The sequence below is a fragment of the Lathyrus oleraceus genome, chromosome 3, assembly GCF_024323335.1.
Source record: "Lathyrus oleraceus cultivar Zhongwan6 chromosome 3, CAAS_Psat_ZW6_1.0, whole genome shotgun sequence".
NCBI classification, from domain to species: Eukaryota; Viridiplantae; Streptophyta; class Magnoliopsida; order Fabales; family Fabaceae; genus Lathyrus; species Lathyrus oleraceus.
The window spans coordinates 360,435,112-360,507,200 of record NC_066581.1 but is presented as its reverse complement, the minus strand read 5'-3'; the positions used below and the strand labels follow the sequence as shown (position 1 = coordinate 360,507,200).

Genomic DNA, 72,089 nt, shown 5'->3' with positions numbered 1-72,089 from the left:
AATGATAATAAAAAAAATTAAACCACATAAATAATAAAGATTTAAGTAAATAATTTAAGTTTCACTCACTCCTTTCAAATTTTCCAATTCTCCGTTCCAAAATATTTGGGCCGCCAAAGGTGCTATCCTTATCTCATATTCTAATAACTTTCCAATGGTTTTGTACTTTTCTTTTTTTGAACTTTAAGTCGTCTTTAAGATCCATTTCTCGTGAAGTATCAAATCTTAAACATTCCAAAATATATGAGTGTAAAAAATAAATTCGAATATTCTAAATAAACAATATTAAAAACAATAGTAAGTAGAATTAATGTACCTTCCGTTCGGTTTTAGTCGGGTTTAAACTTCCCACGTATGGATATGATTGTTCTATAACACAACCATTTTTGTTTACCCAATTAATTGTATCCAAAATTACACGTCCATCCTCATTTTATTTTCCATCTAAAAGGAAATTATCAAAGATGACCTGTGCTGAAAACTCTATCACCTCTCTGCCTTTCTCAACATAATGTAAAACCTCAAGCACACCACAGACAGCGAATGCAAAGCAACAATCTGAAGAAAAAACATAATAGTGAATGAAAAGTTAAATATTTAAAATTTGTTTTAAACTATATAAACTATAATTAAGAAATAATAATATATAAAAAAACTTACTGCCATATCGTTAGTTTCTGATTGAATTAAAAAAATCGGTTCTTCTCCAATCACAATAGGTAAGATCTCCCTACATTTAAAAACAAGAATTGATTATATTTGTGTAAAATTAAAATAAATATTATGATAATTAAATTATTGAAATATTTTTTTAAGAATTTGATATTTGACACAATTTTAATTGAATAAAATATATATTATAAAAATTGTATCTTAATATAAATGTGATAATGTTGGATTTGGGCTCCTTCCTATATGAAGAAAGGTCTAAATATGATTAGCCAATTTGTCTTACTTATTTAAGCGGAGATGATCAATTTAGAGTCGAGAGAGATGGAGAGAAAACAAGGGTTCAAAAGAGAGAAAAGAAGAGAAAAACCTATTCCCGTTTTTGTGCAACCAGACTCACTAAATCGATGATCATGGATTTGTTAACCATCGAATCAAGCTCAAATTTAGAAGGCGTGTTCACAATATCTGTATCTAACTTTTGAACATTCAGAATTTAAAAACAACGCCTTAGTTGAGAGATATATGCTTCACACTGAAGCTGCAAAAACTTTGTGGGAGAAGATAAAGCATTTGTATGCCTCTAAATCAGGGAATAATAAATTGTTCTTGTTGAATAACTTCATAAGTTTGAAGTATAAAAAAGGAACTTCTATTTCAGATCACTTGAGTGAATTTTAAGGGCTCCTTGATCAGATGTCAAGAATGAGTATCAAATTTGATGATGAAGTTTTATGACTATTTCCATTGTTATCTTTACTAGAGTCTTGGGCGACGTTTCAAGTTTCTATCATAAGTTCTGCTCCCAGAGGTGTTGTTTCTTTGGAAATGAATAAGGGTGGTATTCTTAACAAGGATATGAGAAGAAAGGCACATGGTTATTCATCTCAATCCGAGGTACTTGTCACTGGAAATATGGGGATAAGTCATAAAAAGGAACCGAAGGGTGGTAGAGAGAATAGCATAAGCAAGTCCAAGTCGCGATACAAGAATCTAGAGTGTCATTATTGTCACAAAACAGGACACATACAAAAGTATTGCTATAAGTGGAAAAGAGATAACAAATTCAAGAAAGTCAAGTCTAAACAAAGAGACCATGAAGATCATGATGGTGGCTATGTTATTATTGTTACTAGTGATGATCTTGTTATTCACAGGGATCATGAGTCTGTGAATCTTGTATCAGATGAGAGCATGTGGATAGTTGACAGTGGTGATACATTGCATATTACACAAAGGAATGGTTTCTTCACATCTTATGCTCCTGGTTATTTTGGAGTGTTAAAGATGGATATTGATGGTGTATCTAAGGAAATTGGTGTTGGTGATGTTTGCTTGCAAACCAACATGGGAATGAAATTGTTGCTTAGAGGTGTCAAACATGCTCTAAATGTTTGCTTTAATTTGATCTTTGTGCATATGCTTGATTATTGTAGTTATGACAATCACTTTGATTTTTTAAAGTAGAAACTCAACAAAGATAACTTGGTTATGGCTAGAGGGGAAAAGATTTCTAAATTGTATTGGATAAAAGCTTTGGTTTCTAGGGACAGTGTGAATGTTATCAACATGGAAGCATCTTTATGGCACTAAAGACTTAGTCATATTAGTGAAAAGGGGTTGAATGTTTTGGCAAAAAATGATGTTCTTCATGGATTAAAGGATGCAGATTTGAAGAAGTGTTCTAATTGGATGGCTAGTAAACAGACTAGAGTATCTTTCAAGAGACATCCTCCCTCAAGGAAGTCAAAGTTGCTCCAGTTGGTACATTATGATGTTTGTGGTCCATTACAGGAAAAATCCTTTAATGGTGCACTTTATTTTGTTACCTTTATTGATTATTTCTCTAGAAAACTATGGATTTATGCCTTGAAGACAAAAGACCGAATGTTGGAAAAGTTCAAATAAGTCCATGCTTTGGTTGAGAGGAAGATATGCGAGAAACTGAAATGTGTTCATTCGGACAATGATGGAAAGTTTTGTGAACCATTTGATTCCTATTGCAAGCAACATGGTATTGCACATGAAAAGACTCCTCATAAAACTCCTAAATTTAATGGTTTAGTAGAGAAGATAAATCGACCACTAATTGAGAATGTAAGGTGTATGCTATTTGAAGCTAAGTTGCCTAATCATTATTGAGGCGATACGTTTTACACTATAGTGCATATTCTTAATCTCATTCCCACTGTTGCTTTGAACAGTGAAGTTCTAGACAAAATTTGGTTTGGAAAGAATGTCAAATAAAATAATTTGAGAGTCTTTAGTTGTAAGAATTTTGTGCATATTCCAAAGGATGAAAGATCCAAGTTGGATGCAAAGTAAAAATAATGTATCTTCATCGGCTATGGGCAAGATGAGTTTGGTTACAAGTTGTATGATCCTGTAAGGAAGAATTTTATCTGAATCCGCAATATGGTGTTCATTTAAGGCTAAAATATAGAATCCATTGATAAGGTAGACAACTCTACACCTAAGAAAGATATCAGTTTGTCTAATATTAATCCATTTTAGTTACCTAGTCATAATTTGGATGCTATCGGTGGCGGTGATCAGAATGATGAGCCATATGATTATATTGATGATCAACAACTTAGTTATGAGGTAAATATTCCAACTAATGATGGTGAAGGGGAGAGCGATATGTCATAGGATGAGAATCTTGGTGAAGCTCCAGAATCATCTCAAGTTCAACTTAGGAGGCCTAACATGTAGAGATAACCTTCTACAAGGTATAATTCTGATGAGTATGTGACCTTGATTGACGAGGGAGAACCTGAGTGTTTTCAAGAGGCCATGGAAAGTGATGAAAATCAAAATTGGTAGTATGCAATTCATGATGAGATGAAATAATTGTATGATAGTCACATTTATGATTTAGTGAAGTTTCCTAAAGGCAAAAGGGCTTTGGAAAACAGGTGGATTTATAGAGTTAAACATGAGAGTAACTCTAAGTTCCAAGATATAAAGACAAATTAGTGGTGAAAGGTTTCCGTAAAATAAAGGGTGTTGATTTTAATGATATCTTCTCACCTGTTGTAAAGATGTCATCAATTAGAATTCTGTTGATTTTGGTTGCTACTCTTGATTTAAAGGTTGAGCAAATGGATGTGAAAACAACTCTCCTTCGTGGTGATTTGGAGGAAAATATCTACATGAACAACCCGATGGTTTTCAACTTAAAGGCAAATAAGATCATGTGTGTAGATTGAGAAAGAGTTTATATGGGTTGAAGCAAGCTCCAAGGCAGTGGTACAAGAAGTTTGAGTCTGTTAGGTATGATCAAGGATACCAGAAGACTACTTCAGATCATTGCGTGTTTGTTAGAAAATTTTCCAATGATTAGTTCATTCTCCTATTGTTATATGTTGATAATATGCTTGTTATAGGGAAAAGTATTTCTAACATTAACAGGTTAAAGAAGCAATTGGGAGAGTCATTTTCCATGAAAGACATGGGAGTAGCTAAACAAATTCTTGGCATTAGAATCATGCGTGACAAAGAAGAGAAGAAACTTTAGATGTCACGAGAATATTATCAAGAAAGAGTGCTACAAAGATTAAAAATGGAAAGTTCTAAGGCGGTAAGCACTCCTCTTGCTACTCATTTCAAGTTGATTTCTAATCAAATTCCTTCAAGTGAAGATGAAGAGTTTAATATGAAACATGTTCCTTATGCGCCTATTATGGGTAGTTTGATGTATGCAATGGTGTGTACAAGACCAAATATATCACATGATGCTAGTACAATCAATAGATTTTTGTCAAATCCAGGTAGAGAGCATTAAAATGCTGTAAAATGGATTTTAGGTTATCTTCGTGGTACTACTTTTTCAAGGCTTTGTTTTGGAAGTGATAAGCTTACTCTGGTGGGGTACTATGAATCTAATATGGCTGGAGACATTAATTCCAGAAAGTGAACTTCTGGCTACATGATTAAATTTATAGGGGGAGTTGTGGCTTGGCAATCCAGATTGCGAAAGTGTGTAGTATTGTCTACTACAGAGGTTGAGTTTTCATTTCCATTACTGAAGCATGTAAAAAGTTACTATGGTTGAAGAAGTTTTTTTAGTTGGTTTTGCTCAAGATCGACAAATATGGGTTATTTGTTGATAGTCAAAATGCTATTAATCTTGGTAAGAATCCGACTTTTCATAATAGGTCAAAAACACATTGATTTGAGATATCATTGGATACATTATCTTTTGGATGCTAAGCAGTCGGAGTTAGCTAGAGTTCATACAAATGATAATGGTTATAATATGATGACTAAAGTATTATCAAGACAGAAATTTAAAGCTTATTATCATATCGCCGATTTGGCGATTTCCTCTACATAATTGTGAATGAGAGATTTGTTGGGTTTGGGCTCCCTTCCTATGTAGAGAAAGACCCAAATGTGATTAACCCAATTAACTCACTTATTTAAGTGGATATTATCAATTTAGGATTGAGAGAGATAAAGAGTAAATAAGGATTGAAAAGAGAGAAAATACGAGAGAAACTTATTCCCGCTTTCTGTAACCAATCTCACTAAATTGACGATCCTAAATTCGTTAACTGTCGGATCGAGCTCAAATTTGAGGGGAAGGTTTACATCACATGTATCTAACTTTTGAATGTTCATAATTTCAAAACAAAGTCTAAGCTGAGAGATATCTGCTTCGTAATGAAGCGGCAAATTTGAGTAATTTTTCAGCTTTTTGATTCTTATGTGTAAGCTAATTTTCTTTGTGGTTTGCGGATGCTAGCACTAGTTTGTGAATCACTTTAAGACTCTCTTGTAAACTTAATTGGTTATAGTTGATCTATTTCTTTGGTCTGGATGACTCATGGTTTTTTCTCTCATATTGAGGTGTTTTCCATGTTGAAATATCAGTGTTCTTTTGTGCATTTATTTATTCGATTTGTTATCTTATATTTGTTGTTGATCCTCAAAATTTCTACAAATGTGAAGAACTTTATATCCAATGCGTATTGGTATTTTATTCAGTCTTAATTTTTCATCAATTAATTTCTTTTAATATTTTAAATAATACTTTAGACGATTTGTTACTATTTTCTTAGAAAAACAATGACGCAATTAAGTTATACCTCTACATAGAAACAAATTACAAATGCAATAAAGATGTCATTAGTTTTACTTAAACAATTATCTTTGTTCCTAAATACTAAAAATTCAGTTTATAATCAATCAAAAGAATCAGATATACAGTCAAGAGACGTTTTACATACCTCAATGGTCGCACTCTCGCTCATGTTAGATATACACCAATAATGAACACCAATACTTCTTGCTTCAATGATAAACACCAATAGTTAGACAAATTAAATTAGAGAGAATATTGATAAACACTAATATTGCTTGCTTCAATGATTAATACCAATTATTTAACAAATCAAAGTAGAGAAAATCTTGATGAACACCAATATTCTATGGCTAGAAAAATAAAGTGTTACTCACAATTTACAAGTGTTGCTCTAGGTAGACTAAAAGATTTTAAATAACAATCTCGGTTGTGTTACAGTTATTAAACACTTTCGTGATTTCTATCAATATATGTATTCTGACATTCATTGGGGTTGTCGTAGTGTATATAAATCCAAATTTATTATTTATCATAAAAACAATAAATAATAGTATTCATATTGGTATCTTGTGATACCATTTTGTTGCAGACGTTTTCACGATAAAGAACCTTTTTTTTAAAACCTTTAAAGAAATTAGAAAGATGATAACCATTTTTAGAAAGATGATCATCAAAATGGCTTATCCAACTGACAACAATGTTGAAGTGTAATACAAATTGACATTTAAGTTGCATTTAGATTTTAATGAGTTTCATTTAGTTGTTTTGATGATATAAATACTGAACTCAAGTTTTAGTTCGTAACCAATTCATTTTGTAACCGTTTTCAATTGAGAAAGAAAGCTAGTTAGGGTTCTCTCTCTCTCTCTCTCTCTCTCTCTCTCTCTCTCTCTCTCTCTCTCTCTCTCTCTCTCTTCCACCACCACCACCATCTTCTTCTTCATTCTTGTGCACCAACAATTGGTATCTAGATCTGAAGTTCTAATTCAGGAACGGGAAACACGAGTGTACGTGAGCCATGCGTGATTGATTTTTTCCATTCAATTCACAGTGAATTGAAGATCTAAATCTAAATAGAATCATATTTATTTATTCTGAGGGATTAGGAAACACGAGTGTTGGTGAGATCTGAGTGAATTTGCATAAGAACTAAGATGAATGGCGGAAACGGTAGCTTGAACACAAAGCTTCAAGTATTTGATGGAAATAATTGTAATCGGTGGATGATTCAGATGCGTGTGTTGTTTGGCGCTCAAGATGTTTTTGATCCCATAAATGATGGTTACACAATGGTTGTAGTAGATGCAACTAAAATGTATAGAAACATGCAAAGAAAAATGAGGAAGAATGATCAGAATGCGTTGTTCTATATCCATCAATGTGTGGATACGAATGTGTTTGAGAAAATCGTTGATTCAACAATGATGAAGGCTGCGTAGGACACACTAGTACAATGCTACGACGGTGATGCATCAGTGAAGAAGGTGAAGCTTCAGTCTCTATGTAAGTAGTATAAGAATCTCAACATGATGAACAATGAAAAGGTACCTGATTACATCTCCAGAGTGATTTTGATCACAAATGAGATGAAATCTTGTGGAGAAACTCTCTCTGAACAAGTAATCATTGAAAAGATACTAAGATCACTTACTTCTCAGTTTGAATACTTTGTTGTAGCAATTGAACACTCTAAGGACCTCAGAACCATGAAAATTGAAGAGTTGCAAAGTAGTCTATAGGCACAAGAGTTGCGTCTGATTGAGAGGAACTTTGAAAGAGAGGTAGAGCAGGCTCTGAAAGCGTCTTATGGTAAGAAGAATCATAAGCAGTCTTAGTCAGAGGCAAAGAAGAGACATGGTGATGGTTATCGGAATTCAAAAGCCTTTCATTCCGATGAGAAGAAATTTCATAAGGGAAAAGAGAAGTTTGAAAAGAAGAAGGTTCAATGCTACTATTGTAAGAAATTTGGTCACTTTGCTGCTGACTATTTACCAAACAAGGAAAGAAAATCAGAAGAAGAAAACATAGCCCGAGGAGAGACTGATGATGAACATGCATTATAGATGGCTTATGATTCTGATGATAGATATTTAATAGACTGATGGTATATGGACACTGCCTACTCAAATCACCTAACTAGAAACAAAAAATGGTTGACTGATTTTGACTCTAGAAAGAGGACAAAAATCAAATGTGCTGGTGATAGGTAACTTAATGCTGAAGGAATGGGAAATGTCAAAGTCGTAGTGAAGAATGGAAAAACCGTTCTGATCAAGGATGTTTGTTATGTTCCTGGCATGAAGAGAAACCTGATGAGTGTATGTCATCTAATTGAAAAATATTTCTCAGTTACTATGAAAGACAATCTCTTGAAGTTGTATGATTCTAATCAAAAGTTGATTATGCAATTTGAACAGGGAAGTAACAAAACATTCAAAGTGAACGTAGAAATAACTGAAATTAAATGTCGTAGTGTAGAAGGTGCTGAAGGTGACAATGAGTTGTGGCACAAGAGATTGGGGCATATGAAGTTCAGAAACTTTGGGCATATGAGTTCTAAGAAGCTGGTACATGGAATTCCTAAGATTTTGAAACCCGAGAAGTCACGTGAGATACGTATGAAAGTTAAGCAACCTAGATTGCCATTTGCTTCAGAAGTGGATCCAAGAGAAAAATATGCTTTAGGAGTAACACATTCTGATGTATGTGGACCATTTGAAGTACCTTCACTTGGAGGAAACAAATATTTTGTGTCATTTGCGGATGAGTTCACAAGAATGACATGGGTAACACTCATCAAGTTTAAGCATGAGGTGTTTGCTGAGTTTCAGAAGTTCAAGGTGAAGGCTGAAAAACAGAGTTGTCAGAAGCTGAAAGTTCTCAGAACTGATGGTGGAGGTGAGTATGAATCATAAGAGTTTAGAAGGTTATATAAATAGAATGGAGTTGAAAATGAGGTGACTGCTCCATATACTCTATAACATAATGATCTTGCTAAAATAAGAAACATGACTCTACTTGATATGACAAGGAGCATGCGGAAGGAGAAGAAGCTCCATCATGCCTTCTGGGGAGAAACTGTTGCCACTACAACATATATGCTCAATAGGTGTCCAACCAAGAAGTTGAAGGAAGATATTCCTTTTGAGAAGTGGATTGGAGATAAGCAAAGTGTGAGTCATTTCAGAGTATTTGATTACGTTAGTTACAAACACGTTCCAAGTGCTACTAGAAAAAAGTTGGATGATAGAAGCAAAGTAATGTTACTGATTGGGTACCACGATACAGATTCCTATAAGCTTTATTTTCCAGTCACTAGCAAGGTTGAAGTCAGCAGAGATATCATTATGAAGGAAACAAAAGAATGAGATTGGACCAAGTCTTAATTCAACTTTGTGGCAGTGTTAACACCTGAGTTAACTTCTGAAGATATTTCTACATAAATCTGAATTAGATTACTTTGAGGTGCTTGCACCTGTAGCTAGGCATGAAACAATTAGATTGGTGATTGTTATAACTATTAATAGAAATTGGCCTTTGATGTATTTAGATGTGAAATTTGCATTTCTGAATGGTCCTTTACAAGAGGAAGTATATGTGTCACAGACTCTTGGATTTGTGAAAAAGAATCAGGAAGTGATGGTGTATAAATTGTATTTGTATGGGTTGAAACAAGCTCTTAGAGCTTGGAATCTGAAAAGTGATTCATTTTTCAAGCTTCAAGGATTCAGAAAATGTGAGATAGAGTATGGTATTTATGTTCAACATACATCTAATATTAATATGATTATGTTGTGTCTCTATGTTATTGACATATTTCTAACAGGGAGTGGTTCAGTTGAGATAGTCAAGTTCAAAAAGGTGTTGATGAATGAGTTTAAGATGTTTGATTTTGCTCAACTGAAGTATAAACTTAAGCTTCTGAAGAGATTTGAACTGATTAATTACAAGTCTGCAATCACACCTACTAAAACAAATCACAAACTGGATTCTGATGTTAAGGGTGATGATGTAGATGCTACAACTTTTAAGCAGTTGGTAGACTCATTGAGATATCTTTGTAACACCAGATCGGATAACTGCTATGCAGTTGAAATGATGAGTATGCTTATGAACAAACCAAAGTGGTCACATTATCAAGTTGTTGTCATGATACTTAGGTATATTAAGGAGACTATGAGGTTATGGAGTTTTCTTCCCTTCTGGTGCTAAATCTGATTCAGAGTTGATATGTTATTTAGACTCTGATTGACATGGAGACATAGTTTACATAAGAAGTACTTCTGGATATTTCTTCAAGTATCTAGGAGCTCCCATTTCTTGGTGCTCCAAGAAGCAACAAATGGTTGCATTGCTAAAATGTGAAGCTGAGTACATTGCAGGTGTTTTGTCTGTGTGTCAAGTTGTTTGGATTTGTAAGATCAAAAGATCAATATGAGCACGCATGTGAGGTTGATGATTGTCAATAAATCAGCTATAAGCCTGCCAAGAATCCAGTGCTGCGTGGAAGGAGCAAACACATTGATACAAAATTTTATTTTCTGCGCAATCAGGTTCAGAATGGAGTGTTTGAAGTTATTCATTGTAGCACTCAAAAGCAACTTGCAAATATGTTGACTAAGCTATCAAAACTGAACAATTTATCCATTTGAGGGATGAAATTGGTGTTATTGATTTTAGTCTTGAGTGCGGATTAAGGGACAGTGTTGAAGTGTATTCAAAATTCACATTTAAGTTACATTTAAATTTTAATTTGAATTTCATTTAGTTGTTCTGATGATATAAATACTGAACTCAAGTTTCAGTTTGTAACCAATTCATTTTGTAACCATTTTTAATTAAGAAAGAAAGTTAGTTAGAATTCTCTTTCTTCCACCGTTATCATCTTTTTTTTCCTTCATTCTCCTACACCAAGAAACAAAATCATAAAAGAATAACGTTACAATAGCTACATCAGAAAAGTTAACAAAAATTAACAGGGAACTTCTTCACAAAGTGAACTCCTAAGCACTTGAATTTTTTTTAGGAGTCGACTGCTTCACAAAGGAAACTCTTATACAATTGAAATTTCAATAGCTACATCACGACCTAACTAGAGCTAATGCTTCTAATAAGGGAACTTCTTCTCCCAACTGTTTACTAACTCTTCTACCCTTTCTTTTATAACAAAAATCCCATAAATTTGGGCCCAATAACTGTGTCATCAAACGTATCGGATTTTGATGTCCTATCGGCTATCACCGTGCTCCCTTTCATGTCTTGTATTTATCTTACAACCAGCACAGCGAAGTGATTTCATGCAATATTAGATTTCTCAAATAGCAACCTTCTCAATGTCATTGCAAGGTAATAAACTTTCTGGACATATTACATTAGTGTTTGGTCTCATGCAAGCATTTTCAATGTTAGACATGAGTTATAATATGTTAACCGGATCTCTCCCTCCTATTTTTGGGTGATTTGACTTACACTGAATGACTCCATTGTTTGGAAACAAACTGGAAATAAGCTAAATGGATTCATTCCTCTGGAAATTCATCATTTGGAACTAAATGATATAATAATCTAAGTAGGCATATGGTTGCTTGCCGACCACTTAATCTGTCTCGCTTTCTGGATGGATTTGACAGATCATTTACTTTCTCACCTCCAAAACCAATGATTCTTCATATGAGGGTTAGTAGATGTGTTATTTTGAGGGTTGGAGGCTAGAACTTATTTCTTATTTTGCTTTTATGGCATGTTTGAATATTAGATGTGTTATTTTGAGTCTTGGAGGTTGGAGCTTTTGCTACTTACATTATGTTTAGTAGCAATGAAGTTTGATGATTAGTAATGAATTTGTTTCATTTTGTGCATTCTTTTGTGTTTGAGTTTTGATATCTCTTATTGTTTCCCTAGACTTAGATGTAGTGGCCATGCGGACACTGTTACACCGCTAAGGCATTTTGGGGGTCGGCCGATATACTACGTTATCGGCTACTTACTACATAGGTCAATATACACAAAGATGCTTCATTCTTTAAGTTCCGCATAGTTAAAATGCAGGCATGCCATCTTAATCATGAGACTTTGTCTTCACGGTTTCAAATAAAGCTAATTAGTACTCCCTCCGTTTTTTTATAAGTGTCATTTAAAAAAAAATTATTTCTTTTTAATTTTCACTTGAAAAATTCATGGTACTATCAATTGCATTTTTATTAAAATTACACTAGATAATTATTACATAGAGAGAAAAAATAAAATAAATATAATAAATAATTAAGGATATTATAAATAAAAGAAGAATTATCATTTGAAAAGTAATAATAATGATTAAATTTTTTAATATACGTGAAATGTTTAAAAAATAAAAATTTAAAAAGATGGAGGAAATACCTGACAATGGGAGAAACAATGTCTAGGTTCAAGAAAATGTGGAGAAGTTCTCACCGATATCTACACATTAAATCAACAACAAACTTAAATTAATTCATTCATTTAAAAAACAAAGTAACAAAAGACAATACCCTGCATAAAGAATTTCATTATGGTTTCATATATGATGCTAATAAATAAAGCCTCTGTCCACATTAAAATAATACTACATGGCCATGAAAATGCAGTTCAACCGCAAAGTTTAGAAAAAGTCAAAAATTGTAAAAGATGTGTCAAGAAAATAATCTAAGGTAACAACATTATGAGACTATTATTACATCTAAAAAATATTCACTTTTACTCTCATTATTATTCACATCCTAACCAAAGGTAATGCTCCTAAATCCTAATCAGAGAACTTCTTCTCCCAAGTGTTTACTAACAACTTTCTCAATGCTTTACTCACTCTTCTACCCTTTCTTTTTATAACATAAATCCCATAAATTCAAGACTACTCTTTGTCACCTTATGGACACCTTCTCTTTTATAACTACATGGAAAATGAAAGTGTTTGGGTTCTTCATTGACAAAGTAAGAAGAAAAAAACTTGATTGACGCATCTACATCTAAAAATAGTGACCGGAAGAGTAGCACAAGAGCTTTAATATTTACACCGTGCATCAAAGATAAAATTCACAAGGAGAAATAAAAGTAGAACATAACAGCTGAAATAAAAGTATAATCTTTGTAAAGTTTACCTTTTTTCTTTGATCTTGAGCTCCAAAACTTCAATGAAGCTTTAATGGAGACTCATTGTTCTCATTCTCCAATCGTAGTACCCTTTCACCCAGCAACACTCACTATCTATGCTCTCACTCAAACGTCCCTTACTACCATTCCATGATTATAACAACTTGCTACATTGCACTCTTCCAATAATAAGTTGACACGTCTTTATATACTACACTCTCCACTACTCTCTTGTCTACTATAAAATTTTACAAATAAAATTACTTAACTAACTTCGTCTTATTTTAAAAAGCATAATATTTTTTATTTTCTTTTTTTTAATATACAAAAAATCTCATATATAGTATTTAAATGATTATTTGTCAATATATCACCTCTTATATAAATCATATTATTATTTTCATGTTAATTCTATAAATAAATCATTTTTAAGAAATCATTTGTTACTAAGTATTAATCTAATTTAATTTTATACAAATTATAAATTATTAGAGAATGTTGGCAGTATAATTTAGATTCATCTAATTCCAAAAATAATAAGATGTAAAAAATTGTTTTAGATGACAATTTAATTTTTTTAATCCAAATCTATCCAATTTAAAAAGTTTATTTTTAGATAGTTTTTAAATATCTTAATACTTACTATAACAAAACTAACACGTGGCATTTTCATCCCATTGAAATATGACTACATGAAAAATGGAAGTGTTTGTCACCTTATATATATATATATATATATATAGATATATATATATATATATATATATATATATATATATATATATATATATATATATATATATATATATATATATAGATATATATATATATATATATATATATATATATATATATATATATATATATATATATATATATATATATATATATATATATATATATATATATATATATATATATATATATATATATATATATATATATATATATATATATATATATATATATATATATATAATTTGGATCAACCGTTATTATTTTGTTATGATATTATTTATAAAAATATTTATACAATCATTTAATTTTATAAATATCAACTATTAACATAGTATTTATAAGTAATTATATAAATAAATATTAGTAATATAAATAAATACATTTTACTCGTGTTTGGATTGATACATTATTTTAAACATAGTTATCTTTATTTTTTTAATTCTACAAAAATTGTAATAACCCTTAGGTTAGTATGGTTAATGGTACTGATATCCGTGCTTTCACATAGATACGCATGAGTTATGCGCACTAGTTTTCAAAATTTAATGAGAATGAATAGAAAGAAAAATAGAATTGCTCATATATTAGTCAAACTATTACATCAATAATATATAACCTATCTTCCTATTTATAACTTATTACATCAATAACTTATAATACTCAAATTATTAGTACATCAATAATATATAGTCCATATTCCTATTTTAAAAATTAGATTGATTGATGATTTGGATTTAAACACTTTTATACATTATAATATACTATTTATAACTTAATATAAAAATTATACACGAGACAAACATATTATTAAATAATTTTTTAAAATTTGTAATTTTTAATACATATTTGAAATAAAAAGTAAAACAATTATAATATACTAATAATACTCGTATACTTTATTATTTTTATGTTGTTTTCATATAAATAAATGAGAGTGTCTCTCGCCTCCTTCTTCTCTACTTGTTGAAAACTTTACCTCGTACCCCTACAATTGTACCCACACCCCTACAAATATATTTTTTTTTATGAAAATGCCCTCATATAAATAGGGTATATTTTTCAGAAATTGAAATTTTTCCCATTTGTGCTTGAAGACTTCCGGAACACACATTTTTACATTTTTTGGCATTGTAAACCAGAGCACTAAGAGTAAGCCTTCCGGTTCATATAGTGTATACCGGAACACTTATCTAAAGTTGTCCGATTTGTTGCCTTTTGGGGGCATTGAACCGAAAGTCTTTTAGAAAGTCTTTCGGTTTGGTTGGTCGTATACCGGAACTATTTCTTAAAGACTTCCGATTTGGATGAACTAAACCGGAACTCTTTTAAGAAGTGTTCTGGTAGTCAACCTTTTAATTTTCCACACTAGAACTCTTATTTGAAGTGTTCCGGTGAGTTTTTTTTTAATTTTTAATTTTTTTATTTTTTTAATTTTTAATAAATTTTTTATAATATTTTTTATAGTGGTTCGACGACGAGGTGCAGATGGTAGGATTCCAGACCGCACTTTAGGCCAGGGCGCATCTTCATCTGCAGCTGAGCCGGCTGGATATCCTGGAGGGCCGTATAATACGTCTCTTTTGGTGAAGTACGAGCATCATGTTGATCGGCATTTATGGTTTGGTGAGGTAAATAAGCAGGATATATTTAAAAATGAATAATAGTTGAATATTTTATATTGTGTTTTTTAATATGTGTTTTAATTGTTTTTAGAAAAAAGGTCCAAAGAAAGAGTTGAAGGTTGCTGGACATGGACTGAAGTTGACATCTAGGGTTCCATTGGCTCTTCCACCACAGATGGAGAGTTGGGTATCTAGATCTGGTTTATCTTCACTTCAGAGAACTAGTCTGAACAAGATAGACACAAATCTTGCCTCTGCATTTATGGAAAGATGGCATCTAGAGACATCTTCATTTCACATGCCATTTGGTAAAATGAGCATTACTTTGGATGATGTCTCATGTCGGCTTCACTTGCCCATCAGGGGTATCTTCTAGAGTCCTCAGGATGTCACGGAAGAGGTAGTTGTTGAACTTGTTGTTGACTACTTAGGAGTGTCACAAGGTGAGGCACAATCACATGTTCGTAGCTGCAGGGGTTCGTATTATAAGTTGGAGTGGTTATACGATTTATTCGTAGAACATAGAGTTGCTTTCAGCTAGGCATATGCGACCAGAGCATATTTGTTTGATGTTGGTGGGTTCCACCATTTTTGCCAATAAGACCTTTACACTTGTAGAGGCGCGATACCTCCTACTGTATACGGACTTAGATAGATGTTCAGGATATATTTGGGAAGCAGCTGCATTAGTTACCCTATACAGATATCTTGGAGATGCGTCCATGTTTTGTTGCAAACAGCTCGGTGGATATCCTACTCTCCTACAGGTACATAATTTAATTTTGTTTATTAAGTGTTGGATTCATTTTATAAAATATGTTAACTTAATTTATTTTATTTATTATGTTTGTATTTTGTAACAGTGCTGGATTCACAAGTACTTTCCAACTGTTGGAAAAGAGGGGAGAATTGGAAACCAGCTGATAATTATGGTCTTCCTCGAGCGATGAGATGGTCGTATAAGCAAGGAGTCCTGAAGGTTGATGATTTACGACCTATTTTGGACGATCTGACACCTGCCGACGTCATATGGCGTCCATTTGAGGATCATAGAGCATGTCGTCAGTTTGATGAGATCTGTCTCTACAGGGGGTGTTTGAAGTGGGGTAACACAGTTGTTCCATACTTGCCTGGCAGATGTTTACGTCAGTTCAGGTATAGGCAGTATGTTCCATCCCCACCTCTTGATTGTATGATGGCGACGGATATTGATGTTGATTGGATTGGTTACCATCAGAGCGCTATCGCTGTGATCCGTCCAACTCCCTTGGCCACCATTCCATATGATGTAAAAGATGGTTATCTGGAGTGGTATTATTGTGTTTCGCATCCACGGTTGGTCCCTCCCATTCGGGACGATCCAAGAGAGGTACCAGTTCCTGTATATGACGCCAGACCATCAGATCCTGATTGGGCTCGTGTATCTACATTGATTCATTGCTATCTGAGACAGGTTAATGCCGAAGAGGAAGATCCACAGTTTGCTGATTTATTTGAAGCTTTGCATATTTCTCTTTCACATTGATTTATGTATTAAGTTTTAGAACTGAATATAATAGACATAATATAAAATTAATGTTTTGATTACGTATTCATCTTTTGAGTACATATTCATGCTATATAGGTGTAAGTAATTGCCAATGTTGTAGACGTCCTGCAAATCCTAACATCCAAGACGTTGCTGTATGAGAACGAAATTTACTCCAATAGATATAGCATGCATCCTTCCGAGTCATCCTTTTTTCCACTCCAATAGACATAGCCTGCATCCTCAATAAGCTTAAACATATGTTGTATCTCACTTATAGGACCTCTTATCTCTTTTTGTATCACACTCTTATGCTTATATAATTGCGTAATTCGAGTGACATTCTCAGGATCTTGATCTTGCAAGGAAAGCAATATGTGTCCAGGTGGTACATGTCTCTTTGTCAAATCAGTGACATGTTGCTTCTCATCTGTGGTCAACCTACCAATAAAGGAATGACCTTCTAATCTATCAGGTAAACCATGATTATGTAACCCACATTTTACATCAATCTTCCAACCAGGCCCATCTTTCGCCGGAGTCGGCCTGATTTTAAATGGGCATCCACATTTCTTGGACGCGCTTTGGGTACCACTATCAGTACTCTTGTGTTTCCCACCTTTATCACAACCAAATATTAATTTGTTACTTCTCCCTCTCTTCCCGGTTTCAGTATCTGAACGACTAATAATAACAATTACTTTATTATTTATTCCAACCTGTTTAATCCATCTGATCACCTCTTCTCGTGTACCAAATCTTTTAGTCGTTATAAACGCATCAGAAGTATCTGCACATATTTAAGAGATTTTCCATTCTCCTAGGCTAGCTGGGGGATTTGGGATGTTTTTGGGCATATCGAATTGCAGCTTCACACGATCACTGTTGTGCATCTCCACAGTTGTGGACCGTATTATCGGTGTGCATGCAGTCCATACAGCCGCACCTTCAGCGTTGACCTCATGGTCATGATCTAAATTAAGGTATGGATGCCAAATGAACTGAAATGTGAAAGAAGATAGGATTATAATCTAGGTAGAAGAAGTTAACAAAATATAACGAAATAATTAAGTTATTATCCTTACGTCTGTCGGTCGAAGGTGATCCAACAGGTTGCGATACTGAGTAATACAGTGTCTTGGACATCTGTTGTAACTCATACCACGTGCAGACCATCTACACCAAAAAGTCAAAAAATAATAGTTAGAGGTAATAATATTTAAAGAAGTAAGTAAAGATATAACAATTTAAACAACTTACTTTTGGGAATACGGAAATATGAAAGGGTTGTTGTTGACGGGTGCTAGAGACGATAGTCTTGACCAACCCCATGCTTATAGAAAAACAGCACATCCAGAAAATGTAGATGTGTCTTTGTGTGAGTTTTTACACAAGGAGATATAGAGATAGGCTAGACAAACAGATCCCACACTGTAACTTCCTATTCTATCTACATGTCTAAGTAGAGGTAAATACATAATATGCATGCTAGAACCACTACCTTCGGGAAATAAAAACGAGCCAATTAAAAGCATGATGTAACACCTAGTTTTTATTATTCGAGCATCTTCGGTAGAATGCTCATCTAAGTATAAACTATTATAGTACGACTTAAGGCATGAAAGTAGTATACCTTGACCTCTTGCGTTATGATCTAACAAATCAGTCTCCAAGAGATCCATGCAAATTGAATTTGCATAGTTGGTTTTACCATTAACTGCCTTACCTTCAATGGGAAGTCCCAAAAGCATGTAGACGTCTTCTAACGTCACGGTACACTCACCGGTTGGGAACCAAAATGTGTGTGTCTTTGGTCGTCATCTTTCGCATAAAGCTAGAATGAATTTGTTATCTACGGACCAAGACAAAATCTTGCTTATATGACCAAAACCGGCGAGTTCAACATAAGGTTGAATCATCAGGTCCATATGGGCATATTCGTGGACCCGAGTCCGGAACCTTGATACATCCTATAAAAGAAAGAACAAAAAACTTGACTAAGTTGGTATGTTAAAATAAAAGGGGGTTGGTGAAGATGAAAGAAAAAAAGTTAACAAAAGAAAAAACTTACATATGTTGCGATGTTTGCAACCGTTCCTCCATGTGATTCTCCCATTGTGAGGATAAACATTTTATCGGGGAGTTGATGCAGATGAAACTACAAGAAGTTGTTGCAGATAAAATTGTAGAAGAAGTATTGTAGAAGAAGTAGTGAGAGTGATGGTGTGGAAGAAATGTTGATGGAGTGGATCTATTTATAGGCAAATGGATGGGAGCATGAAAATTTGTGCTTGCATGGTGTCTCCAATTGAATTGGCGACCATGTACAACCCTTAAGAGGTGTCGCCATTCAAATTGGCGCCTCCATAGGGACATGCATGCAAGACCTAGGTCTGATTGCTTGGTTTCGAGGTCTGCATGCATGCTTTGACAAGGTGTCGCCAAATGGATTGGCGCTCATGTGCAAGGAATGAATGGGGGCACCAATTCATTTGAAGTGTGTGTCTGCATGTCTGACATGTGGCTGTCCTCTCTCTTGCATGTTGAACATGTCACTTCTTAGTAGCTTGCATGGTTGACATGTCACTTCGTAGTAGCTTGCATGTGCGACACGTCACTTCGAACTAGCTTGCATGTGAGACACGTCACTCCGAACTAGCTAGCATGTGAGACACATCATTTCCATATTTAAGTGTCTTACTATCAACATCCAAGACACTTCACTCGCATTCATCTGCAGCAAGAAAATAGTTTTCATCTGCACAATGTCATCTTCACCAAAATTTGTAGTATGTAATTCATTATAAGTTGAAATAATTGTATGATAGTCACATTTATGATTTAGTGAAGTTTCCTAAAGGCAAAAGAGCTTTGGAAAACAGGTGGATTTATAGAGTTAAACATGAGAGTAACTCTAAGTTCCAAAATATAAAGACAAATTAGTGGTGAAAGGCTTCCGTCAAATAAAGGGTGTTGATTTTAATGATATCTTCTCACCTGTTGTAAAGATGTCATCAATTAGAATTCTGTTGATTTTGGTTGCTACTCTTGATTTAAAGGTTGAGCAAATGGATCTGAAAACAACTCTCCTTCATGGTGATTTGGAGGAAAATATCTACATGAACAACCCGATGGTTTTCAACTTAAAGGCAAATAAGATCATGTGTATAGATTGAGAAAGAGTTTATATGGGTTGAAGCAAGCTCCAATGCAGTGGTACAAGAAGTTTGAGTTTGTTAGGTATGATCAAGGATACCAGAAGACTACTTCAGATCATTGCGTGTTTGTTAGAAAATTTTCCAATGATTAATTCATTATCCTATTTTTATATGTTGATAATATGCTTGTTATAGGGAAAAGTATTTCTAACATTAACAGGTTAAAGAAGCAATTGGGAGAGTCATTTTCCATGAAAGACATGGGAGTAGCTAAACAGATTCTTCGCATTAGAATCATGCGTGACAAAAAAGAGAAGAAACTTTGGATGTCACAAGAATATTATCGTGAAAGAGTGCTACAAAGATTAAAAATGGAAAGTTCTAAGGCGGTGAGCACTCCTCTTGCTACTCATTTCAAGTTGATTTCTAATCAAATTCCTTCAAGTGAAGACGAAGAGTTTGATATGAAACATGTTCCTTATGCGCCTATTATGGGTAGTTTTATGTATGCAATGGTGTGTTCAAGACCAAATATATCACATGATGCTAGTACAGTCAGTATATTTTTGTCAAATCCAGGTAGAGAGCATTAAAATGCTGTAAAATGGATTTTAAGTTATCTTCGTGGTACTACTTTTTAAAGGCTTTGTTTTGGAAGTGATAAGCTTACTCTAGTGAGGTACTATGAATCTGATATGGCTAGAGACATTGATTCCAGAAAGTGAACTTCCGGCTACATGATTAAATTTATAGGGAGAGTTGTGGCATGGCAGTCCAGATTGCAAAAGTGTGTAATATTGTCTACTACAGAGGTTGAGTTTTCATTTCCATTACCGAAGCATGTATAAAGTTACTATGGTTGAAGAAGTTTTTTTAGATGGTTTTGCTCAAGACAAATATGTGTTATTTGTTGATAGTCAAAATACTATTCATCTTGGTAAGAATCCGACTTTTCATAATAGGTCAAAAACACATTGATGTGAGATATCATTGGATACATTATCTTTTGAATGCTAAGATGTCGGAGTTAGCTAGAGTTCATACAAATGATAATGGTTATAATATGATGACTAAAGTATTACCAAGACAGAATTTTGAAGCTTATTATCATATCGTCGATTTGGCGATTTCCTCTACATAATTGTGAATGAGAGATTTGTTGGGTTTGTGCTCCCTTCCTATGTAGAGAAAGACCCAAATGTGATTAACCCAATTAACTCACTTATTTAAGTCGATATGATCAATTTAGGATTGAGAGAGATAAAGAGTAAATAAGGATTGAAAAGAGAGAAAATAGGAGAGAAACTTATTCCCGTTTTCTGTAACCATTCTCACTAAATTGACGATCCTAAATTCGTTAACTGTCAGATCGAGCTCAAATTTGAGGGGCAGGTTTACAACACATGTATCTAACTTTTGAATGTTCATAATTTCAAAACAAAGTCTAAGCTTAGAGATATCTTCTTCGTAATGAAGCGGCAAATTTGAGTAATTTTTCAGCTTTTTGATTCTTATGTGTAAGCTAATTTTCTTTGTGGTTTGCGGATGCTAGCACTAGTTTGTGAATCACTTTAAGACTCTCTTGTAAACTAAATTGGTTATAGTTGATCTATTTCTTTGGTCTGGATGACTCATGGTTTTTTCTCTCATATTGAGGTGTTTTCCATGTTGAAATATCAGTGTTCTTTTGTGCATTTATTTATTCGATTTGTTATCTTATATTTTTTGTTGATCCTCAAAATTTCTACAAATGTGAAGAACTTTATATCCAATGCGTATTGGTATTTTATTCAGTCTTAATTTTTCATCAATTAATTTCTTTTAATACTTTAAACAATATTTTAGACGATTTGTTACTATTTTCTTCGAAAAACAATGACGCAATTAAGTTATACCTCTACATAGAAACAAATTACAAATGCAATAAAGTTGTCATTAGTTTTACTTAAACAATTATCTTTGTTCCTAAATACTAAAAATTCAGTTTATAATCAATCAAAAGAATCAGATTTACAGTCAAGAGACGTTTTACATACCTCAATGGTCGCACTCTCGCTCATGCTAGATATACACCAATAATGAACACCAATACTTCTTGCATCAATGATAAACACCAATAGTTAGACAAATTAAATTAGAGAGAATATTGATAAACACTAATATTTCTTGCTTCAATGATTAATACCAATTATTTAACAAATCAAAGTAGAGAAAATCTTGATGAACACCAATATTCTATGGCTAGAAAAATAAAGTGTTACTCACAATTTACAATTGTTGCTCTAAGTAGACTAAAAGATTTTAAATAACAATCTCGGTTGTGTTACAGTTATTAAACACTTTCGTGATTTCTATCAATATAAGTATTGTGACATTCATTGGGGTTGCCGTAATGTATATAAATCCAAATTTATTATTTATCATAAAAATAATAAATAATAGTATTCATATTGGTCTCTTGTGATACCATTTTGTTGCAGACGTTTTCACGATTAAGAACCTTTTTTAAAACCTTTAACGAAATTAGAAAAATGATAACCATTTTAAGAAAGATGATCATCAAAATGGCTTATCCACCTGACAACAATGTTGAAGTGTAATCCAAATTGACATTTAAGTTGCATTTAGATTTTAATGAGTTTCATTTAGTTGTTTTGATGATATAAATACTGAATTCAAGTTTTAGTTCGTAACCAATTCATTTTGTAACCATTTTCAATTGAGAAAGAAAGCTAGTTAGGATTCTCTCTCTCTCTCTCTCTCTCTCTCTCTCTCTCTCTCTCTCTCTCTCTCTCCACCACCACCACCATCTTCTTCTTCATTCTTGTGCACCAATAATTGGTATCTAGATCTCAAGTTCTAATTCAGGAACGGGAAACACGAGTGTACATGAGGCATGTGAGATTGATTTTTTTTCATTCAATTCACAGTGAATTGAAGATCTAAATCTAAATAGAATCACATTTCTTTATTCTGAGGGATTGGGAAACACGAGTGTTGGTGAGATCTGAGTGAATTTGCATAAGAACTAAGATGAATGGCGGAAACGGTAGCTTGAACACAAAGCTTCAAGTATTTGATGGAAATAATTGTAATCGGTGGATGATTCAGATGCGTGTGTTGTTTGGCGCTCAAGATGTTTTTGATCCCGTAAATGATGGTTACACAATGGTTGTTGTAGATGCAACTAAAATGCATAGAAACGTGCAAAGAGAAATGAGGAAGAATGATCAGAATGCGTTGTTCTATATCCATCAATGTGTGGATACGAATGTGTTTGAGAAAATCGTTGATTCAACAACGATGAAGGTTGCGTGGGACACACTGGTACAATGCTACGATGGTGATGCATCAGTGAAGAAGGTGAAGCTTCAGTCTCTATGTAAGAAGTATAAGAATCTCAACATGATGAACAATGAAAAGGTACCTGATTACATCTCCAGAGTGATTTTGATCACAAATGAGATGAAATCTTATGGAGAAACTCTCTCTGAACAAGTAATCATTGAAAAGATACTGAGATCACTTACTTCTCAGTTTGAATACATTGTTGTAGCAATTGAACACTCTAAGGACCTCAACACCATGAGAATTGAAGAGTTGCAAAGTAGTCTATAGGCACAAGAGTTGCGTCTGACTGAGAGAAACTTTGAAAGAGAGGTAGAGCAGGCTCTGAAAGCGTCTTATGGTAAGAAGAATCATAAGCAGTCTTAGTCAGAGGCCAAGAAGAGACATGGTGATGTTTATCAGAAGTCAAAATCCTCTAACTCCGATGAGAAGAAATATCATAAGGTAAAGGAGAAGTTTGAAAAGAAGAAGGTTCAATGCTACTATTGTAAGAAATTTGGTCACTTTGCTGCTGACTATTTTTCAAACAAGGAAAGAAAATTAGAAGAAGAAAACACAGCCCGAGGAGAGACTGATGATGAACATGCATTATAGATGGATTATGATTCTGATGGTGTATATTTAATAGACTGATGGTATATGGACACTGCCTACTCAAATCACCTAACTAGAAACAAAAAATAGTTGATTGATTTTGATTCGAGAAAGAGGACAAAAATCAAATGTGCTGGTGATCGGTAACTTAATGCTGAAGGAATGGGAAATGTCAAAGTCGGAGTGAAGAATGGAAAAACCGTTCTGATCAAGGATGTTTGGTATGTTCCTGGCATGAAGAGAAATCTGATGAGTGTATGTCATCTAATTGAAAAATATTTCTCAATTACTATGAAAGACAATCTCTTGAAGTTGTATGATTCTAATCAAAAGTTGATTATGCAATCTGAATAGGGAAGTAACAAAACATTCAAAGTGAACGTAGAAATAACTGAAATTAAATGTCGTAGTGTAGAAGGTGCTGAAGGTGACAATGAGTTGTGGCACAAGAGATTGGGGCATATGAACTTCATAAACTTTGGGCATATGAGTTCTAAGAAGCCGGTACATGGAATTTCTAAGATTTTGAAACCCGAGAAGTCACGTGAGATACGTATGAAAGGTAAGCAACCTAGATTTCCATTTGCATCAGAAGTGGATCCAAGAGAAAAATATGCTTTAGGAGTAACACATTTTGATGTATGTGGACCATTTGAAGTACCTTCACTTGGAGGAAACAAATATTTTATGTCATTTGCGGATGAGTTCACAAGAATGACATGGGTAACACTCATCAAGTTTAAGCATGAGGTGTTTGCTGAGTTTCAGAAGTTCAAGGCGAAGGCTGAAAAACAGAGTGGTCAGAAGCTGAAAGTTCTCAGAACTGATGGTGGAGGTGAGTACGACTCATAAGAGTTTAGAAGGTTATATAAATAGAATGGAGTTGAAAATGAGGTGACTGCTCCATATACTCTATAACATAATGATCTTGCTGAAATAAGAAACATGACTCTGATTGATATGTCAAGGAGCATGCGGAAGGGGAAGAAGCTTCATCATGCCTTCTGGGGAGAAATTGGTGCCACTACAACATATATGCTCAATAGGTGTCCAACCAAGAAGTTAAAGGAAGATATTCCTTTTGAGAAATGGATTGGCGATAAGCAAAGTGTGAGTCATTTCAGAGTATTTGGTTATGTTAGTTACAAACACGTTCCAAGTGCTACTAGAAAAAAGTTGGATGATAGAAGCAAAGTAATGTTACTGATTGGGTACCACGATACAGATTCCTATAAGCTTTATTTTCTAGTCACTAACAAGGTGGAAGTCAACAGAGATATCATTATGAAGGAAACAAAAGAATGAGATTGGAACAAGTCTTAATTCAACTCTGGGGCAGTGTTAACACCTGAGTTAACTTCTGAAGATATTTCTACATAAATCTGAATTAGATTACTTTGAGGTGCTTGCACCTGTAGCTAGGCATGAAACAATTAGATTGGTGATTGTTATAACTATTAATAGGAATTGGCCTTTGATGTATTTAGATGTGAAATCTGCATTTCTGAATGGTCCTTTACAAGAGGAAGTATATGTGTCACAGACTCTTGGATTTGTGAAAAAGAATCAGGAAGTGATGGTGTATAAATTGTATGAAGCCTTGTATGGGCTGAAACAAGCTCATAGAGCTTGGAATTTGAAAAGTGATTCATTTTTCAAGCTTCAAGGAATCAGAAAATGTGAGATAGAGTATGGTATTTATGCTCAACATACATCTAATATTAATATGATTATGTTGTGTCTCTATGTTGATAATATATTTCTAACAGGGAGTGGTTCAGTTATGATAGTCAAGTTCAAAAAGGTGTTGATGAATGAGTTTAAGATGTCTGATTTAAGATATAAGGTTTATTTTTTAGTGATGGAGATTATGTACTCTGATATGGGTATAATTTTGCTCAACTGAAGTATGAACTTAAGCTTCTAAAGATATTTGAACTGATTAATTACAAGTCTGCAATCACACCTACTAAAACAAATCACAAACTGGATTCTGATGTTGAGGGTGATGATGTAGATGCTACAACTTTCAAACAGTTGGTAGACTCATTGAGATATCTTTGTAACACCAGATTTGATAACTGCTATGCAGTTGAAATGATGAGTATGCTTATGAACAAACCAAAGTGGTCACATTATCAAGTTGTTGTCATGATACTTAGGTATATTAAGGAGACTATGAGGTTATGGAGTTTTGTTCCCTTCTGGTGCTAAATCTGATTCAGAGTTGATATGTTATTTAGACTCTGATTGACGTGGAGACATAGTTTACATAAGAAGTACTTCTGGATATTTCTTCAAGTATCTAGGAGCTCCCATTTTTTGTGCTCCAAGAAGCAACCAATGGTTGCATTGCTAACATGTGAAGCTGAGTACATTGCAGGTGTTTTGTCTGTGTGTCAAGCTGTTCGGATTTGTAAGATCAAAAGAGCAATATGAGCACGCATGTGAGGTTGATGATTGTCAATAAATCAGCTATAAGCCTGCCAAGAATCCAGTGTTGCGTGGAAGGAGCAAACACGTTGATACAAAATTTTATTTTTTGCGCAATCAGGTTCAGAATGGAGTGTGTGAAGTTATTCATTGTAGCACTCAAAAGTAAGTTGCAAATATGTTGACTAAGCTATCAAAACTGAATAATTTATCCATTTGAGGGATGAAATTGGTGTTATTGATTTTAGTCTTGAATGCGGATTAAGGGATAGTGTTGAAGTGTATTCAAAATTCACATTTAAGTTACATTTAAATTTTAATTTGAATTTCATTTAGTTGTTCTGATGATATAAATACTGAACTCAAGTCTCAGTTTATAACAAATTCATTTTGTAACCATTTTTAATTAAGAAAGAAAGTTAGTTATAATTCTCTTTCTTCCACCGTTATCATCTTTTTTTCACTTCATTCTTGTACACCAACAAACAAAATCATAAAAGAATAAAGTTACAACAGCTACATTAGAAAAGTTAACAAAAATTAACAGGGAACTTCTTCACAAAGTGAACTCCTAAGCACTTGAATTTTTTTTAGGAGTCGACTGCTTCACAAAGGAATCTCTTAGACAATTGAAATTTCAATAGCTACATCACATCCTAACCAGATCTAATGCTTATAATAAGGGAACTTCTTCTCCCAACTGTTTACTAACTCTTCTACCCTTTCTTTTATAACAAAAATCCCATAAATTTGGGCCCAATAACTGTGTCATCAAACGTATTGGATTTTGATGTCCTATCGGCTATCACCGTGCTCCCTTTCATGTCTCGTATTTATCTTACAACCAGCACAACGAAGTGATTTCATGCAATATTAGATTTCTCAAATAGCAACCTTCTCAATGTCATTGCAAGGTAATAAACTTTCTAGACATATTACATTAGTGTTTGGTCTCATGCAGGTATTTTCAGTGTTAGACATGAGTTCTAATATGTTAACTAGATCTCTCCCTCCTATTTTTGGGTGATTTGACTTACACGGAATGACTCCATTGTTTGGAAACAAACTGGAAATAAGCTAAATGGATTCATTCCTCCGGAAATTTATCATTTGGAACTAAATGATATAATAATCTAAGTGGGCATATGGCTGCATGCCGACCACTTAATCTGTCTCGCTTTCTGGATGGATTTGACAAATCATTTACTTTCTCACCTCCAAAACCAGTGATTCTTCATATGAGGGTTAATAGATGTGTTATTTTGAGGGTTGGAGGCTCGAACTTATTTCTTATTTTTCTTTTATGGCATGTTTGATAATTAGATGTGTTATTTTGAGTCTTGGAGGCTGGAGCTTATTTGCTACTTACATTATGTTTAGTAGCAGTGAAGTTTGATGATTAGTAATGAATTTGTTTCATTTTGTCCATTCTTTTGTGTTTGAGTTTTGATATCTCTTATTGTTTTCCTAGACTTAAATGTAGTGGCCATGCGGACACTAATACACCGCTAAGGCATTTTGGGGGTCGGCCAATATGCTACATTATCGGCTACTTACTACATAGGTCAATATACACAAAGATGCTTCATTCTTTAAGTTCCGTATAGTTAAAATGCAGGCATGCCATCTTAATCACGACACTCTGTCTTTACGGTTTCAAATAAAGCTAATTAGTATTCCCTCCGTTTTTTTATAAGTGTCATTTAAAAAATAACATATTTCTTTTTAATTTTCACTTGCAAAATTCATGGTACTATCAATTGCATTTTTGTTAAAATTACCCTAGATAATTATTACATAGAGAGAAAAAATAAAATAAATATAATAAATAATTAAGGATATTATAAATAAAAGAAGAATTATTATTTGAAAAGTAATAATAATCATTAAATTTTTTAATATACGTGAAATGCTTTAAAAATAACATTTAAAAAAGATGGAGGAAATACCTGACAATGGGAGAAACAATGTCCAGGTTCAAGAAAATGTGGAGAAGTTCTCACCGATATCTGCACTTTAAATCAACAACAAACTTAAATTAATTCATTCATTTAAAAAAACAAAGTAACAAAAGACAATAACCTGCATAAAGAATTTCATTATGGTTTCATGTATGATGCTAATAAATAAAGCCTCTGTCCACATTAAAATAATACTACATGGCCATGAAAATGCAGTTCAACCGCAAAGTTTAGAAAAAGTCAAAAATTGTAAAAGATGTGTCAAGAAAATAATCTAAGGTAACAACATTATGAGACTATTATTACATCTAAAAAATATTTACTTTTACTCTCATTATTATTCACATCCTAACCAGAGGTAATGCTCCTAAATCCTAATCAGAGAACTTCTTCTCCCAACTGTTTATTAACAACTTTCTCAATGCTTTACTCACTCTTCTACCCTTTCTTTTATAACATAAATCCCATAAATTCAAGACTACTCTTTGTCACTTTATGGCCACCTTCTCTTTTATAACTACATGGAAAATGGAAGTGTTTGGGTTCTTCATTGACAAAGTAAGAAGAAAAAACTTGATTGGCGCATTTGCATCTAAAAATATTGACCGGAAGAGTAGCACAAGAGCTTTAATATTTACACCGTGCATCAAAGATAAAATTCACAAGGAGAAATAAAAGTAGAACATAAAAGCTGAAATAAAAGTAGAATCTGTGTAAAGTTTACCTTTTTTCTTTGATCTTGAGCTCCAAAACTTCAATGAAGCTTTAATGGAGACCCATTGTTCTCATTCTCCAATTGTAGTATCCTTTCACCCAGCAACACTCACTATCTATGCTCTCACTCAAACATCCCTTACTACCATTCCATTATTATAACAAATTGCAACATTGCACTCTTCCAATAATAAGTTGACACGTCTTTATATACTACACTCTCCACTACTCTCTTGTCTACTATAAAATTTTACAAATAAAATTACTTAACTAACTTCGTCTTATCTTAAAAAGCATAATATATTTTATTTTATTTTTTTGATATATAAAAAGTCTCATATATAGTATTTAAATGATTATTTGTCAATATATCACCTCTTATATAAATCATATTATTATTTTCATGTTAATTCTATAAATAAATCATTTTTAAGAAATCATTTGTTACGAAGTATTAATCTAATTTAATTTTATACAAATTATAAATTATTAGAGAATGTTCGCAGTATAATTTAGATTCATCCAATTCCAAAAATAATAAGATGTAAAAAATTGTTTTTAGATGAAAATTTAATTTTTTTTTATCCAAATCGATCCAATTTAAAAAATTTATTTTTAGATAGTTTTTAAATATCTTAATATATACTATAACAAAAGTAACACATGGCATTTACATCCCATTGAAATATGACTACATGGAAAATGGAAGTGTTTGTCACCTTATATATATATATATATATATATATATATATATATATATATATATATATATATATATATATATATATATATATATATATATTTGGATCAACCGTTATTATTTGTTATGATATTATTTATAAAAATATTTATACAATCATTTAATTTTATAAATATCAACTATTAACATAGTATTTATAAATAATTGTATAAATAAATATTAGTAATATAAATAAATACATTTTACTCGTGTTTGGATTGATACATTATTTTAAACATATTTATCTTTATTTTTTTAATTCTACAAAAATTATAATAACCCTTAGTATAGCACGGTTTATGGTACGGATATTCGTGTTTTCACATTGATACACATGAGTTATGCGCACTAGTTTTCAAAATTTAATGAGAATGAATAGAAAGGAAAATAAAATTGCTCATATATTAGTCAAACTATTACATCAATAATATATAACCCATCTTCCAATTTATAACTTATTACATCAATAACTTGTAATACTCAAATTATTAGTACATCAATAATATATACTCCACATTCCTATTTTAAAAGTTAGATTGGTTGATGATTTGATTTAAACACTTTTATACATTATAATATACTATTTATAACTTAATATAAAAATTATACACGCGACAAACATATTATTAAATAATTTTTTAAAATTTGTAATTTTTAATACATATTTGAAATATTAAAAAATAATTATAATATACTAATAATACTCGTATACTTTATTATTTTTATGATTTCATATAAATAAATGAGAGTGTCTCTCACCTCTTTCTTCTCTACTTGTTGAAAACTTTACCTCGTACCCCTACAATTGTACCCACACCCCTACAAATAATTTTTTTTTACCAAAATACCCTCATATAAATAGGGTATATTTTTTACAAATGGAAATTTTTCCCATTTGCGCTTGAAGACTTCCGGAACACACATTTTTGCATTTTTTGGCATTGTAAAATCAGAACACTAAGAGTAAGCCTTCCGGTTCACATAGTGTATACCGGAACACTTATCTAAAGTCTTCCGATTTGTTGCCTTTTGGGGGCATTGAACCGGAAGTCTTTTAGAAAGTCTTCCGGTTTGGTTGGTTGTATACCAGAACTCTTTCTTATAGACTTCCGATTTGGATGAACTAAATCGGAACTCTTTTAAGAAGTGTTCCGGTAGTCAACCTTTTAATTTTCCACACTGGAACTCTTATTTGAAGTGCTCCGGTGGGTTTTTTTCTTTAATTTTAAATTTTTTTATTTTTTTAATTTTTAATAAATTTTTTATAATATTTTTTTGTAGTGGTTCGAAGACGAGGTGCAGATGGTAGGATTCCAGACCGTACTTTAGGCTGGGGCGCATCTTCATCTGCAGCTGAGCCGGCTCGATATCCAGGAGGGTCGTGCAATACGTCTCTTTTGGTGAAGTACGAGCATCCTGTTGCTCGGCATTTATGGTTTGGTGAGGTAAATAAACGGGATATATTTAAAAATGAATAATAGTTGAATATTTTATATTGTGTTTTCTAATATGTGTTTTAATTGTTTTTAGAAAAAAGGTCCAAAGAAAGAGTTGAAGGTTGTTGGACATGGACTGAAGCTGACATCTAGGATTCCATTGGCTCTTCCACCACAGATGGAGAGTTGGGTATCTAGATCTGGTTTATCTTTACTTCAGAGAACTAGTCTGAACAAGATAGACACAAATCTTGTCTATGCATTTATGGAAAGATGGCATCTAGAGACATCTTCATTTCACATGCCGTTTGGTGAAATGAGCATTACTTTGGATGATGTCTCATGTCTGCTTCACTTGCCCATCAGGGGTATCTTCTGGAGTCCTCAGGATGTCACGGAAGAGGTAGCTGTTGAACTTGTGTTTGACTACTTAGGAGTGTCATAAGGTGAGGCACAATCACATGTTCGTAGCTGTAGGGGTTCGTATTATAAGTTGGAGTGGTTATACGATTTATTCGTCAGGCATAGAGTTGCTTCCAGTTGGGCATATGCAACCAGAGCATATCTGTTGATGTTGGTGGGTTCCACCATTTTTGCCGATAAGACCTTTACACTTATAGAGGCACGATACCTCCTACTATTTACGGACTTAGATAGATGTTCACGATATAGTTGGGGAGTAGCTGCACTAGTTACCCTATACAGATATCTTGGAGATGCGTCCATGTTCAGTTGCAAACAGCTCGGTGGATATCCTACTCTCCTACAGGTATATAATTTAATTTTGTTTATTAAGTGTTGGATTCATTTTTTAAAATATGTTAACTTAATTTATTTTATTTATTATGTTTTTATTTTGTAACAGTGCTGGATTCACGAGTACTTTCCAACTGTTGGAAAAAGAGGGGAGAATTGGAAACCAGCTGATAATTATGGTCTTCCTCGAGCGATGAGATGGTCGTATAGGCAAGGAGTCCTGAAGGTTGATAATTTACGACCTATTTTGGACGAGCTGACACTTGCCGACGTCATATGGCATCCATTTGAGGATCATAGAGCATGGTGTCAGTTTGATGCGATATGTCTCTATAGGGGGTGTTTGAAGTGGGGTGACACAGTTGTTCCATACTTTCCTGACAGATGTTTACGTCAGTTCGGGTACAGGCATTATGTTCCATCCCCACCTCTTGATTTTATGATGGCGACGGATATTGATGTTGATTGGATTGGTTACCATCAAAGCGTTATCGCTGTGATCCGTCCAACTACCCTTGCCACAATTCCATCTGATGTAGAAGATGGTTATCTGGAGTGGTATTATTGTGTTTCGCATCCACGGTTGGTCCCTCCCCATTGTGACGATCCAAGAGAGGTACCAGTTCCTGTATATGACGTCGGACCATCTGATCCTGATTGGGCTCGTGTATCTACATTGATTCATCGCTATCTGAGACAGGTTAATGCCGAAGAGGAAGATCCACAGTTTGCTGATTTATTTGAAGCTTTGCATATTTCTCGTTCACGTTGATTTATGTATTAAGTTTTACAATTGAATATAATAGACATAATATAAAATTCATGTTTTGATTACATATTCATGTTTTGAGTACATATTCATGCTAATATAGGTGTAAGTAATTGTCAATGTTGTAGACGTCCTGCAAATCCTAACATCCAAGACGTTGCTGTATGAGAACGAAATTTCCTCCAATAGACATAGCCTGCATCCTTCCGAGTCATCATTTTTTCTACAACAATAGACATAGCCTGCATCCTCAATAAGCTTAAACAGATGTTGAATCTAACCTCTAGGACCTCTTATCTCTTTTTGAATCACACTCTTATGCTTGTATACTTGCGTAATCCGAGTGACATTCTCAGGATCTCGGTCTTGCAAGGAAAGCAATATGTGTCTAGGTGGTACATGTCTCTTTGTCAAATCAGCGACATGTTGCTTCTCATCTGTGGTCAACCTACCAATAAAGGAATGACCTTCTAATCTATCAGGTAAACCATGATTATGTAACCCACATTTTACATCAATCTTCCAACCAGACCCATCTTTCGCTGGAGTCGACCTGATTTTAAATGGGCATCCACATTTCTGGGACGCACTTTAGGTACCACTATCAGTACTCTTGTGTTTCTCACCTTTATCACAACCAAATATTAATTTGTTACTTCTCCCTCTCTTCCCTGTTTCAGTATCTGAACGACTAATAATAACAGTTACTTTATTATCGATTCCAACCTTTTTAATCCATCTGATCACCTCTTCTCGTGTACCAAATCTCTTAGTCGTTATAAACGCATCAGAAGTATCTACACATATTTAGGAGATTTTCCATTCTCCTAGGCTAGCTGGGGGATCTGGGATGTTTTGGGGCATACCGAATTGCAGCTTCACACGATCACTGTTGTGCATCTCCACAGTTATGAACCGTATTATCAGTGTGCATGCAATCCATACGGCCGCACCTTCAGCGTTGACCTCATGGTCATGATCCAAATTAAGGTATGGACGCCAAATGAACTGAAATGTGAAAGAAGATAGGATTATAATCTAGGTAGAAGAAGTTAACAAAATATAACGAAATAATTAAGTTATTATCCTTACGTCTGTCGATCGAAGATGATCCAACAGGTTGTGATACTGAGTAATACAGTGTCTTGGACATTTGTTGTAACTCATACCACGTGCAGACCATCTACACCAAAAAGTCAAAAAATATTAGTTAAAGGTAATAATCTTTAAAGAAGTAAGTAAAGATATAAAAATTTAAACAACTTACTTTTGTGCATACGGAAATGTGAAAGGGTCGTTGTTGACGGGTGCTAGAGACGGTAGTCTTGACCAACCCCATGCTTGTAGAAAAACATCACAGCCAGAAAATGTAAATGTGTCTTTGTGTGAGTTTTTGCACAAGGAGATATAGAGATAGGCTAGACAAGCAGATCCCCAACTGTAACTTCCTATTCTATCTATATGTCTAAGTAGAGGTAAATACATAATATGCAAGCTAGAACCACTACCTTCGGGAAGTAAAAACGAGCCAATTAACAGCATAATGTAACACCTAGTTTTTATTATTCGAGCATCTTCGGTAGAATGCTCATCTAAGTATAAACTATTATAGTACGACTTAAGGTGTGAAAGTAGTATACCTTGACCTCTTGCGTTATCATCTAACAAATCAGTCTCCAAGAGATCCATGCAAATTGAATTTGCATAGTTGGTTTTACCATTAACAACCTTACCTTCAATGGGAAGTCCCAAAAGCATGTAGACATCTTCTAACATTGTGGTACACTCACCGGTTGGGAACCAAAATGTGTGTGTCTTTGGTCGTCATCTTTCGCACAAAGCTAGAATGAATTTGTTATCTACGGACCAAGACAAAATCTTGCTTATATGACCAAAACCGGGGAGTTCAACATAAGGTTGAATCATCAGGTTCATATGGGCATATTCGTGGACCCGAGTCCGGAACCTTGATACATCCTATAAAAGAAAGAACAAAAAACTTGACTAAGTTGGTATGTTAAAATAAAAGGGGGTTGGTGAAGATGAAAGAAAAAAAGTTAACAAAAGAAAAAACTTACATATGTTGCGATGTTTGCAACCGTTCCTCCATGTGATTCGCCCATTGTGAGGATAAACATTTTGTCGGGCGGTTGATGCAGATGAAACTACAAGAAGTTGTTGCAGATGAAATTGTAGAAGAAGTATTGTAGAAGAAGTAGTGAGAGTGATGGTGTGGAAGAAATGTTGATGGAGTGGATGTATTTATAGGAAAATGGATGGGAGCATGAAAAGTTGTGCTTGCATGGTGTTTCCAATTGAATTGGTGACCATGTACAACCCTTAAGAGGTATCGCCATTCAAATTGGCGCCTCCATAGGGACATGCATGCAAGACCTAGGTCTGATTGCTTGGTTTCGAGGTCTGCATGCATGCTTTGACAAGGTGTCGCCAAATGGATTGGCGCTCATGTGCAAGGAATGAATGGGGGCACCAATTCATTTGGAGTGTGTGTCTGCATGTCTGACATGTGGATGTCCTTTCTCTTGCATGCTGAACATGTCACTTCTTAGTAGCTTGCATGATTGACACATCATTTCGTAATAGCTTGCATGTGCGACATGTCACTTCGAAATAGCTTGCATGTGTGACACATCACTCCGAACTAGCTAGCATGTGAGACACATCATTTCCATATTTAAGTGTTTTACTATCAACATCCAAGACACTTCACTCGCATTCATCTGTAGCAAGAAAATAGTTTTCATCTGCACAATATCATCTTAACTAAAATTGGTAGTATATAACTCATGATGAGATGAAATAATTTTATGATAGTCACATTTATGATTTAGTGAAGTTTCCTAAAGGCAAAAGGGCTTTGGAAAACAGGTGGATTTATAGAGTTAAACATGAGAGTAACTCTAAGTTCCAAGATATAAAGACAAATTAGTGGTGAAAGGTTTCGGTCAAATAAAGGGTGTCGATTTTAATGATATCTTCTCACCTGTTGTAAAGATGTCATCAATTAGAATTCTGTTGATTTTGGTTGCTACGCTTGATTTAAAGGTTGAGCAAATGGATGTGAAAACAACTCTCCTTCATGGTGATTTGGAGGAAAATATCTACATGAACAAACCGATGGTTTTCAACTTAAAGGCAAATAAGATCATGTGTGTATATTGAGAAAGAGTTTATATGGGTTGAAGCAAGCTCCAAGGCAGTGGTACAAGAAGTTTGAGTCTGTTAGGTATGATCAAGGATACCAGAAGACTACTTCAGATCATTGCGTGTTTGTTAGAAAATATTCCAATGATTAATTCATTATCCTATTGTTATATGTTGATAATATGCTTGTTATAGGGAAAATTATTTCTAACATTGACAGGTTAAATAAGCAATTGGGAGAGTCATTTTCCATGAAAGACATGGGAGTAGCTAAAGAGATTCTTGGCATTAGAATCATGCGTGACAGAAAGGAGAAGAAACTTTGGATGTCACAAGAATATTATCGCGAAAGAGTGTTGCAAAGATTAAAAATGGAAAGTTCTAAGGCGGTAAGCACTCCTCTTGCTACTCATTTCAAGTTGATTTCTAATCAAATTCCTTCAAGTGAAGATGAAGAGTTTGACATGAAACATGTTCCTGATGCGCCTATTATGGGTAGTTTGATGTATGCAATGGTGTGTACAAGACCAAATATATCACATGATGCTAGTACAATCAATAGATTTTTGTCAAATCCAGGTAGAGATCATTAAAATGCTGTAAAATGGATTTTAAGTTATCTTCGTGGTACTACTTTTTCAAGGCATTGTTTTGGAAGTGATAAGCTTACTCTGGTGGGGTACTATGAATCTGATATGGCTGGAGACATTGATTCAAGAAAGTGAACTTCTGGCTACATGATTAAATTTATAGGGAGAATTGTGGCTTGGCAGTCCAGATTGCAAAAGTGTGTAGTATTGTCTACTACAGAGGTTGAGTTTTCAATTCCATTACCGAAGCATGTAAAAAGTTACTATGGTTGAAGAAGTTTTTTTAGTTGGTTTTGCTCAAGACAAATATGTGTTATTTGTTGATAGTCAAAATGCTATTCATCTTGGTAAGAAACCGACTTCTCATAATAGGTCAAAAACACATTGATGTGAGATATCATTGGATACATTATCTTTTGGATGCTAAGATGTCGGAGTTAGCTAGAGTTCATACAAATGATAATGGTTATAATATGATGACTAAAGTATTACCAAGACAGAAATTTGAAGCTTATTATCATATCACCGATTTGGCGATTTCCTCTACATAATTGTGAATGAGAGATTTGTTGGGTTTGGGCTCCCTTCCTATGTAGAGAAAGACGCAAATGTGATTAACCCAATTAACTCACTTATTTAAATGGATATGATCAATTTAGGATTGAGAGAGATAAAGAGTAAATAAGGATTGAAAAGAGAGAAAATAGGAGAGAAACTTATTCCCGTTTTCTGTAACCAATCTCACTAAATTGACGATCCTAAATTCGTTAACTGTCGGATCGAGCTCAAATTTGAGGGGAAGGTTTACAACACATGTATCTAACTTTTGAATGTTCATAATTTCAAAACAAAGTCTAAGATTAGAGATATCTACTTCGTAATGAAGCGGAAAATTTGAGTAATTTTTCAGCTTTTTGATTCTTATTTGTAAGATAATTTTCTTTGTGGTTTGCAGATGCTAGCACTAGTTTGTGAATAACTTTAAGACTCTCTTGTAAACTTAATTGGTTATAGTTGATCTATTTCTTTGGTCTGGATGACTCGTGGTTTTTTCTCTCATATTGAGGTGTTTTCCATGTTGAAATATCAGTGTTCTTTTGTGCATTTATTTATTCGATTTGTTATCTTATATTTATTGTTGATCCTCAAAATATCTACAAATGTGAAGAACTTTATATCCAATACGGATTGGTATTTTATTCAGTCTTAAAATTTCATCAATTAATTTCTTTTAATATTTTAAACAATATTTTAGACGATTTGTTACTATTTTCTTAGAAAAACAATGACGCAATTAAGTTATACCTCTACATAGAAACAAATTACAAATGCAATAAAGATGTCATTAGTTTTACTTAAACAATCATCTTTGTTCCTAAATACTAAAAATCCAGTTTATAATCAATCAAAAGAATTAGACATATAGTCAAGAGACGTTTTACATACCTCAATGGTAGCACTCTCGCTCATGCTAGATATACACCAATAATGAACACCAATACTTATTGCTTCAATGATAAACACCAATAGTTAGACAAATTAAGTTAGAGAGAATATTGATAAACACTAATATTTCTTGCTTCAATGATTAATACCAATTATTTAACAAATCAAAGTAGAGAAAATCTTGATGAACACCAATATTCTATTGCTAGAAAAATAAAGTGTTACTCACAATTTACAAGTGTTGCTCTGAGTAGACTAAAAGATTTTAAATGACAATCTCGGTTGTGTTAAAGTTATTAAACACTTTCGTGATTTCTATCAATATATGTATTGTGACATTCATTGGGGTTGTCGTAGTGTATATAAATCCAAATTTATTATTTATCATAAAAATAATAAATAATAGTATTCATATTGGTATCTTGTGATACCATTTTGTTGCAGACGTTTTCACAATAAAGAACCCTTTTTTTTTAAAACCTTTAACGAAATTAGAAATATGATAACAATTTTTAGAAAGATGATCATCAAAATGGCTTATCCACCTGACAACAATATTGAAGTGTAATACAAATTGACATTTAAGTTGCGTTTAGATTTTAATGAGTTTCACTTAGTTGTTTTGATGATATAAATACTGAACTCAAGTTTTAGTTCGTAACCAATTCATTTTGTAACCGTTTTCAATTGAGAAAGAAAGCTAGTTAGGATTCTCTCTCTCTCTCTCTCTCTCTCTCTCTCTCTCTCTCTCTCTCTCTCTCTTCTCTTCCACCACCACCACCATCTTCTTCATCATTCTTGTGCACCAACAATTGGTATCTAGATCTCAAGTTCTAATTCAGGAACGGGAAACACGAGTGTACGTGAGGCATGTGTGATTGATTTTTTTTCATTCAATTCACAGTGAATTGAAGATCTAAATCTAAATAGAATCACATTTCTTTATTCTGAGGGATTGGGAAACACGAGTGTTGGTGAGATCTTAGTGAATTTGCATAAGAACTAAGATGAACAGCGGAAACGGTAGCTTGGACACAAAGCTTCAAGTATTTGAAGGAAATAATTGTAATCGGTGGATGATTCAGATGCGTGTGTTGTTTGGCGCTCAAGATGTTTTTGATCCCGTAAATGATGGTTACATAATGGTTGTAGTAGATGCAACTAAAATGCATAGAAACGTGCAAAGAGAAATGAGGAAGAATGATCAGAATGCGTTGTTCTATATCCATCAATGTGTGAATACGAATGTGTTTGAGAAAATCGTTGGTTCAACAACGATGAAGGTTGCGTGGGACACACTGGTACAATGCTACGATGGTGATGCATTAGTGAAGAAGGTGAAGCTTCAGTCTCTATGTAAGTAGTATAAGAATCTCAACATGATGAACAATGAAAAGGTACATGATTACATCTCCAGAGTGATTTTGATCATAAATAAGATGAAATCTTGTGGAGAAACTCTCTCTGAACAAGTAATTATTGAAAAGATACTGAGATACTTACTTCTCAGTTTGAATACATTATTGTAGCAATTGAACACTCTAAGAACCTCAGCACCATGAGAATTGAAGAGTTGCAAAGTAGTCTATAGGCACAAGAGTTGCGTCTCATTGAGAGAAACTTTGAAAGAGAGGTAGAGCAGGCTCTGAAAGCGTCTTATGGTAAGAAGAATCATAAGCAGTCTTAGTCAGAGGCCAAGAAGAGACATGGTGATGGTTATCAAAAGTCAAAAGCCTCTAATTCCGATGAGAAGAAATATCATAAGGGAAAGGAGAAGTTTGAAAAGAAGAAGGTTCAATGCTACTATTGTAAGAAATTTGGTCACTTTGCTGCTGACTATTTATCAAACAAGGAAAGAAAATCAGAAGAAGAAAACATAGCCCGAGGAGAGACTAATGATGAACATGCATTATAGATGGCTTATGATTCTGATGGTGGATATTTAATAGACTGATGGTATATGGACACTGCCTACTCAAATCACCTAACTAGAAACAAAAAATGGTTGATTGATTTTGACTCTAGAAAGAGGACAAAAATCAAATGTGCTGGTGATAGGTAACTTAATGTTGAAGGAATGGGAAATGTCAAAGTCGGAGTGAAGAATGGAAAAACCGTTCTGATCAAGGATGTTTGGTATGTTCCTGGCATGAAGAGAAATCTGATGAGTGTATGTCATCTAATTGAAAAATATTTCTCAGTTACTATGAAAGACAATCTCTTGAAGTTGTATAATTCTAATCAAAAGTTGATTATGCAATCTGAACAGGGAAGTAATAAAACATTCAAAGTGAATGTAGAAATAACTGAAATTAAATGTCGTAGTGTAGAAGGTGCTGAAGGTGACAAGGAGCATGCGGAAGGAGAAGAAGCTCCATCATGCCTTCTGGGGAGAAACTGTTGCCACTACAACATATATGCTCAATAGGTGTCCAACCAAGAAGTTAAAGGAAGATACTCCTTTTGAGAAATGGATTAGAGATAAGCAAAATGTGAGTCATTTCAGAGTATTTGGTTATGTTAGTTACAAACACGTTCCAAGTGCTACTAGAAAAAAGTTGGATGATAGAAGCAAAGTAATGTTACTTATTAGGTACCACGATACAAATTCCTATAGGCTTTATTTTCCAGTCACTAACAAGGTGGAAGTCAACAGAGATATCATTATGAAGGAAACAAAAGAATGAGATTGGAACAAGTCTTAATTCAACTCTGGGGCAGTGTTAACACCTGAGTTAACTTCTGAAGATATTTCTACATAAATCTGAATTAGATTACTTTGAGGTGTTTGCACCTTTAGCTAGGCATGAAACAATCAGATTGGTGATTGTTATAACTATTAATAGAAATTGGCCTTTGATGTATTTAGATGTGAAATATGCATTTCTAAATGGTTCTTTACAAGAGGAAGTGTATGTGTCACAAACTCTTGGATTTGTGAAAAAGAATCAGGAAATGATGGTGTATAAATTGTATGAAGCCTTGTATGGGCTGAAACAAGCTCCAAGAGCTTGGAATCTGAAAAGTGATTCATTTTTCAAGCTTCAAGGATTCAGAAAATGTGAGATAGAGTATGGTATTTATGTTCAACATACATCTAATATTAATATGATTATGTTGTGTCTCTATGTTGATGACATATTTCTAACAGGGAATGGTTCAGTTTAGATAGTCAAGTTCAAAAAGGTGTTGATGAATGAGTTTAAGATGTCTGATTTAAGAAATAAGGTTTATTATTTAGGAATGGAGATTATGTACTCTGATATGGGTATAATTTTGCATCAGCTGAAGTATGAACTTAAGCTTATGAAGAGATTTGAACTGATTAATTACAAGTCTGCAATCACACCTACTAAAACAAATCACAAACTGGATTCTGATGTTGAGGGGGATGATGTAGATGCTACAACTTTTAAACAGTTGGTAGACTCATTGTGATATCTTTGTAACACCAGATCTGATAACTGCTATGCAGTTGAAATGATGAGTATGCTTATGAACAAACCAAAGTGGTCATATTATCAAGTTGTTGTCATGATACTTAGGTATATTAAGGGGACTCTGAGGTTATGGATTTTTGTTCCCTTCTGGTGCTAAATCTGATTCAAAGCTGATATGTTATTTAGACTCTGATTGACGTGGAGACATAGTTTACATAAGAAGTACTTCTGGATATTTCTTCAAGTATCTAGGAGCTCCCATTTCTTGGTGCTCCAAGAAGCAACCAATGGTTGCATTGCTAACATGTGAAGCTGAGTGCATTGCAGGTTTTTTGTCTGTGTGTCAAGCTGTTTGGATTTGTAAGATCAAAAGATCAATATGAGCACGCATGTGAGGTTGATGATTGTCAATAAATCAGCTATAAGCCTGCCAAGAATCCAGTGCTGCGTGGAAGGAGCAAACACATTGATACAAAATTTTATTTTCTGCGCAATTAGGTTCTGAATGGAGTGTTTGAAGTTATTCATTGTAGCACTCAAAAGCAACTTGCAAATATGTTGACTAAGCTATCAAAACTGAACAATTTATCCATTTGAGGGATGAAATTGGTGTTATTGATTATAATCTTGAATGCGGGTTAAGGGATAGTGTTGAAGTGTATTCAAAATTCACATTTAAGTTACATTTAAATTTTAATTTGAATTTCATTTAGTTGTTCTGATGATATAAATACTGAACTCAAGTTTCAGTTTGTAACCAATTCATTTTGTAACCATTTTTAATTAAGAAAGAAAGTTAGTTAGAATTCTCTTTTTTCCACCGTTATTATCTTTTCTTCCCCTTCATTCTTGTACACCAACAAACAAAATCATAAAAGAATAACGTTAAAATAGCTACATCAGAAAAGTTAACAAAAATTAACAGGGAACTTCTTCACAAAGTGAACTCCTAAGCACTTGAATTTTTTTTAGGAGTCGACTGCTTCACAAAGGAAACTCTTAGACAATTGAAATTTCAATAGCTACATCACATCCTAACTAGAGCTAATGCTTCTAATAAGGGAACTTCTTCTCCCAACTGTTTACTAACTCTTCTACCCTTTCTTTTATAACAAAAATCCCATAAATTTGGGCCCAATAACTGTGTCATCAAACGTATCGGATTTTGATGTCCTATCGGCTATCACCGTGCTCCCTTTCATATCTTGTATTTATCTTACAACCAGCACAGCGAAGTGATTTCATGCAATATTAGATTTCTCAAATAGAAACCTTCTCAATGTCATTGCAAGGTAATAAACTTTCTTGATATATTACATTAGTGTTTGGTCTCATGCAAGAATTTTCAGTGTTAGACATGAGTTATAATATGTTAACTGGATCTCTCCCTCCTATTTTTGGGTGATTTGACTTACACGGAATGACTCCATTGTTTGGAAACAAACTGGAAATAAGCTAAATGGATTCATTCCCCTGGAAATTCATCATTTAGAACTAAATGATATAATAATCTAAGTGGGCATATGGCTGCTTGCCGACCACTTAATATGTCTCGCTTCCTGGATGGATTTGACAAATCATTTACTTTCTCACCTCCAAAACCAGTGATTCTTCATATGAGGGTTAGTAGATGTGTTATTTGGAGAGTTGGAGGCTCGAACTTATTTCTTATTCTGCTTTTATGGCATGTTTGAATATTGGATGTGTTATTTTGAGTCTTGGAGACTGGAGCTTATTTGCTACTTACATTATGTTTAGTAGCAATGAAGTTTGATGTTTAATAATGAATTTGTTTCATTTTGTGCATTCTTTTGTGTTTGAGTTTTGATATCTCTTATTGTTTCCCTAGACTTAGATGTAGTGGCCATGCGGACACTATAACACCGCTAAGGCATTTTAGGGGTCGGCCGATCTGCTACGTTATCGGCTACTTACTACATAGGTCAATATACACAAAGATGCTTCATTCTTTAAGTTCCGTATAGTTAAAATGCAGACATGCCATCTTAATCACGAGACTCTGTCTTCACGGTTTCAAATAAAGCTAATTAGTACTCCCTCTGTTTTTTTATAAGTGTCATTTAAAAAAAACAATTATTTCTTTTTAATTTTCACATGTAAAATTCATGGTACTATCAATTGCATTTTTCTTAAAATTATCCTAGATAATTATTACATAGAGAGAAAAAATAAAATAAATATAATAAATAATTAAAGATATTATAAATAAAAGAAGAATTATTATTTGAAAAGTAATAATAATGATTAAATTTTTTAATATACGTGAAATGTTTAAAAAATAAGATTTAAAAAAGATGGAAGGAATACTTGACAATGGGAGAAACAATGTCCAGGTCCAAAAAAATGTGGAGAAGTTCTCACCGATATCTGCACATTAAATCAACAGCAAACTTAAATTAATTAATTCATTTAAAAAAACAAAGTAACAAAAGAAAATACCCTGCATAAAGAATTTCATTATGGTTTCATATATGATGTTAATAAATAAAGCCTCTGTCCACATTAAAATAATACTACATGGCCATGAAAATGCAGTTCAACCGTAAAGTTTAGAAAAAGTAAAAAATTGTAAATGATGTGTCAAGAAAATAATCTAAGGTAACAACATTATGAGACTATTATTACATCTAAAAAATATTCACTTTTACTCTCATTTTTATTCACATCCTAACCAGAGGTAATGCTCCTAAATCCTAATCAGGGAACTTCTTCTCCCAATTGTTTACTAACAACTTTCTCAATGCTTTACTCACTCTTCTACCCTTTCTTTTATAACATAAATCCCATAAATCAAGACTACTCTTTGTCACCTTATGGCCACCTTCTCTTTTATAACTACATGGAAAATGGAAGTGTTTGGGTTCTTCATTGACAAAGTAAGAAGAAAAAACTTGATTGGCGCATTTGCATCTAAAAATAGTGAACGGAAGAGTAGCACAAGAGCTTTAATATTTACACCGTGCATCAAGGATAAAATTTACAAGGAGAACATAAAAGTAGAACATAAAAACTGAAATAAAAGTAGAATCTTTGTAAAGTTTACCTTTTTTCTTTGATCTTGAGCTCCAAAACATCAATGAAGCTTTAATGGAGACCCATTATTCTCATTCTCCAATCGTAGTACCCTTTCACCCAGCAACACTCACTATCTGTGCTCTCACTCAAACGTCCCTTACTACCATTTCATGATTATAACAACTTGCAACATTGCACTCTTCCAATAATAAGTTGACACATCTTTATATACTACACTCTCCACTACTCTCTTGTCTACTAGAAAATTTTACAAATAAAATTACTTAACTAACTTCGTCTTATTTTAAAAAGCATAATATTTTTTATTTTCTTTTTTTTAATATATAAAAAATCTCATATATAGTATTTAAATGATTATTTGTCAATATATCACCTCTTATATAAATCATATTATTATTTTCATGTTAATTCTATAAATAAATCATTTTTAAGAAATCATTTGTTACTAAGTATTAATCTAATTTAATTTTATACAAATTATAAATTATTAGAGAATGTTCGCAGTATAATTTAGATTCATCCAATTCCAAAAATAATAAGATGTAAAAAATTATTTTTAGATGACAATTTAATTTTTTTATTATCCAAATCGATCCAATTTAAAAAGTTTATTTTTAGATAGTTTTTAAATATCTTAATATATACTATAACAAAAGTAACACATGGCATTTTCATCCCATTGAAATATGACTACATGGAAAATGGAAGTGTTTGTCACCTTATATATATATATATATATATATATATATATATATATATATATATATATATATATATATATATATATATATATATATACATATATATATATATATATATATATATATATATAGAGAGAGAGAGAGAGAGAGAGAGAGGTAATGCTAACTTGTGCCCTAGGGGCACAAGTCAAGAAATCCGTTTATAGAAAGTTTGTATTGAAAAAATCAATAAAGGTTTTAATTATATATTTTTATTAAAATCAGTGCACAATTTCCAAGGTGGTATTTTTATGTTTAGTTCTTAACTTATGCCCTTAGAGCACAAGTTAGCATTACCCTATATATATATATATATATATATATATATATATATATATATATATATATATATATATATATATATATATATATATATATATATATATATATATATATATTATAGATATATATATATATATATATATATAGATATATATATATATATATATATATATATATATATATATATATATATATATATATATATTATATATATATATATATATATATATATATATATATATATATATATATATATATATATATATATATATATATATATATATATATATATATATATATATATATATAATTTGGATCAACCGTTATTAATTTTGTTATGATATTATTTATATAATCATTTAATTTTATAAATATCAACTATTAACATAGTATTTCTAAGTAATTGTATAAATAAATATTAGTAATATAAATAAATAAATTTTACTTGTGTTTGGATTGATACATTATTTTAAACATATTTATCTTTAGTTTTTTAATTCTACAAAAATTGTAATAACCCTTAGGTTAGCAGTTAGCACGGTTTATGATACGGATATCCGTGCTTTCACATTGATACACATGAGTTATGCGTATTAGTTTTCAAATTTTAATGAAAATGAATAGAAAGAAAAATAAAATTGCTCATATATTAGTCAAACTATTACATCAATAATATATAACCCATCTTCCTATTTATAACTTATTACATCAATAACTTATAATACTCAAATTATTAGTACATCAATAATATATAGTCCACATTCCTATTTTAAAAATTAGATTAATTGATGATTTGGATTTAAACACCTTTATACATTATAATAAACTATTTATAACTTAATATAAAAATTATACACGAGACAAACATATTATTAAATATTTTTTTAAAATTTGTAATTTTTAATATATATTTGAAATAAAAAATAAAATAATTATAATATACTAATAATACTCGTATACTTTATTATTTTTATGTTGTTTTCATATAAATAAATGAGAGTGTCTCTCGCCTCTTTCTTCTCTACTTGTTGAAAACTTTACCTCGTACCCCTATAATTGTACCCACACCCCTACAAATAACTTTTTTTGACCAAAATACCCTCATATAAATAGGGTATATTTTTCAGAAATGGAAATTTTTCCCATTTGCGCTTGAAGACTTTTGGAACACACATTTTTGCATTTTTTGGCATTGTAAACCGGAACACTAAGAGTGAGTCATCCGGTTCACATAGTGTATACCGGAACACTTATCTAAAGTCTTCCGGTTTGTTTCCTTTTGGGGGCATTGAACCGGAAGTCTTTTAGAAAGTCTTCCGGTTTGGTTGGTTGTATACCGGAACTCTTTCTTAAAGACTTCCGGTTTGGATGAACTAAACTGGAACTCTTTTAAGAAGTGTTCCGGTAGTCAACCTTTTATTTTTCCACACTGGAACTCTTTTTTGAAGTGTTCCGGTGCGTTTTTTTTTTTTTTAATTTTTAATAAATTTTTATAATATTTTTTTGTAGTGGTCCGAAGACGAGGTGCGGATGGTAGGATTCCATACCACACTTTAGGCCGGGGCGCATCTTCATCTGCAGCTGAGCCGGCTGGATATCCAGGAGGGTCGTACAATACGTCTCTTTTGGTGAAATACGAGCATCATGTGGCTCGGCATTTATGGTTTGGTGAGGTAAATAAACGGGATATATTTGAAAATGAATAATAGTTGAATATTTTATATTGTGTTTTCTAATATGTGTTTTAATTGTTTTTAGAAAAGAGGTCCAAAGAAAGAGTTAAAGGTTGTTGGACATGGACTGAAGCTGACATCTAGGGTTTCATTGGCTCTTCCACCACAGATGGAGAGTTGGATATCTAGATCTGGTTTATCTTCACTTCAGAAAACTAGTCTGAACAAGATAGACACAAATCTTGTCTCTGCATTTGTGGAAAGATGACATCTAGAGACATCTTCATTTCACATGTTGTTTGGTGAAATGAGTATTACTTTGGATGATGTCTCATGTCTGCTTCAATTGCCCATCAGGGGTATCTTCTGGAGTCCTCAGGATGTCACGGAAGAGGTAGCTGTTGAACTTGTTGTTGACTACTTAGGAGTGTCACAGGGTGAGGCACAATCACATGTTCGTAGCTGCAGGGGTTCGTATTATAAGTTGGAGTGGTTATACGTTTTATTCGTACAACATATAGTTGCTTCCAGCTGGGCATATACGACCAGAGCATATCTGTTGATGTTGGTGGGTTCCACCATTTTTGTCGGTAAGACCTTTACACTTGTAGAGGCACGATACCTCCTACTGTTTACGGACTTAGATAGATGTCCAGGATATAGTTGGGAGCAACTGCACTAGTTACCCTATATAGATATCTTAGAGATGCGTCCATGTTCAGTTGCAAACAACTCGGTGGATATCCTACTCTCCTACATGTATATAATTTAATTTTGTTTATTAAGTGTTGGATTCATTTTATAAAATATGTTAACTTAATTTATTTTATTTATTATGTTTGTATTTTGTAACAGTGCTGGATTCATGAGTACTTTCCAACTGTTGGAAAAAGAGGGGAGAATTGGAAACCAGCTGATAATTATGGTCTTCCTCGAGCGATGAGATGGTCGTATAGGCAAGGAGTCCTGAAGGTTAATGATTTACGGATCATAGAGCATGGCGTCAGTTTGATGAGATATATCTCTACAGGGGGCGTTTGAAGTGGGGTGACACAGTTGTTCCATACTTGCCTGACAGATGTTTACGTCAATTCGGGTACAGGCATTATGTTCCATCCCCACCTCTTGATTGTATGATGGCGACGAATATTTATGTTGATTGGATTGGTTACCATCAGAGCGTTATCGCTGTGATCCGTCCAACTACCCTGGCCACCGTTCCATCTGAGGTAGAAGATGGTTATCTGGAGTGGTATTATTGTGTTTCGCATCCACGGTTGGTCCCTCCCCATCGTGACGATCCAAGAGAGGTACCAGTTCCTGTATATGACGTCGGACCATCTGATCCTGATTGGGCTCGTGTATCTACATTGATTCCTCTCTATCTGAGACAGGTTAATGCCGAAGAGGAAGATCCACAGTTTGCTGATTTATTTGAAGCTTTGCATATTTCTCGTTCACATTGATTTATGTATTAAGTTTTAGAACTGAATATAATAGACATAATATAAAATTCATGTTTTGATTACATATTCATGTTTTGAGTACATATTCATGCTAATATAGGTGTAAGTAATTGCCAATGTTGTATACGTCCTGCAAATCCTAACATCCAAGACGTTGCTGTATGAGAACGAAATTTCCTCCAATAGACATAGCCTGCTGAAGGTGAGAAAAACAAGAAAGGGGGGTTTGAATTATTTTGGAAAATAAGCGCTTTTGCAGAATAAGAACACACAGGATTTTATACTGGTTCGCTTATAACACAAAGCTACTTCAGTCCACCCGGCCAAGGTGATTTCACCTTCAAAAAGGACTTAATCCACTAATCTTGAAAGATTATTACAACCAACGTCTAAGAGAAAGATCTCTTAGTCCTCCCAAGTATACAGACTACGCAGAGTCACTTGAGGAACAAAATCAATTTAAGCAAACGGAATTTGTAATCTAAAGTGCTTCTAAGATTAAGCAAATATTACAGCAAATAGAGCAAGCAAGTGTTTTCACGTATGAGCAACAACTCGTGAAAAACTAAGAGAGAGAGTAGAGTATTTTTATGCGTTCAGGTATGTCTCTCAATGAAGTATGTCGTCCTTTATATAGTGGTGAACAGAGCGTTGTAGTGATGGCAGAATATTTGTCTTTGATGAGAGTTTAATGCCATTACTTCTGTCTTTCTTGCCATAACCAATTTGTCTCCCTGAATAACTTTTTTCCAAATATACTTTCTTTCCATTTGAAGTTGTTGTTTTCGTTACTCTTTCTGGGTTGGGAGATCCTTCGTCAGAATCTACGTTATCTCTGTCAATCTGAGATTGTGTTGAAGTTACATCAGAGCTTCTGATAGTCCTGGTCTTTTAGATCATCAGAGTTGATTCCAAAGGAAGTTTAGAGCTTCTGGTATTCTGCTATGTTGTTTTGCTCAGAGTCAGAACTTCTAGAGCGCGCTTCTTCTTCAGATGCTTCTGATCTTCTGGTACTTTATATCTGATTCGATTCTGTATCTGATAAAGCGATCAGATTCCTTTGTTCTTGTTCAGAGTCCTGCACACTTAGAGAAATTTCGTTAGGGTGCCATTTTTGGTTTCATCCTTTGTTATCATCGAAATCCTGGAATCTATTGTAGAACTAATTTTGTTCTTACAATCTCCCCCTTTTTTATGATGACAAAACAAACTTAATTACAGATGAAACATTCAAAGATAAGAATTTATCAGATCAGATAGAAGTGAGCTCCCCCTGAGATAAGCTTGGGAGTTCAGAAGTTCTTACCAGAGCTTCCATGCAATGATGTTTCTAGATACTTTTCTGCAAATTTCTGAGTTAAGGAGGGTTAGATAGATTTTTATTGAATAATATGTTTGCAGAGTACTGAAGGATTTAGATATGTTTTCATCAGAGCTGTTTTTATTTCTCCCCCTTTTTGTCAGAATCAAAAAGACTTAGCAAAGATAAAGGAAAGGAAAAATAGATATATATCCAGATAAAAGCATAAACAGCAGAGAGCCAAAAAAAAAGCAGAAACAGATAACAACAAGCAAGAAAAATCCTAGGTGCCTAAGGGTTGGGAGGAGGAGGCATCCTCTGAAGCAGTTGGGTCAGCAGATTCTGGATGTTGGCGTTGACTGTGTCCTGTTGATCCAATCTGGCTCGGACTTCCTTCTGCTCTTTCTGAAGCTCCTCAAGGGTCTTGAGAACCACAGGGACAAAGGTAGAGGACTCCCCCTGAGTCAGAGCATTCTGTTCTTCAGCACGGAGAGCTTCAGCTTCAGCAACGGCTTTAGCTTCAGCTTCAGCAGCAGCAGCGTCAGCTAGAGCTTTGGCTTCAGCTTCCTTAACCCTTTGAATTTCTTCTTGCCTTGCTCTTTCTTCTGCTTCCTTTCTGGCCTGTTCCTCAGCTTCTCTGGCTAAGCGCTCCTGTAGTCTTGCCTCAGCGTCTCTGATGAAGTCTTTTCTGACTTGCTCAGAGAGGTTCTTCAGCTTGAAGGCCTCAGAGGTCATCCAGCCAATAACTCTGTTCCAGTGTGTCCTAACAGAGGAAGGATCATCACTGATGCCAGAGTTGATGGTCAGAGACTTGACCTTGTCAACTGATGCTCCTGCAAACAACATAATTGCTTCCTCCAGGGTTGGCAGGGAGTTTTGTGGTTCAAATGGTAGAGGTGAAGAAGTGGGAGGGCTTAGGTTGAGAGTTTGGGGTTCAGCGGAAGTGTTTGGTGGTGGTGTGTCAGAAGTGTTTAGGTCAGAGGGTTGTACGTCAGATGGTGTTAGGTTTGGTTGTTCTGAGGGTGGTGAGGTTACTTCAGGTTCATGTGGGTTTTGTTGTGGTTGTTGTGAGGCAAGGTTCTGAGTTTGAAGTTGGGCTAGAGTGGGAGAAGAAGGGTCAGAGAATTCTGTGTCAGATGAGATGATGAAGTAGGGGGTGATTCTGGGGAAGAGGATGAAGAGGTGGTTTCATTTAGCTTTTCAACTTCAGATAAGGGTAAGGTGGTGGTGGCAAGGTTGAATTTTTGTGATGGTTGCTGAGATGTTCTGGTGGTTGAAGGGGAGGTTTCAGATTGAGTGTATATGGGTGTTGGTTGAGGGATAGAATAAGCAATTTGTCGTGTTTGTGCAGAGGGAGCAGGAGAGACAGACTTACCAGAAGGCTCATGCAGAGGTGCTGGAGGTCTTGATCCGGAGGATTCTCCTGGTTTTGCTTTCTTCGCCTGCGATGTCTTCTCAGAGGGACCTCTTTTATGCCTCATGAAGTTCGGAGCTTTATCTGGTAGATCGCTTAAATGGAAGTCTGAGATATCCACTCCTTCGTCCTTCAGACCTTGTAGATAAAAGAGGATTACATCTCGAGGCTCTTCCTTTGAGAACAGATATAGACCATGGGGAATTTTCCTCTGATCTTTTAACGCATCCCAAGAAGTGTCCAGAGTAGGTCTAACGTTGACCTTATCCAGAATCCCCATGTTCTTCAGATTCTTGGCGTTGATAGGTTTTCCAACGTCGATCGCCATGTCCTCCATGAGCCTGAGCTTTACCAGATGGTCCACGAGACCACTTTCTATTAGTACATTTGAGATGAGTCTTCCCAGAGGGATGTAAGTTCTGGGCTTCATATGATTTCTGGTATCTCGTACGGAGTCTCTGAGGTATTTGAAGAGAAGTGCTGGGAGGCAGAGCTTCAGTCCCTTGTGGATACAATACAATATGCATTTTTGATCAGTGTTGATGTAGTCTGAGGAGTTTGATGCTGGGCGATGATGGATGGTACCCAGAATGATCTTCAGCCAAACTCGGAGGTTCTGAAGTAGCTTCTTGTTCTTAGAGGGTTTGCCTTTTGCGTTCTGTTTGAAGATGGTAGTGTTGATTTCTTGAGATATATATATATTTTGCCCTGGGATTGATGTTGTAGATTCTTCTGCCTCCATCTTTCTCCATGCTCAGAAGAGCAGCGATGGACTTCTCAGTTATCACTATCTTGACTCCTAGAACATAGGAGACAATGAAGTGATCATCAGCATCAACAAATCTCCAGAATTCCTTCACCAGATTTGGGTAGACTGGACCATAGAGACGTTGAAAGTAGTTTCCCTAACCTTGTTTGTTGAGTTCTTCAGTGAGGTCTATGCCATTCCTTTTCATATTCTCAAAGTCCACCAAGGATTCACATAAGACGTCCAGTTTTTCAAATGGCGTTGCAAGAAGAATATGAGGCTCACGATCGATAATGTAAGGCTCCTTGTAGATTGGTGTTATGGTGACGCCTGTAACTGTTGGGTTGCTTGAGCTTTGAACTTGTTCGCTTGAACCCATTTGCTGAGAGAAGTTGTACACAGCTTGTTGTTGAGCGTCCATAATGTTGATGAAGAACTGAGATGAAGATGAAGAACTGTTTGCAGAAATGACTTGAGAGAACTGAGGTTTTAAGAGTGCATGAGAGTGAAAAGTGTGCAATGTGTGAAATGAAGTGTTTAAATACCCAAATTAGGGCGCATGCAAAACGACACACAAATCAGAGTTTAGCACAAAAACCAAGTTAGCACGTTTGGAGGGAGAAATGATTACAGCTCATAAATGATGTCTAATCCCAATAGCTGGTACACTGCTCGAGGAGATTTCAAGGGATTGTTCCCTGATTACTGCTAGACAGCTGTCTAGAAGTTCCAAGGTCAGACGCAAGGTACTCCGCGTGTTTGCTTTATCTGATCTTCAGGAATACCAAAGGATTGGTTCCTGGAGAATTCTAATTCAGATAACTTCTAACTGTGGTAGAAGTAACAGAGACAGAGTCCATTGTGTTTACATCAGAGTCTCATTTAACAACCTCAGAGGCACATTTTATTCAGGGAAGATTTGAATGTTCATATTTTCTAAGATAAAGAGGAATCTATCTTCAGCTAAGGGTTTAGTAAAGATATCTGCCCATTGATGATCTGTATCAATGAATTTCAATGTTACTACCCCTTTCTGAACATAGTCTCTGATAAAATGATGTTTTATTTCAATGTGCTTAGCTCTGGAGTGTAAAATGGGATTCTTACTTAAACAAATGGCAGCAGTATTATCACAAAAGATAGGAATGTTACTCTCGAAGATTTGCAGATCCTCTAACCGATTCTTCATCCAGAGCATCTGAGTAGTGCACAGTGATGCTGAGATGTATTCTGCTTCTGCCGTGGAGAGGGCTATGGTTGATTGTCTTTTGCTGGCCCAGGATATCAGATTGTTTCCCAAGAGCTGACAATTTCCAGATGTGCTTTTTCGTTCCAATCTATCTCCTGCGTAATCTGCATCACAATAACCAGAAAGTCTATACTCTGATGTTTTCTCATACATCAGGCCCAGGTTAGGAGTTCCTTTCAGATATTTGAAAATTCTCTTAACTGCTGTTAAGTGAGTTTCTCTAGGATCTGATTGAAATCTGGCACAAAGACAAACACTAAATAGAATATCAGGGCGAGTAACAGTCAGATAGAGAAGGGATCCTATCATACCACGATAGAGCTTCTGACAAACCTTTTTACTGACTTCTTCTTTTTCAAGAATGCAGGTTGGATGCATGGGAGTTTTTGCAGAATTGCATTCAGCCATATCAAATTTCTTCAAAACGTCTTTTATGTTTTTGCTTTGATGAACGTACGTGACTTCTGAAGTTTGGTTAATTTGAATTCCTAGAAAGAACTTTAGTTCTTGCATTAAGCTCATTTCAAATTCTGCCTGCATTAGCTCAGAGAATTCTTGACATACATAGGCGTTAGCTGAACCAAAAATGATATCATCAACGTATATCTGGCATATCATGAGATCATTGTTAAGGTTTTTACAGAAGAGTGTGGAGTCAACTTTCCCTCTGATAAAATTATGTTCCAAAAGAAAATTACTTAATCTTTCATACCAAGCTCTGGGAGCTTGTTTAAGTCCATATAAAGATTTCTTAAGTTTAAAGACATGTTCTGGATAATTTGGATTTTCAAAACCTGGAGGTTGGTTGACATACACTTCTTCTGATATATAACCATTAAGGAATGCGCTCTTGACATCCATTTGATACAATTTGATAGAATGATTTATAGCGAATGATACAAGTAAGCGAATAGATTCTAACCTGGCGACTGGAGCAAAGGTTTCATTGTAGTCAATACCTTCTTGTTGACTGTAACCTTGAGCCACCAGTCGAGCTTTGTTTCTGACGACTTCTCCTTTCTCATTCAGCTTGTTTCTGAACACCCATATGGTTCCGATAACGTGAGTGCCTCTGGGCTTAGGGACAAAATCCCAGACATCGTTCTTTGTGAATTGATTTAGCTCTTCTTGCATGGCTAGAGCCCAGTCGCTATCTTGAAGTGCCTCATCACAGGACGTAGGCTCGATCAGAGATACTAGTCCCAGAGGAGTTTCTTCAGAAGTCTTGAAGGTAGATCTAGTTCGAACAGGTTCGTCCTTATTTCCTAGAATCAACTCTTCAGATATATTGAGGCGACTTTTAGCTTTCTTTGGGATTACTAGGGAGTTAGTTCCTTCAGGAGTTTGAATGGCAATTGCTTCTGGAGCTTCAATCTTCTTGTCAGATCCTGCAAGAGTGATCTCCAAATCTGCAAAATTCTCAACTAGCTTTGACTTTTCAGGGTCAAGCTTATCATCAAATCTGACATGAATTGATTCTTCCACAATTTTGGTTTCTGTATTGTATACTCTGTAGCCTTTAGAGCGTTCTGAGTATCCTAACATAATACCTTTTTGTGCTTTAGAATCAAACTTGTTCAGATGTTCCTTAGTATTTAAGATAAAGCAGGAACATCCAAAAGGATGAAAATATGAAATGTTCGGTTTCCTTCCTTTACACAGTTCATAGGGAGTCTTTTCCAGAATAGGTCTTATGGAGATTCTATTATGAATGTAACACGTTGTATTTACAGCTTCGGCCCAAAAGTGCTTAGCCACATTTGTTTCATTTATCATAGTTCTGGCCATCTCTTGAAGTGTCCTATTCTTCCTCTCTACAACTCCATTTTGTTGTGGAGTTTTAGGGCAGGAGAAATCATGGGATATTCCATTAGATTCAAAAAATTTGTTTTCAAATTCCCCACCATGATCACTTCTGACTCTTACAATTTTAGAGTCAAGTTCTTTTTGCACTTTGGAACAGAAACTAGTGAATACAGAGTGAGACTCACTCTTGTGCTTTAGGAATTTCACCCATGTCCAGCGACTGAAATCATCAACAATGACTAATCCATACTTCTTTCCATTGACTGATGTTGTTTTCACAGGACCAAATAAATCAATGTGAAGAAGTTCCAGAGGCTTAGAGGTAGAAACAGTATTTTTCTTTTTGAAAGATGTTTTTGAAAATTTTCCTTTCTGACATGCCTAACACAGAGCATCTGAAGAAAACTTCAGCTTAGGTAGGCCTCTGACTATCTCGAGTTTATTTAGCTGAGATAATTTCCTCATGCTAATGTGGCCCAAGCGTCTATGCCATACCCATTGCTCTTCGTGAACAGACATCAGACATTTCACATTTTGTTCATTTAAATCAGAAAGATTTATTTTATAAATATTGTTTTTCCTCTTGCCTGTGAATAGGACAGAACCATTGTTTTGATTTATGGCTTTACATGTTTTTTGATTAAAGATTACATCATAACCGTTATCACTTAATTGACTTATGGATAACAGGTTATGCATTAATCCTTCTACATAAAGGACATCAGATATAGAGGGAAGGGTACCATTACCATAGTCCCGGAGCCTCTGATCCTTCCTTTCTAATCTCCTCCGAAGCCTACGAATCCAGCATCTTTAAGTTCCAGGATTTGGAACATAGACTTTCTTCCCGTCATGTATCGCGAGCATCCAGAGTCCAGGTACCATGACTGGTGTTTAAACTTTGCTGCATAAGATATCTGCAACATAAACAATCTTATCCTTTGGTACCCAGAGTCTTTTGGGTCCTTTATGATTAGTTTTCCCAGAGTTTCTTATCACTTTGGGTTTTCTAGCATTATCAAATTTTTGTTCTTGTGTGTGTGTGTAGTGATATGAAAATGGAGATTTAGGTTAGTCATGAGTAGAAGTTTTATCTTCACTAGGATCATACCCAATTCCTCTTCTATTGTTTTGACTGACTCCATAAATCATGGATGCCATAATACTCCTCCCTATCCCATTTTTCAAAACTTTTGAAAAGCTTTTTCATATTTACAAATTATTGTGTTTGAAGTTTGTGGAGCTTGAGATAACGCTTCTTTAAGTTTTGAGCAATTTTTCTTTGCTGTATCTCTTTCTAATGTCAAAGATTTGTTTTCATCTTTTAGTTCTGAAATGGTTTTCTCAAGTTTGCCACATTCTTCAAATGTTTCTTCAAGAACGCCTTTTATAGCTTTAAATTTTTGTTTTAGTTTCTGACATGAGCTGAGAGTTTCAGACAAACATGATTCTAGGTCAGATCGAGAGAGTTCAGAAAATACCTCTTCTGATTCAGATTCTTCATCTGAGGTGTTCCTGGATGTGGTGGCCATGAGCGCCACATTAGCCTGTTCATCAGAGTCAGATTCGCTATCATCCCAGGTAGCCATCAATCCTTTTTGGTTCTGAGAGAATTTTTGTTGAAGCTTTCTTTTCGGGAATTGTCTTTCTTTAGCTTGGGGCACTCATTCTTGTAGTGACCTGTTTCTTTACATTCATAACAAGTAACATCTTTGTTAGTTTTACCTTTTGAGGTTGATTCTGATCGATCCCCTCTGGGTCTTGGTCTCCTGAAGTTATTATTCCTCTTTTTCCAGAGTTGTTTTACTCTTCTGGTCAGGAGGGACAATTCTTCTTCATCATCAGAATCTTCCTGTTCAGAGTCATCAGCATCTTCTGTTTCATCCTGGAAGGCTTTATTTCTGTCAGACTTGCGCCTTTCAGATCTGGACTTTAATGCTACAGACTTGTTCTTCTTCTGAGGCTCATCTTCCTCCAGCTTTATCTCATGACTTCTGAGTGAACTGACAAGCTCTTTAAGGCTGCTGTTGTTCAGATCCTTTGAAAGCTTTAAGGCAGTGATCATGGGTCTCCACTTCTTTGGCAAGCTTCTGACTATCTTTTTGACATGGTCTGCAGTTGTGTATCCTTTGTCTAGTACTTTGAGACCTGCAATAAGAGTTTGGAATCTAGAGAACATTACCTCTACAGCTTCGTCATCCTCCATTTTGAAGGCTTCATATTTCTGGATTAGAGCCAGGGCCTTTTTTTCTTTGACTTGAGATTTTCCTTCATGAGTCATCCTCAGGGAGTCGAGTATATCTTTAGCTGTTTCCCTGTTGGTGATTTTTTCATACTCATTGTAAGATATGGCATTTAGAAGTATCGTTCTGGCTTTGTGATGATTCTTGAAATCGCGCTTCTGATCATCTGTCATCTTACTTCTGGGAACTTCAACTCCGGCATCTGTTAGAGGAGGTTTGTATCCATCTATGACAATGTCCCAGAGATCAGCGTCATAGCCTAGAAAGAAACTTTCAATTCTATCTTTCCAGTAATCGAATTTCTCTCCATCAAAGACAGGAGGCTTAGCATTGTAACTGTCTCTTTCATTTTTGTGGGTCATAGTTTTTCTCGTTCTGGATCTCTCTACATGGTTAAGTGTTTGATTAGAAAATCAATAACAGAGCCGAAGTTCTGATACCAATTGAAGGTGAGAAAAACAAGAAAGGGGGGTTTGAATTGTTTTAGAAAATAAGCACTTTTGCAGAATAAGAACACACAGGATTTTATACTGGTTCGCTTATAATACAAAGCTACTCCAGTCCACCCGGCCAAGGTGATTTCTCCTTCATAAAGGACTTAATCCACTAATCTTGAAATATTATTACAACCAACGTCTAAGAGAAAGATCTCTTAGTCCTCCCAAGTATACAGACTACGCAGAGTCACTTGAGGAACAAAATCAATTTAAGCAAACGGAATTTGTAATCTAAAGTGCTTCTAAGATTAAGCAAATATTACAGCAAATAGAGCAAGCAAGTGTTTTCACGTATGAGCAACAGCTCGTGAAAAACTAAGAGAGAGAGTAGAGTATTTCTGTGCGTTCAGGTGTGTCTCTCAATGAAGTATGCCGTCCTTTATATAGTGGTGAACGGACCGTTGTAGTGATGGCAGAATATTTGTCTTTGATGAGAGTTTAATGCCATTACTTCTGTGTTTCTTGCCATAACCAATTTGTCTCCCTGAATAACTTCTTTCCAAATATACTTTCTTTCCATTTGAAGTTGTTGTTTCCGTTACTCTTTCTGGGTTGGGAGATCCTTCGTCAGAATCTACGTTATCTCGTTCACATTGATTTATGTATTAAGTTTTAGAACTGAATATAATAGACATAATATAAAATTCATGTTTTGATTACATATTCATGTTTTGAGTACATATTCATGCTAATATAGGTGTAAGTAATTGCCAATGTTGTAGACGTCCTGCAAATCCTAACATCCAAGACGTTGTTGTATGAGAACGAAATTTCCTCGAATAGACATAGCCTGCATCCTTCCGAGTCATCCTTTTTTCTACTCCAATAGACATAGCCTGCATCCTCAATAAGCTTAAACAGATGTTGTATCTCACTTCTAGGACCTCTTATCTCTTTTTGTATCACACTCTTATGCTTGTATACTTGCGTAATCCGAGTGGCATTCTCAGGATCTCGGTCTTGCAAGGAAAGCAATATGTGTCTAGGTGGTACATGTCTCTTTGTCAAATCAGCGACATGTTGCTTCTCATCTGTGGTCAACCTACCAATAAAGGAATGACCTTCTAATCTATCAGGTAAACCATGATTATGTAACCCACATTTTACATCAATCTTCCAACCAGACCCGTCTTTCGTCGGAGTCAACCTGATTTTAAATGGGCATCCACATATCTTAGACGCACTTTGGGTACCACTATCAGTACTCTTGTGTTTCCCACCTTTATCACAACCAAATATTAATTTGTTACTTCTCCCACTCTTCCCTGTTTCAGTATCTGAACGACTAATAATAACAGTTACTTTATTATCGATTCCAACCTCTTTAATCCATCTGATCGCCTCTTCTCGTGTACCAAATCTTTTAGTCGTTATAAACGCATCAGAAGTATCTACACATATTTAGGAGATTTTCCATTCTCCTAGGCTAGCTGGGGGATCTGGGATGTTTTGGGGCATACCTAATAGCAGCTTCACACGATCACTGTTGTGCATCTCCATAGTTGTGAACCGTATTATCCGTGTGCATGCAGTCCATACGGCCGCACCTTCAGCGTTGCGCTCATGGTCATGATCCAAATTAAGGTATGGACGCCAAATGAACTGAAATGTGAAAGAAGGTAGGATTATAATATATGTAGAAGAAGTTAACAAAATATAACGAAATAATTAAGTTATTATCCTTACGTATGTCGGTCGAAGGTGATCCAACAGGTTCGATACTGAGTAATACAGTGTCTTGGACATCTGTTGTAACTCATACCACGTGCAGACCATCTACACCAAAAAGTCAAAAAATATTAGTTAGAGGTAATAATCTTTAAAGAAGTAAGTAAAGATATAACAATTTAAACAACTTACTTTTGTGCATACGGAAATGTGAAAGGGTTGTTGTTGACGGGTGCTAGAGACGGTAGTCTTAACCAACCCCATGCTTGTAGAATAACAGCACATCCAGGAAATGTAGATGTGCCTTTGTGTGAGTTTTTGCACAAGGAGATATAGAGATAGGCTAGACAAGCAGATCCCCAACTGTAACTTCCTATTCTATCTACATGTCTAGGTAGAGGTAAATACATAGTATGCATGCTATAACCACTACCTTTGGGAAATAAAAACGAGCCAATTAACAGTATAATGTAACACCTAGTTTTTATTATTCGAGCATCTTCGGTAGAATGCTCATCTAAGTATAAACTATTATAGTACAACTTAAGGCGTGAAAGTAGTATACCTTGACCTCTTACGTTATCATCTAACAAATCAGTCTCCAAGAGATCCATGAAAATTGAATTTGCCTAGTTGGTTTTACCATTAACAGTCTTACCTTCAATGGAAAGTCCCAAAAGCATGTAGACGTCTTCTAACATCACGGTACACTCACCGGTTGGGAACCAAAATGTGTGTGTCTTTGGTCGTCATCTTTCGCATAAAGCTAGAATGAATTTGTTATCTATGGTCCAAGACAAAATCTTGCTTATATGACCAAAACTTGCGAGTTCAACATAAGGTTGAATCATCGGGTCCATATGGACATATTCGTGGACCCGAGTCCGGAACCTTGATACATCCTATAAAAGAAAGAACAAAAAACTTGACTAAGTTGGTATGTTAAAATAAAAGGGGGTTGGTGAAGATGAAAGAAAAAAAGGTAACAAAAGAAAAAACTTACATATGTTGCGATGTTTGCAACCGTTCCTCCATGTGATTCGCCCATTGTGAGGATAAACATTTTGTCAGGGGGTTGATGTAGATGAAACTACAAGAAGTTGTTGTAGATGAAATTGTAGAAGAAGTATTGTAGAAGAAGTAGTGAGAGTGATGGTGTGGAAGAAATGTTGATGGAGTGGATGTATTTATAGGCAAATGGATGGGAGCATGAAAAATTGTGCTTGCATGGTGTCTCCAATTGAATTGGCGACCATGTACAACCCTTAAGAGGTGTCGCCATTCAAATTGGCACCTCCATAGGGACATGCATGCAAGACCTAGGACTTATTGCTTGGTTTCGAAGTCTGCATGCATGCTTTGACAAGGTGTCTCCAAATGGATTGACGCTCATGTGCAAGGAATGAATGGGGGTGCCAATTCATTTGGAGTGTGTGTCTGCATGTCTAACATGTGGCTGTCCTCTCTCTTGCATGCTGAACATGTCACTTCTTAGTAGCTTGCATGGTTGACACATTATTTCGTAGTAGCTTGCATGTGCGACACGTCACTTCGAACTAGCTTGCATGTGCGACACGTCACTCCGAACTAGCTAGCATGTGAGACACATCATTTCCATATTTAAGTGTCTTACTATCAACATCCAAGATACTTCACTCGCATTCATCTGCAACTAGAAAATAGTTTTCATCTGCACAATGTCATCTTCACCAAAATTGGTAGTAGGCAATTCATGATGAGATGAAATAATTGTATGATAGTCACATTTATGATTTAGTGAAGTTTCCTAAAGGCAAAAGGGCTTTGGAAAACAGGTGGATTTATAGAGTTAAACATGAGAGTAACTCTAAGTTCCAAGATATAAAGACAAATTAGTGGTGAAAGGTTTCCGTCAAATAAAGGGTGTTGATTTTAATGATATCTTCTCACCTGTTGTAAAGATGTCATCAATTAGAATTTTTTTGATTTTGGTTGCTACTCTTGATTTAAAGGTTGAGCAAATGGATGTGAAAACAACTCTCCTTCATGGTGATTTGGAGGAAAATATCTACATGAACAACCCGATGGTTTTCAACTTAAAGGCAAATAAGATCATGTGTGTAGATTGAGAAAGAGTTTATATGGGTTGAAGCAAGCTCCAAGGTAGTGGTACAAGAAGTTTGAGTCTGTTAGGTATGATCAAGGATACCAGAAGACTACTTCAGATCATTGCGTGTTTGTTAGAAAATTTTCCAATGATTAATTCATTATCCTATTGTTATATGTTGATAATATGCTTGTTATAGGGAAAAGTATTTCTAACATTAACAGGTTAAATAAGCAATTGGGAGAGTCATTTTCCATGAAAGACATGGGAGTAGCTAAACAGATTCTTGGCATTAGAATCATGCGTGACAAAAAAGAGAAGAAACTTTGGATGTCACAAGAATATTATCGCGAAAGAGTGCTGCAAAGATTAAAAATGGAAAGTTCTAAGGCGGTAAGCACTCCTCTTGCTACTCATTTCAAGTGGATTTCTAATCAAATTCCTTCAAGTGAAGATGAAGAGTTTGATATGAAACATGTTCCTTATGCGCCTATTATGGGTAGTTTGATGTATGCAATGGTGTGTTCAAGACCTAATATATCACATGATGCTAGTACAGTCAATAGTTTTTTGTCAAATCCAGGTAGAGAGCATTAAAATGCTGTAAAATGGATTTTAAGTTATCTTCGTGGTACTACTTTTTCAAGGCTTTGTTTTGGAAGTGATACGCTTACTCTAGTGGGGTACTATGAATCTGATATGGATGGAGACATTGATTCCAGAAAGTGAACTTCTGGCTACATGATTAAATTTATAGGGGGAGTTGTGGCTTGGCAGTCCAGATTGCAAAAGTGTGTAGTATTGTCTACTACAGAGGTTAAGTTTTCATTTCCATTACTGAAGCATGTAAAAAGTTACTATGGTTGAAGAAGTTTTTTTAGTTGGTTTTGCTCAAGACAAATATGTGTTATTTGTTGATAGTCATAATGCTATTCATCTTGGTAAGAATCCGACTTTTCATAATAGGTCAAAAATACATTGATGTGAGATATCATTGGATACATTATCTTTTGGATGCTAAGCTGTCGGAGTTAGCTAGAGTTCATATAAATGATAATGGTTATAATATGATGACTAAAGTATTACCAAGATAGAAATTTGAAGCTTATTATCATATCGCCGATTTGGCGATTTCCTCTACATAATTGTGAATGAGAGATTTGTTGGGTTTGGGCTCCCTTCCTATGTAGAGAAAGACCCAAATGTGATTAACCCAATTAACTCACTTATTTAAGTGGATATGATCAATTTAGGATTGAGAGAGATAAAGAGTAAATAAGGATTGAAAAGAGAGAAAATAGGAGAGAAACTTATTCCCGTTTTCTGTAACCAATCTCACTAAATTGACGATCCTAAATCCGTTAACTGTCGGATCGAGCTCAAATTTGAGGGGCAGGTTTACAACACATGTATCTAACTTTTGAATGTTCATAATTTCAAAACAAAGTCTAAGCTGAGAGATATCTGCTTCATAATGAAGCGGTAAATTTGAGTAATTCTTCAGCTTTTTGATTCTTATTTGTAAGCTAATTTTCTTTGTGGTCTGCGGATGCTAGCACTAGTTTGTGAATTACTTTAAGACTCTCTTGTAAACTTAATTGGTTATAGTTGATCTATTTCTTTGGTCTGGATGACTCATGGTTTTTTCTCTCATATTGAGGTGTTTTCCATGTTGAAATACTAGTGTTCTTTTGTGCATTTATTTATTCGATTTGTTATCTTATATTTGTTGTTGATCCTCAAAATTTCTACAAATGTGAAGAACTTTATATCCAATGCATATTGGTATTTTATTCTGTCTTAATTTTTCATCAATTAATTTCTTTTAATATTTTAAATAATATTTTAGACGATTTGTTACTATTTTCTTAGAAAAACAATGACGCAATTAAGTTATACCTCTACATAGAAACAAATTACAAATGCAATAAAGATGTCATTAGTTTTACTTAAACAATTATCTTTGTTCCTAAATACTAAAAATTCAGTTTATAATCAATCAAAAGAATCAGATATACAGTCAAGAGACGTCTTACATACCTCAATGGTCGCACTCTCGCTCATGCTAGATATACACCAATAATGAACACCAATACTTCTTGCTTCAATGATAAACACCAATAGTTAGACAAATTAAATTAGAGAGAATATTGATAAACACTAATATTTATTGCTTCAATGATTAATACCAATTATTTAACAAATCAAATTAGAGAAACTCTTGATGAACACCAATATTCTATGGCTAGAAAAATAAAGTGTTACTCACAATTTACAAGTGTTGCTCTAAGTAGACTAAAAGATTTTAAATAACAATCTCGGTTGTGTTTCAGTTATTAAACCCTTTCGTGATTTCTATCAATATATGTATTGTGACATTCATTGGGGTTGTCGTAGTGTATATAAATCCAAATTTATTATTTATCATAAAAACAATAAATAATAGTATTCATATTGGTATCTTGTGATACCATTTTGTTGCAGACGTTTTCACGATAAAGAACCTTTTTTTTAAAACCTTTAACGAAATTAGAAAGATGATAACCATTTTTAGAAAGATGATCATCAAAATGGCTTATCCACCTGACAACAATGTTGAAGTGTAATACAAATTGACATTTAAGTTGCATTTAGATTTTAATGAGTTTCATTTAGTTGTTTTGATGATATAAATACTGAACTCAAGTTTTAGTTCGTAACCAATTCATTTTGTAACCGTTTTCAATTGAGAAAGAAAGCTAGTTAGGATTCTCTCTCTCTCTCTCTCTCTCTCTCTCTCTCTCTCTCTCTCTCTCTCTCTCTCTCTCTCTCTCCCACCACCACCATCATCTTCTTCTTCATTATTATGCACCAACAATTGGTATCTAGATCTCAAGTTCTAATTCAGGAACAGGAAACACGAGTGTACGTGAGGCATGTGTGATTGATATTTTTTTCATTCAATTCATAGTGAATTGAAGATCTAAATCTAAATAGAATCACATTTCTTTATTCTGAGGGATTGGGAAACATGAGTGTTGGTGAGATCTTAGTGAATTTGCATAAGAACTAAGATGAACGGCTGAAACGGTAGCTTGAACACAAAGCTTCAAGTATTTGATGGAAATAATTGTAATCGGTGGATGATTCAGATGCGTGTGTTGTTTGGCGCTCAAGATATTTTTGATCCCGTAAATGATGGTTACACAATGGTTGTAGTAGATGCAACTAAAATGCATAGAAACGTGCAAAGAGAAATAAGAAGAATGATCAGAATGCGTTGTTCTATATCCATCAATGTGTGGATACGAATGTGTTTGAGAAAATCGTTGATTCAACAACTATGAAGGTTGCGTCGGACACACTGGCACAATGCTACGATGGTGATGCATCAGTGAAGAAGGTGAAGCTTCAGTCTCTATGTAAGCAGTATAAGAATCTCAACATGATGAACAATGAAAGGGTACCTGATTACATCTCCAGAGTGATTTTGATCACAAATGAGATGAAATCTTGTGGAGAAACTCTCTCTGAACATGTAATCATTGAAAAGATACTGAGATCACTTACTTCTCAGTTTGAATACATTGTTATAACAACTGAACACTCTAAGGACCTTAGCACCATGAGAATGGAAGAGTTGCAAAGTAGTCTATAGGCACAAGAGTTGCGTCTGACTGAGAGAAACTTTGAAAGAGAGGTAGAGCAGGCTCTGAAACCGTCTTGTGGTAAGAAGAATCATAAGCAGTCTTAGTCAGAGGCTAAGAAGAGACATGGTGATGGTTACCAGAAGTCAAAAGCCTCTAATTCCGATGAGAAGAAATATCATAATGGAAAGGAGAAGTTTGAAAAGAAGAAGGTTCAATGCTACTATTGTAAGAAATTTGGTCACTTTGCTGTTGACTATTTATCAAACAAGGAAAGAAAACCAGAAGAAGAAAACATAGCCCGAGGAGAGACTAATGATGAACATGCATTATAGATGGCTTATGATTCTGATGATGGATATTTAATAGCCTGGTGGTATATGGACACTGCCTACTCAAATCACCTAACTAGAAACAAAAGATGGTTGATTGATTTTGACTTTAGAAAGAGGACAAAAATCAAATGTGTTGGTGATAGGTAACTTAATGCTGAAGGAATGGGAAATGTCAAAGTCGGAGTGAAGAATGGAAAAACCGTTCTGATCAAGGATGTTTGGTATGTTCCTGACATGAAGAGAAATCTGATGAGTGTATGTCATCTAATTGAAAAATATTTCTCAGTTACTATGAAAGACAATCTCTTGAAGTTGTATGATTCTAATCAAAAGTTGATTATGCAATCTGAACAGGGAAGTAACAAAACATTCAAAGTGAACGTAGAAATAACTGAAATTAAATGTCGTAGTGTAGAAGGTGCTGAAGGTGACAATGAGTTGTAGCACAAGAGATTGGGGCATATGAACTTCAGAAACTTTGGGCATATGAGTTCTAAAAAGCTGGTACATGGAATTCCTAAGATTTTGAAACCCGAGAAGTCACGTGAGATACATATGAAAGGTAAGCAACCTAGATTGCCATTTGCATCAGAAGTGGATCCAAGAGAAAAATATGCTTTAGGAGTAACACATTCTGATGTATGTGGACTATTTGAAGTACCTTCACTTGGAGGAAACAAATATTTTGTGTCATTTGTGGATGAGTTCACAAGAATGACATGGGTAACACTCATCAAGTTTAAGCATGAGGTGTTTGCTGAGTTTCAGAAGTTCAAGGTGAAGGCTGAAAAACAGAGTGGTCAGAAGCTGAAAGTTCTCAGAACTGATGGTGGAGGTGAGTACGACTCATAAGAGTTTAGAAGGTTATATAAAGAGAATGGAGTTGAAAATGAGGTGACTGCTCCATATACTCTATAACATAATGATCTTGCTGAAATAATAAACATCACTCTGCTTGATATGACAAGGAGCATGCGGAAGGAGAAGAAGCTCCATCATGCCTTCTAGGGAGAAACTGTTGCCACTTCAACTTATATGCTTAATAGGTGTCCAACCAAGAAGTTAAAGGAAGATATTCCTTTTGAGAAATGGATTGGAGATGAGCAAAGTGTGAGTCATTTCAGAGTATTTGGTTATGTTAGTTACAAACACGTTCCAAGTGCTACTAGAAAAAAGTTGGATGATAGAAGCAAAGTAATGTTACTGATTGGGTACCACGATACAAATTCCTATAAGCTTTATTTTCCAGTCACTAACACGGTGGAAGTCAGCAGAGATATCATTATGAAGGAAACAAAAGAATGAGATTGGAACAATTCTTAATTCAACTCTGGGGCAGTGTTAACACCTGAGTTAACTTCTGAAGATATTTCTACATAAATCTGAATTAGATTACTTTGAGGTGTTTGCACCTGTAGCTAGGCATGAAACAATCAGATTGGTGATTGTTATAACTATTAATAGAAATTGGCCTTTGATGTATTTAGATGTGAAATCTGCATTTTTGAATGGTCCTTTACAAGAGGAAGTATATGTGTCACAAACTCTTGGATTTGTGAAAAAGAATCAGGAAGTGATGGTGTATAAATTGTATGAAGCCTTGTATGGGATGAAACAAGCTCCTAGAGCTTGGAATCTGAAAAGTGATTCATTTTTCAAGCTTCAAGGATTCAGAAAATGTGAGATAGAGTATGGTATTTATGTTCAACATACATCTAATATTAATATGATTATGTTGTGTCTTTATGTTGATGACATATTTCTAATAGGGAGTGGTTCAGTTGAGATAGTCAAGTTCAAAAAGGTGTTGATGAATGAGTTTAAGATGTATGATTTAAGAAATAAGGTTTATTTTTTAGGGATGGAGATTATGTACTCTGATATGGGTATAATTTTGCCTCAACTGAAGTATGAACTTAAACTTCTGAAGAGATTTGAACTGATTAATTACAAGCCTGCAATCACACCTACTAAAACAAATCACAAATTGGATTATGATGTTGAGGGTGATGATGTAGATGCTACAACTTTTAAACAGTTGGTAGACTCATTGAGATATCTTTGTAACACCAGATCTGATAACTGCTATGCAGTTGAAATGATGAGTATGCTTATGAATAAACCAAAGTGGTCACATTATCAAGTTGTTGTCATGATACTTAGGTATATTATGGAGACTATGAGGTTGTGGAGTTTTGTTCCCTTCTGGTGCTAAATCTGATTCAGAGCTGATATGTTATTTAGACTCTGATTGACGTGGAAACATAGTCTACATAAGAAGTACTTCTGGATATTTCTTTAAGTATCTAGGAGCTCCCATTTCTTGGTGCTCCAAGAAGTAACCAATGGTTGCATTGCTAACATGTGAAGTTGAGTACATTGTAGGTGTTTTGTCTGTGTGTCAAGTTGTTTGGATTTGTAAGATCAAAAGATCAATATGAGCACGCACGTGAGGTTGATGATTGTCAATAAATCAGCTATAAGCCTGCCAAGAATCCAGTGCTGCATGGAAGGAGCAAACACATTGATACAAAATTTTATTTTCTGCGCAATCAGGTTCAGAATGGAGTGTTTGAAGTTATTCATTGTAGCACTCAAAAGCAACTTGCAAATATGTTGACTAAGCTATCAAAACTGAACAATTTATCCATTTGAGGGATGAAATTGGTGTTATTGATTTTAGTCTTGAATGCGGATTAAGGGATAGTGTTGAAGTGTATTCAAAATTCACATTTAAGTTACATTTAAATTTTAATTTGAATTTCATGTAGTTGTTCTGATGATATAAATACTGAACTCAAGTTTCAGTTTGTAACCAATTCATTTTGTAACCATTTTTAATTAAGAAAGAAAGTTAGTTAGAATTCTCTTTCTTCCACCGTTATCATCTTTTTTCCCTTCATTCTTGTACACCAACAAACAAAATCATAAAAGAATAACGTTACAATAGCTACATCAGAAAAGTTAACAAAAATTAACAGGGAACTTCTTCACAAAGTGAACTCCTAAGCACTTGAAATTTTTTTTAGGAGTCGACTGCTTTCACAAAGGAAACTCTTAGACAATTGAAATTTAAATAGCTACATCACATCCTAACCAGAGCTAATGCTTCTAATAAGGGAACTTTTCTCCCAACTGTTTACTAACTCTTCTACCCTTTCTTTTATAACAAAAATCCCATAAATTTGGGCCCTATAACTGTGTCATCAAACGTATCGGATTTTGATGTCCTATCAGCTATCACCGTGCTCCCTTTCATGTCTTGTATTTATCTTACAACCAGCACAGCGAAGTGATTTTATGCAATATTAGATTTCTCAAATAGAAACCTTCTCAATGTCATTGCAAGGTAATAAACTTTCTGGACATATTACATTAGTGTTTGGTCTCATGCAAGCATTTTCAATGTTAGACATGAGTTGTAATATGTTAACTGGATCTCTCCCTCCTAGTTTTGGGTGATTTGACTTACACGGAATGACTCCATTGTTTGGAAACCTCGCTCTGATATTTTTATGTTATTAAACCTTGTAAAAATTGTTTATCAAAATACATGGTTTTGTCATCATCAAAAATGGGGAGATTGTTAGAACAAGATTTGGTTATGCATCTGGCATTTAGTTTTGATGATAAAAATGCATTGTTTCTTATAGAATAATTTTGTACACTAATGGTTTTTATCTAATGTGTGGCTTTTGCTAACAGGTTCTGACTCTAAAGCAATGACGTGTGATGTCATCAAACTCTGGAATCAACACACTTTGACTCTAAGGAGATACAAGTGCTTTACAAGATGCTGTCAAGTTATAGAAAGCTCTTAGACAACGATTCTGATGAACCTTAATGCTAAAGCTTCTGAATGTGACTCTGATTGTTAGAGCCTCTGAAGGTTTGTCTACCTTCAAGATTCTGTGCTCAAGTTCAGAAGATTCTGAAGAATAAAGTATAGGGACTCTGAAGACCAGGTTCTGAGGAACTCTGTCAAGACTCTAAAGACCAAGGTTCGGAAGATTCTATCAACATGTCTCTTGATCCTTATAAGCATGCTTAAACATCATTTTATTAGAAGCCTCTGAAGATTAGAAGATAAGATCAAAAGTTTTTGCATCATAAAAATAATACACAGTACAAGATCACCCTTTCTTCCACTACCCTGATTTTGTTGGCTAAGGACAGTACTATCGTACCATTTTGCGTCCCATATGCAATCTGTTATAAAAGAGACAGTTGTATTTCAGTATTCTAATCCTACCCTCCAACGGATCTTTTATATGGCTATATAAAGGAGACTTGAAGATTGGAAGAAGTTGCCAACTCTTTGCTAATGCTTTGATAACGCTCACACTACTGAACATACTCGCGCTTTTGCCTTAGTAAATATTTTCTATGTATATTCTTTGTAAACACACAAGAGCTTTTGCACGTTACTATGTAAGAAATATACATTGTATTAACTTGTGTTAATCTGCTTTTTAGAAGCATTCTTTATAAACACAACTTGTAAATCTCAAATTTGTTTGAGTGGTTTTCTTGAGTGACTAGGTTTTAGCCAGATAGACTCAAGAAGACAAGGACGGTTTGTCTAGGTGGTGTCTGTAATGAGGATTTAATTATAGTGGATTAAGTCTTTCTTGAGAATGGAAATCACCTTGGTAGGGTGGATTGGAGGTAGCTTCATTAATAGAGAACTAGTATAAAAATAGCTTTACTATTTTTCTTGTTCGTGATATTGCTTTATTGAGTTGGTTTTGAAAAATCTTTTGTTTTTAGAAACCCAATTCAAACCCCATTTTCTTGTGTTTCGCGTTACCTTCACTATGTACTTCTTTGCCCTTGCTAGTAACCCGTTAAATGTTTTTTTAACCTCTAGTCCCAATGCTTTATGCAAACTTAAATCAAGTCTAGAGTCGTAGGATTAATAGGTAACTTTTCATCTTGTTGTTTTCCCCCTTCACCAAGATGGCATCCCTGTTAAACCAATCTATGTATGATTGTAAAGGTTCATCATTATTCTGCCTTATTGACCCCATGCTTTCTATTGATTTTGGTTGTTTCCTTAATGTGGTGAAATAGATGGCAAATCTCATACACGATTAGTTCCATGATTCAATGTAATCGTATGACCCTGACCTTCAAATTAAGGATGAATAAATTTTGTTTCTCTGGGATGTTTTCCCCATATAAGTTTAGATCTACTAAGAAACAGTAACAATCTACCATGATTGAACTCCTCACACTATGCCAAATGATCTATATAAGACCGATAAGGTTCACTCATGATGTGGTGAGCTTGAATCCTATAGTTGGTTCTGATGAGTGTCTCTGGGTCATGCTAATCAGGTATGAAGGCGGTAGCAGATGATGTAAATGCAAATACTCTAATGCCTAAGTCAATGTCGACCAAAGGTGGGAGGTATTTAGGGTTAAAAAGTGTGTACCTAAATATGAGGCCTTCAATAGGCTTTAATACCAAGGTTCTAGGGTTTTTCTAGGACATATAACATTCTTCTTTAAACAGTTTTGAGAAAGAGAAAATGTTAGAGGGTCCTTCCAATTATAATTTGAGTTTTCTCATTCTAGTTTCTTTGATCATGTGTCATTCTAGAGCATGTATATCTTCGGATCTGCGTTGGTAGAACCTTCTCGTGGTTAACTGTTATGAAGGAATGACTTTATTAGTTTGACGTTAAGGAAATTACATCAATATCCTTTGATACTTAGATATGAATCTCCACACGCCTTCAACCCATCTGGGTCCTATAGATCACATTTTTTGTCTAACCAAAGTTAGTTAGGCCTTGGATTAAATTGACTCATTATCTCCCAAGCCAGGGACGCCAATGTTGGAATATTGTTTGTTTTAGTCTCTTGAGGATCACTCCACTGATGGGATCACAAGTATCAGTTGAATCTTGTTTGATTGATTCCACTAGACATTTTAGAGGGTCATATGGGTTGATTTATTTACTTTTTGACTTTAGTAAGACCACCTCATGTTGTTTTATATCTTATTCTCTGATGAGCAGTATCGTGGTCAATCTACCTTTGATTCTTGGTGTCCTTTTGCATCGTCATGTGATAAGCAAAACGGATGCAAGGAATTCTAGATTTAGGGTGTATTTAATGTGTTTTCTCATAAATCGAGATGTGATGATTACAATATGGGAAAAAGTCGTATGATGATTTTCAGTTTGGGAAATGTCTCCCTGTTCCATCTTAGATTTCGCAGTACAAGAACCTTCTCGTGGATAACTGCTATGAAGAACTGACATCATCAGTGTAACATTAGGGAGATGACACCAATATCCCTTGATACTTAGATTCGATAGTCCACATGCCTTCAGTCGACCTGGCTCATGTGGTTCTTGTGTTGTATCGTGCCAAAGATAGTTAGACATTGGCTCAAACCAAATCATATGACATTGTTCACGATAGATAATTATCGTTTGTGTCACATCACCTCAATGACTTAAAGCTAATCAATAAATCAACACATAAGAGCATTTGTTTACACCTAAAAATAAATAATATATTAGCTAAGATCAATAGATGGACAGTTTAACATCAGGGATTGTTTCCTCAATCAATAAGAGTTAG

At 34.5% G+C, this 72,089-nt stretch overlaps 1 long non-coding RNA gene across 1 annotated transcript; it reads left to right on the top strand.

The window, feature by feature from the left end:
* Positions 1–32,526: 32,526 nt before the first annotated feature.
* LOC127129269 (uncharacterized) lies at positions 32,527–48,584 on the top strand. Its single transcript, XR_007806270.1, has 2 exons — positions 32,527–32,592; positions 48,449–48,584. It is a non-coding gene; the product is annotated as an uncharacterized LOC127129269 (long non-coding RNA).
* Positions 48,585–72,089: the final 23,505 nt, after the last annotated feature.